Source organism: Schistocerca americana, chromosome 2 (genome assembly GCF_021461395.2).
Source record: "Schistocerca americana isolate TAMUIC-IGC-003095 chromosome 2, iqSchAmer2.1, whole genome shotgun sequence".
In the NCBI taxonomy this organism is placed as follows: Eukaryota; Metazoa; Arthropoda; class Insecta; order Orthoptera; family Acrididae; genus Schistocerca; species Schistocerca americana.
In genome coordinates, this window is record NC_060120.1 from 993,753,069 (window position 1) to 993,825,157 (window position 72,089).

At 43.8% G+C, this 72,089-nt stretch overlaps 1 non-coding gene across 1 annotated transcript; it reads left to right on the forward strand.

Annotated features, from left to right (window-relative positions):
- The first annotated feature begins 38,063 nt into the window (after positions 1–38,063).
- Trnas-gga lies at positions 38,064–38,147 on the forward strand. Its single transcript is given in 2 exon segments — positions 38,064–38,103; positions 38,113–38,147. It is a non-coding gene; the product is annotated as a tRNA-Ser (tRNA).
- Positions 38,148–72,089: the final 33,942 nt, after the last annotated feature.

The window sequence follows — 72,089 nt, forward strand, 5'->3', positions numbered from 1 at the left end:
ACGCTATTAAACGCAGTGGAGAGAGAGTATAGGAAGAAAGGGTACATTGATTTCGTCTATGAAGTGGATGATTTTTTTGATGATATGACAGAACAATACATTGGAGTCGATATGAAAAAGATAGGACATCCAGTCAGAATTTAAAAGAGCTCTCGAAGTTATGGGGTCAAATAAGGGAAAAGGAGTAGATAACGTTCCATTGGAATTTGTAAAATGATAGCGGAAAGTGGCAACCAAACGACTTTACAAGCTGGTGTGTAGAATATATGAGACTGGTGACGTACAGTTAGACTTTCCAAAAAAGTCTCTACACGATCCCGAAGAGAGGAAGAGCCGACAAGTTCGAGAATTATCGCACAATGAGCTTAACAGCTCATGCACCCAAGTTGCCGGCAAGCATAACATACAGGAAGACGGAGAATAAAACTGAATGGCTGGTAGATGACGGTTTTAGAAATGGTAAAGGTACCAGAGATGCAGTAGCTACCTTGCTCTGGAAGAACAATCACGACACGTTCATCGAATCTGTCGACTTAGAGAAAGCCTTCAACCATGTCAAATGGTACAAGATGTTCAAAATTCTGGCAAAATTAACAGTAAACCGTAGGGAAAGTCGGATGATATGCCATATGTGCAAGAAGCAAAAGGAAAAATGAGATTGCAATACCAAGATCGAAGCACTTGGATTAAAAAGGATGTAAGACGGATGTAGTCTTTCGTCCCTACTATTCAATCTGTATGACGAAGAAGCAATGACGGAAATAAAAGAAAGTTTCAAGTATAAGATTAAAATTAAAAGTGTAAAGATATTAATGATAAGATTCACTGATGACATTGCTATCTACGGTGAAAGCGAAGAAATACAAAATGTACTGAATGTCATGATCTAATGAACACAGAATATAGAATGAGGATAAGTCGAAGAAAGCCAAATGTAATGAGGAGCATCAAAAATTAGAATAGCGAGAAAGTTAACATCGGCGTTAGTGATATAGAAGCAGACGAAAATAAGGAATTCAAAACGTTGGAGGCAAATTAATCCATGACGGACGAATCGAGGAGGACATAAGAAACTGACCAGCACTAGCAAAAGGGAGAAATTACTCAGATTCTTCTTTTACAGCACAGCACCGTATGCTAAAAGATCGTGAATATGGGGGAAACGGAACAGAAGAGAATTGAAGCGTTTGAGATGTGGAGGTACTAAAAAAGTCGAAATTAGTTGTTCTGATCAGATAAGAAATGAGGAGACTCTCCGCAGAATCGGCGAAGAAAATAACTTACGTAAAACAGTGAGATGAAGAGGGACAGAATGATAGGATATGAGTTAAGACAGCAGCGAATAACTTCCATGGTTCTAGAGGGAGCTGAAGAGGGTAAAAACAGCAGGGAAAGCAGAGACAGTAAAACATCCAGAAAATAATTGAGGGTGCAGTGCGCAAGTGCTACTCTGAGATGAAAAGGTTGGCGCGGAAGAGAAATTCGTGGAGGGCCGCATCAGACCAGTGAGAAAACTGATGACTAATAAAAAAAAATGGTTATCCGCACAGTGGCTTGCTCTGTGTAATCCTCCGATCTTAAGAGTTGGTTAAAAGTCTGAATAAAATGTGGTCGCTGTAACTACCATAACTGATTATAAAACCTTCTGTAATGCCATGGTCTTTAGACTCGTTATTAACTGGTGCCGTTGTAAGAGTTGCGTTAATTCTCCTTAGTGGAAGAGTCGAGAAAATTACGTAGATAGCCATTATCTCGGGCATATCATTTGTGTACCGGTGTAGCGGGAGTGACCACTCGTGCGTGGAGTACCAGAAAATTGGCGGCATGAAACCTGTCATAAGACTGATCAACTCCTCCTCCCTTAACCCTAAGAAAAGTAAGAGGTAAAAGAAAAGCCTCTGTCCATGTCGGTTTTAATATCCATGTCTTTTCACAGAACACCTAACCGCCTATACTTAGGTATATCACGGCACCTCCTTTCTAAATCGGTAGTAAAGCTGCACAGTGTTGGCATTTGCTGACTGTTTAAGGACTGTTTGTTGCGTGAAGAATGTTGGGAATATTGTGCCCTGTTTCTCCCGAAGCATGCCTTTGTGAGAAAGAAACGTGGCGACGAAACAGAGCAAGGCTGTAGCTATACGTATAGAAATAAAACGTTGCTTCATGAAGCGTTTTACAGCCGCAGAGTCCCAGCGGTCTCGGTGGCACACGAATTTGTGCAATAACAGCTGAATTGTGTCTCATAAGGAACAGCGTAAAAGCGTTTTATTTCAGCAGCGGGGATGGCGCCGGCAGGCACTTGCCCCGTCTGCAGCCTCCGTCTGTGGTCCGTCTGTAAGACCCAGCGCACCTCAGCGAATGGCGCAAACAGACTTCCCGAGACACGCAACGATCTGGTGCAGACAAAACCTGCAACTTCTTTCCTGTTCTCGTTCTTTATTGTGTAGTAAGTGGAAAACTGGCCTCAGGAATTTAAGTCGCTAGCGAAGTATAGTTATTGACGAATACAATATAATTCTTCAGTACACTTTATTATTACCGTAAGAAACAAAACACTCGCTTGCCAACCCAAGATAACTGTCAACATCAGTCGAACCTATACTTACGAGAAGTTCTATCACCTCGATGAAATAAAGTCACGTAATTACTTTATTTCATTGTTTCCCAGTACATTAAAGTAGCCTTTGGAGAAAAGAAAGGTAGCTGTATGAGTACCAAGAGTTCAGATGGAAGACCAGCCCTAAGCAAGGAAGTGAAAGCTGAGAGATGGAAGGAGTATATGAAGGGTCTACGAGGTGTGACAATAAAGTTATGAGACTGATGTCAAAACAAATGTCGCTTACCGTTTTAGTCAAGTTTAGTGTTGTCTCCTTCAAAGTAGTTCCCTTCTGATTGTACACACTTTTTCCAGCCTTTCCGCCATGGATGGTAACATTTCTGGAACTCATCTTCTGTAATATCCTCCAAGACCCTCGTCACAGCATTTTGGACATCGTGTGTTGTTTGAAAATGGTGTCCCTTTACCGCCGTTTTGACTCTTGGAAATAGAAATAAGTCGCATGGAGCGATATCTGGTGAATAAGGTGGCTGTGATAGTACTGAAATTAGTTTTGAGGTTAAGAACTGCTGCACTGACAGAGCAGTATGGGATGGCGCAGTATCGTGATGCAGAATCCAATTATCAGCAATGATTGCACAGATACAAAGAACTCTTTTACAAAGTCCTTCTAAAATTTGTTTGTAGTAATATTGATTAACTGTTTGTCCAGGAGGCACGCACTCTTTGTGAACAATTTCCTTGGAATCAAAGAACCACAAAAGCATGAATTTCACTTTTGTCTTTCACATGCGAGCTTTTTTTGATCTGGGTGATCCCTTTGAGCACTATTACGAACTTTGGCGTTTTCTCTCTGGATCATACTGAAAAAACCTACTTTCATCACCTGTGATAACAGGGCTCAACAATTCTGGATTGATTTCCGTTTCCTCTAACAGATCGGCTGCCACATTTTTCCGTGTTTCTCGCTGTTGTGGTGTGACATTTTGGGGACCATTTTTGCACATGTACAGGGTTATTACAAATGATTGAAGCGATTTCACAGCTCTACAATAACTTTATTATTTGAGATATTTTCACAATGCTTTGCACACACATGCAAAAACTCAAAAAGTTTTTTTAGGCATTCAAAAATGTTCGATATGTGCGCCTTTAGTGATTCGGCAGACATCAAGCCGATTATCAAGTTTCTCCCACACTCGGCGCAGCATGTCCCCATCAATGAGTTCGAAAGCATCGTTGATGCGAGCTCGCAGTTCTATCACGTTTCTTGGTAGAGGAGGTTTAAACACTGAATCTTTCACATAACCCCACAGAAAGAAATTGCATGGGGTTAGGTCGGGAGAGCGTGGAGGCCATGACATGAATTGCTGATCATGATCTCCACCACGACCGATCCATCGGTTTTCCAATCTCCTGTTTAAGAAATGCTACTGCTTTAGCCTTTTCCATAAGATTTTCCAAACCTTCGGCTGTGGTACGTTTAGCTCCCTGCTTGCTTTATTCGTCGACTTCCGCGGCTACGCGTGAAACTTGCCCGCACGCGTTCAACCGTTTCTTCGCTCACTGCAGGCCGACCCGTTGATTTCCCTTTACAGAGGCATCCAGAAGCTTTAAACTGCGCATACCATCGCCGAATGGAGTTAGCAGTTGGTGGATCTTTGTTGAACTTCGTCCTGAAGTGTCGTTGCACTGTTATGACTGACTGATGTGAGTGCATTTCAAGCACGACATACGCTTTCTCGGCTCCTGTCGCCATTTTGTCTCACTGCGCTCTCGAGCGCTCTGGCGGCAGAAACCTGAAGTGCGGCTTCAGCCGAACAAAACTTTATGAGTTTTTCTACGTATCTGTAGTGTGTCGTGACCATATGTCAATGAATGGAGGTACAGTGAATTTATGAAATAGCTTCAATCATTTGTAATAGTCCTGTATTTCTCATACCAAGATCTTTAGTTATTATTAGACGAGCCATTTCTCGATTGATGTTTATTTCTTCTATAATCATTTTCACAGATAATCTTCGATCAGATCGTACGAGTCCTTGCACCCTGGTCAAGTTGACATCCGTCCATGAGGATGATGGTTATCCACTGCGGTCTTCATCTTCAACATTTGTTCTGCCGTCACTAAACATTTTATGCCAACAAAAAACATGAGCTCTTGACATAACCTCCCCTCCAAAAGCCTTCTCAAGCTAACCGTAAGATGTCGTCGCGTTTTCACCCAATTTAACGCTAAAAGAAATGGCATACCACTGCGCAATATTATGCGGATCCATTTCCGTGACGAGAGACACAAACACGTGTTAACTTATTACAGCACAACTCACGACTGAACAGTTGCAACGATGAGGCGCTTGGACTATAAGAAACTTATAGACCGAGGTCAAAGACATTGTGCCTACGCAACCCTGCAGAGTTTCCACTTCTTGCAAAGAAAATCAGTTTGATTACTTTATTGTCACACCTTGAATACAATGAAGATGAACTTAAAGGCAGTATTATAGATCTGGAAGAGGACTTGGATGAAGATAAGATGGGAGAAGAATTTAACAGGACAGTGAAAGCGCTTAGTCGAAAGAAGGCCCCGGGCGTAGGCGACATTCGCCAGAACTATTGACCGCTTGGGAGAGCCACGATAAAATTCTTTCAGCTGGGGAGCAAGATGTATGGAATAAGCCAGATATCGTCAGACCTCAATAAGAAAGTAATAATACGAATTCCAAAGAAGAGAGTGCTGACAGTGTGAATAATGTCGAACTATCAGTTTAATAGGTCATGGCTGTAGAGTACCAACACAAATTCTTTACAGAAGAATGTAAAAACTGGTAGAAGCCAGCCTCGGGGAAGATCAGTTTGGATGCCGCAGAAATGCAGCAACACGCGAGGTAATACTGACCCTACGCGTAATCTCTAGAAGATAGGAAGAACTTGTAGATTAGAGGAAGCTTTTGACAATGATTACTGGAGTACTCTCTTTGAAAATCATAAAACGGCAGGGGTACAATATAGGTAGAGAAGGGCTATTTACAACTTGTACAGAAACCAGCCGTTATAAGAGCAGAGGGGCGTGGAAGGGATTGTAGCCTGTCCACGATGTTATTTAGTATTTACACTGAACAAGCATTAAAAGAAACCAAAGAAACATTTGGAGCAGGAGTTGAAGTTCATGGACAACAAATAAAAACTTTGAGGATTGCCAGTGGCACTATAATTCTGGCAAAAACTGCAACAGATTTGGCCGAGCGGTTGAACGGAAGGGACGGTGCTTTGGAAGGAGAATATAAGATGAACATCAATAATAGCAAAACAAGGATAATGGAATGTAGCCGAATTAAATCAGGTGTTGCTGCAGGAATTACGCAGGAAACGAGTCACTTAAAGTAGTAGATGAGTCTTGTTATTTTGGCAGCCAAACAACTGATGGTGGACGAAATAAAGAAGATAAAAACTATAGACTTCCAATGGCAAGGAAAACGTTTCCCAAAAAGAGGGATTTGCTAATGTCGAATATAGAATTAAGTATTAAAAAGTATTTTCTCAAAGTATTTTTATTTAGTGTAGCCATGTATGGAAGTGTAACACTTGGACGATGAACACTTCTAGACAAGAAAATAACAGTAGTTTTTGAACTGTGGTGCTACAGAAGAATGCTGAAGATTAGATGAGTAGATAACGTAACTAACGAGAAGACACTGAATAGAATATATGTATAGCAATACCTCCATACTGTGACAAACACAAGTAATGCCAGTTACGTTTAAACAGCTAAACAGCGAAATCTTTTGGAACGTTGCAGTGATGATGGGGTATATTATCTATAAAGGCACATTCTGTTGACGACACATTCTGTCACTATTAGGTACATAGAGGTGTGAACACAAAAATCATTCTGTCGGGTATTTAATCCATCAGGCTAAGGACCAAGAAATACTGCATTATCCGACCAACAATTTTGTTACATCGAATGCAGGAAAGCAGGTATGGAATTCGCCTTAATGTTGAGTGTCTTCTTTGGTGTTTAAGTAAGTCAGGTTAAAAATGTATGTACATCTGTAACACAATGAAGCGATTTACGAAGACAGATTTTTCATTGTCTTTAAGTAGAGCTGTGCAAACTACACAAATACATCAACCGCCACTTTCAGTGTTTCAGACCACGCAAACGGTGAGGTGGTTTACGTCGTCGCTGAGAAAATATTTGTGCGAAATCTCCAGGCGTGAGCTGTTTGTTGTGCGCTTTAGCGCTGTCGCAGATCCAGCTTTAGCGATAAAAGATAACGCGGAGCAAATATTGCCAGCTGCGCTTCTTGCGTCACAACAGCGAAGAGGACGCGCTACCGACATCCTGTTCTCGCGAGGCTCGCTTTCCAGCAAACAGCTGGAGGAAAGACTGCCAATACCAATAAACTGGTTTCCATACACTAGTCCGCTAACATGCTAGTCCGAAAGTGACATAATAGACGCTCGCTAGAGACTGAAAAAATGTGATTGACCCATATATGTATTTCGTATTATTTTGTGTTAGTCGAAACATAATGAAAAGGAGTTCAGTATGCACCAAATAAAGGTTATTGCACTTACAGCGGTGACTAATACATAACGGTGTTCAAGGTCGGTTGGCAGAGAAGGCGAACTGACTAACGCATTTCGCGACTCTTCGTAGGTTAAGTGATCCAATAGATTTGCTAAGGAGACGTGTAAATTTTTGTCCTCGTTAACTGTTGCTGATCACTTTTAAAATTAATATAACTCTCGCCAACTCGCACAGTCTACTTTTGATGGTGTAACTTCATTCATTTCTAACTCTCGTTTTTCGCAACTTCAATGCCCAGTCGCAGCCAGTGTCTTTGATTCCTTTGTGTCTTAACAAATATATTAACCGGAGGTGCCACTGATTTGCAGAAAATCTTGTGAGGTGTTACTCGCAAAATACTTGCGACACGAAAGAATATGAATGCTTCCAGAATGAGATTTTCACCCTGCAGCGGAGTGTGCGCTGATATGCCCGCGAAAGGCAAAGATCCCGAGTTCGAGTCTCGGTCCGGCACATAGTTTTAATCTGCCAGCAAGTTCCATACCAGCGCACACTCCGCTGCAGGGTGAAAATCCTATTCTGGAAACATCCCCCAGGCTGTGGCTTAGCCATGTCTCCGCAGCATCCTTTCTTTGAAGAGTGCTAGTTCTGCAAGGTTCGCAGGAGAGCTTCTGTAAAATTTGGAAGGTAGGAGACGAGGTACTGGCAGAAGTAAAGCTGTGAGGACGGGGCGTGAGTCGTGCTTGGGTAGCTCAGTTGGTAGAGCACTAGCCCGCGAAAGGCAAAGGTCCCGAGTTCGAGTTTCGGTCCGGCACACAGTTTTAATCTGCCAGGAAGTTTCATGTCAATATGAATGCTCATAATCCCTGTTTCACTCGCGGCAATTTAAGCTGTCCTCTTAGGTTCCTGTCTTATCACACAGTTAGAAATCGCCACATATTGGATATAAACAGCCAAATATTTATTTCCGTCATCGTTCTGTAATCAGACGGAAAGGTTAAATAACGTCGAATACTGCTGAACAAACTTCTACTACACACATAAGAAACAGAATAAAATAATGCACGACATTATCGATTACGACGCCGCTCAGTCACTTCATTTTTGTCTCACGTCTTGATTATCTCACTGTCTGATGAAGACTTACATAGTTGATGCGTTATTAGCTGACCTTTAGTTATTATACGGGTGACGTCCCTGTGATACAGTTTCAGTGCGCCGTTGTCTTGAAACAGCATACTATAAGTTGCAATACAAAACAGCTAAACACGCCAAAATGAAATGGCACCCTGCGCATCGCCCGTCGATATTGCCTAATCGACTGTCAGAATGACGTCGAGTTGGCAGGACAGTTATTATCGAGAAACTGTTGAGATTTTGTCAGCTTAACTTCGAAGAAATATACAAATGCTCTCAATGTAGATCACAGCGGAATATTACTCCTAGAAATACCTTCACTTTCGCTAAAAGAGTGATTAAATCTCACCCAACTTACATTCGATGGAAAACAATCTCGACTTCTGGATAAAGGCTTAAAATATAGTATTCAGACTAAGCTTGTTGGTAGAAAGATCGCCACTTCAGTAGCACATGTAAACATGACCATCGACGCTTCGAATTGTTCTGAAGGAGAAAATGTCAAATTGGCGTCTAGGGCGAGTGATATAACAACTAAGGCAGTAAAAAGGTAAGCCCATAATGATGAGATGTCAGTTCTGAGATCTATAAACAAAAAACTCGAGGTTGAGGAAGCCCTTGCTATTTGCGCTGATAAAGGGAACTCAGCTGTTAGTGTATATTGACAAGTATATGTGGATAAGATTCTTTCATTCTCCGAAGAGAATAACATCCACCCGTTAGGCCACGATCGATTGGTGACTTACGCGAGGGAACTTAAAGATTGTCTTGAAGGACCCTAACAGGTTTTCAAGAATGCATGTTATGAATCCTAAAATTCCTGCATTGACGGCCCCAATTAAGACTCATAAGGAAGGTTTCCCTATCCGCCCGTTAATTAGTGCAAAAGGGAAGATAGGTGAGCCTGTGCAAAGATTTTTCTTGCAGCTTTTGAAAAAAGAATTTGTTTTCGAGCAGACTTTGACGTTAAGGAGTCGGAAAGAACTGGTTACGTTGTTACAGGACCAAGTCTCCCCGACAGGCTGTCGTCTCTTACCCCTTGACATAAAGAATTCGTACACAAATGTGCCGATAGAAGGAACCATTATGATTATCCAGGAGAATCTCTTTCATAATAAGTGAATGATAGCAGATGAGATTATCGAGGTTATCTCTCTTCTTCAAATTCTTATGGCATATAATTGTCTCTCGTTTAATGACAACGTGTATAGTCAGAGAGATGGCCTGGCTATGGGCAGGGTTTTGGTTGGTTTTTAGCTAATGTCTTCGTTAACTACATTGAGCTCCAGGTATTTAAACGCAATTCCTACTTTTGTCAAAAAATTTAATTTTATCGGCGTTATGTTGACGACATTGTGGTTATGTTTAATGGCGATGAGTCAGAAATTTTGTTGACGACATTCTGGTTATGTTTAATGGCGATGAATCAGAAATTTTGAGTTTGGTTGATGAATTTAATGCCCTTCACCCAAAGATGATTTTCACACATGAGGATATGAATACTGACAGACTCCTCAATTACCTAGATCTGCGGTTACAGATACGTGATAACAAAGTATCCACGGGTATTTTTAGGAAACCCACGACCACAGATGCTATTTTTCATGCTTCTTCCTGCCATCCTCACCAGCATAAGATTAGTTTTTTTATAGAGCTATGATCATGAGTCCATGCGAATTGCCATTATCTGAAGACGTAGTTAATAGAGAACTCGACAATCTAAAGTATATCGCCCGTAATAATATTGGCTACAGTGTTGCGCTCGTTGATAAGTTATACCAAGACAAAACAACGATGCCCCGTTAAAGTACACCCAATGCAGCTTCTGACGCGGAGCACAATTACATTTCTTTGCCATTTATGGGAAATTTTAGTTATGAACTGGCAAATCTTTTTCGGGGAGTGGGCTCTCCTATAGTATTTTCCGCGGCTACCAATCTCCAGTTTATGTAGGTACATAATGAATCACCCAAAATGAACAACCTTTTGACATCGTGGGTATATCTGCTGGAGTGTCGAGTTTGTAATGTAGGATATGTTGGACAAACATTCAGAAGCTTCAAAATTAGATTCCAAGAATATCTACTCAATAGATGGGAACAGGTAAAACAGAGCTCTGCCTTTGCTCAACAACTTAAAGCCAGTGGCCATAGTCCTCAGCAAGTACAAAATCTTAAGATTATGCATTTTGCGCAAGAGGGTAAGAAGTTAAACATTTTGGAAGAAACTGAAATATTTAGCCATATGGAGGACGAAGATTTGTCCCTCCTTAACGGCCAAATATTTGGCACCAGTCATGCCTTTTTAGAAGTTATGAAATCGGTGTTATTTATGTAATCCTGGGGCTCTCGTAATTCTGCCTAAAGATGGGTCCTGTTCCTCTCTAACCTTACGTCGTCTTGTTAGCCAAGCAATTAGGGGTTTTTGACTCAAATATGATACTTGCGAGTTTGTCGCTTTAAATGTCGACGCATTTTACACATTTCAATGTCGCTATAAAATGGAAATGGGGAAAAAGTTTACCCTCATTACGTCCGTTTCCCACGTTAGTGTGTATTTTTAAGCGTAATGATTTTAAAATGTTTTGACATCACAGCAGCTGAGAAGAGTGCTCCACCTACCATCTTCGAAGGATGCCATGGGTTTAATGATGGTCATGTGATATGACCGAAACCGGTCACCTATGTTATTGTAACATACGTGGTGTGATTAAGACTGAATTTTAAAAAGAAAGAATTAAAAAAAATTTAAACACTATTCCAAAAATGTTTATTAAAATTGTAAAAATTTTACTTGTATTTTGTATAAAAAAAGAGTTTTCTTGTTAGGTAGTAGTTCTATCTCCGAGTGACGCAGAATTGAGCGTTATATGGTGGGGCCTCTTCATCTGAAATTACGTTCCTGTGTTTTCAATGTTCTCATTCTAGTGGTATATGATACCTGAAATCTGGTTTTGTACTATATCTGTGTGTTGTATTATACACCCTGTTTTCTCATTTTAAATTTACCGCCTTCATTTGTATTTTACTTCGTGAGAATTTTAGGATAAGTTATTGCACAGGTGTTGCTCCTAGTAATTCCATCTTATTAATGTTTTATGTGTATTACATTTATAAATTTATGTGGTTATGTATAACCCCTTTACGATCTCTCATTCTTACCAGCAGCTGTGTGGCAGCGCCACCTATTGAGGTGATTATGTATTAGGCGTCAGTACTAGCACACGACGCGGTGGTGCATTACACTTACTACCTGAGCCCCATCTTATTCTGTTACTCGCTCCTGTGAACGGGAACGCGCTATGCAGGTCTTGAAGTCACTCGCGTCCATCTAGAAAAGGTAAGACCTTATCATAAGGCTTCGGCAATTTGATTGCATTTTTGAGTGTCCGATCACTGATGAATTTTCCTATCTGTTTTTACTGTTTTATATTTCTAGTTTTTAACTGAGTTTAAAAAAATGTTCAGATGTGTTTGAAATCTTATGGGACTTAACTCCTAAGGTCATCAGTCCCTAAGCTTACACACTACTAACCTAAATTATTCTCAGGACAAACACACACACCCATAGTGAGATTTTCACTCTGCAGCGGAGTGTCCGCTGATATGAAACTTCCTGACAGATTAAAACTGTGTGCCCGACCGAGACTCGAACTCGGGACCTTTGCCTTTCGCGGGCAAGTGCTCTACCAACTGAGCTACCGAAGCACGACTCACGCCCGGTACTCACAGCTTTACTTCTGCCAATACCTCGTCTCCTACCTTCCAAACTTTACAGAAGCTCTCCTGCGAACCTTGCAGAACTAGCACTCCTGAAAGAAAGGATATTGCGGAGACATGGCTTAGCCACAGCCTTGGGGATGTTTCCAGAGTGAGATTTTCACTCTGCAGCGGAGTGTGCGCTGATATGAAACTTCCTGGCAGATTAAAACTGTGTGCCCGACCGAGACTCGAACTCGGGACCTTTGCCTTTCGCGGGCAAGTGCTCTACCAACTGAGCTACCGAAGCACGACTCACGCCCGGTACTCACAGCTTTACTTCTGCCAGTACCTCGTCTCCTACCTTCCAAACTTTACAGAAGCTCTCCTGCGAACCTTGCAGAACTAGCACTCCTCAAAGAAAGGATATTGCGGAGACATGGCTTAGCCACAGCCTTGGGGATGTTTCCAGAGTGAGATTTTCACTCTGCAGCGGAGTGCCCGCGAAAGGCAAAGGTCCCGAGTTCGAGTCTCGGTCGGGCACACAGTTTTAATCTGCCAGGAAGTTTCATATCAGCGCTCACTCCGCTGCAGAGTGAAAATCTTACTCTGGAAACATCCCCAAGGCTGTGGCTAAGCCATGTCTCCGCAATATCCTTTCTTTCAGGAGTGCTAGTTCTGCAAGGTTCGCAGGAGAGCTTCTGTAAAGTTTGGAAGGTATGAGACGAGGTACTGGCAGAAGTAAAGCTGTGAGTACCGGGCGTGAGTCGTGCTTCGGTAGCTCAGTTGGTAGAGCACTTGCCCGCGAAAGGCAAAGGTCCCGAGTTCGAGTCTCGGTCGGGCACACAGTTTTAATCTGCCAGGAAGTTTCACACACACCCATGACCGAGGGAGGACTCGAACCTCCGCCGGGACCAGCCGCACAGTCCATGACTGCGGGGCCTTAACTGAGTATAACGAAGGCGACGTTGGCCTGATGTATTCGACGATGTCCTTTTGCTACACTGTCTAAAGGATCGGTCTAAGAAATACCAAATTAAAGTATTTGCTCTTTCAGCATTTGATCTGTTTATACATGCTTTTACATCATCGCGATTCTTAAATAGATGTATTTGTTCTCTGTTTTCTATGTAGATCAACCTGAAGATGCGTAAATAAAAGGCGAAACGCGTAGTTGAAAAGTAAAACTAAAATTGCGACCAAGTCTGTTTTTAACCAATACCTTTCTTCCATGCTTGGTGATCTCAAGTTAAAATGTGTCTGCAACTATGTGTGTGATGTCATCTGTAGTGCCACTTTTGACGATCATTTGGAACATCTACATCTCCGCCTCTGGTTACATTGCCTTCCTAGCATTACAATACATTTTTAATCGACGAAAAATGGAGTCACATATTGGTGACTTATATTAATATCATTCTTTCCTGTTTGCCTTTCAAATACTTACATGTCGTATACCTGATAAGCAAGCAAAAGGGAAATACTGTTGTGAATTCGAAATGTCTCCTAAAAGGACAGGTCATCACAGGGCTACATTTTCTGATGCAGTTAATTCTAAGTGTGCTGTCCACAGCGGGATTGATCCAGTATTGATATTACAGAAAAACGTCAGTTTAAAAGGCTTACTATCTGCGTAAGCGTAAATCATATACCTGACCATTTAATGTTCACTGTGCAGAAGTTAGCAGAAAAGACAAAATTTACGTTACTCCTGAATCTGAAGTATTCTTCTGTGTGTAGCTTCGCCAAAAACCATTGAACAATGCTAGAGCAATCGACTTGACAGGTTTACGAGATAAATGTCTCTTGCAAAGTTCAGCGACCGTTCCTCATTGTCGGAAGAAACAGAAATTTAAGGCTTTGTTTGTGAGTTGCAGAGTTGGCAAGGGGGAAGGTTGTGTGATAGGGGAGAAGGAATGAGCAGTGAAGTCCGAACTTCCACAAAGGGCGCCACTTCCTGTGAATTATGTTGCGTTGTAGAAGAATTTGTCTTCACGCTAATGGAGCTTTACTTTACGTCTACTTGGAGGAATGCATCTGTTAGGCTACATTATTTAGTTCCCCTTCCATAAAATAAAAAAAAAAGTCAGTAAGTGAAACGAACTAATATTACAGAAATTGAAATCTCGTTTCATGTCGTTACAAAAGAAAGCAGATATAAATTCGTTTTACTGAACAAATGTTTGCTGTAGAACAGTCAATACGTACAGACTTCAGAAAGTATGTTACAAATGTCTTCCCACGCCAAGACCAGTACGCATGAAGAATGATGCACTGTCTTTCCTGCAGATACAGTTCTGCAGCGATATGGACAACAGATGCGTCACACCGAACAAGTAAAATGGCGCAGCACCTGCAAAAGTACTTTTATATTGATGTATGCATGTCACTCGATTATTGTGAACAAAACTTATTCCACCTAAACATTATGGTAGTATGTTGACGAAATGCGATCTCGCGTCCAGCTGCAGTGAAACTGCGCCAACAATCTGACAAAGGCCGGACAGGCATGGGCGATGTTGATCGGGATGGAAGGCTCTCGATATCGACATCAGAAAACAATGTACAGGGAGCCCTGGAGGATCATATGGGGGGCAAGAGGTTTTCCAACGACAAGAAAGTTTATACAGCATTTATCCAGTGGCCCCGTGACCATGGAGCGGATTTCTGTCGTCGCGGAATTGGACGATTGTTGGAACGTTCCGACCGGTGTTTACAGAGACCTGATGCCCATGTCGGAAAATAGCGTCGTGTGTCTGTGTCACTATGAAGTGTGGAGCATCATTCAATAACAATTACTTGTCCTGTCATGTCCCTCTTACCGATCATCAAGTAGTTTCATGTCCACGTATCAGTTCAAGTAACTGTTGTGCTGTAGTATTCTTTTGATTACGTTTCTTTATTTCATATTAATAGCAAACTCGCACGAAAATAGTTTTGCGTGGCAACACTGTGAACTTTTTTCTGTCACTCAAGTGGAACGAGAGATACATGAGCACTTCAAAAAAGTACATCCTCAGCTCAATGTACATTATGACTGGCAGAAAAATTAGTTCATTCTTACACTTTTGAGTACTCAAGCGCTGGCATTTCCTGGACGCCATGTGAAAACATCTAAGTGCTTACTCGATATCGTCGCAAATACTTCGATTGGATAAGCAAAGAATTCAAATTTCCCAAAACAAATATGGAACTTGTTTCACGTTGACGACTGTATATGACGCTACACGAGGAGTCGTCATACGCCCTGGTTCGTGCATAACATGTCGAACGGTATTCTTACGTCATCTACTTTATCACTAGATTACATATACCTTAGATATGAAATAAAAAATTACGTACTCGTAGTAACAGTTCTTCACTTTATGTGTAACACACATCTTAGTTTCATCGATGGACATGAAAGAAAATAATCTCTGTTCGTGCTGCGCCTTTTTCTGGATCTCTCTTCATTCTGAAGCAAACAGCCGCTGACGGTCCTTACCTGTAAAGAAGGCAAAATCTCTAATCTCATCGAAAGTGCAGAAGTCATACAACTTTACTTTCATCGTTCATCCACCAGTCCGTTCTACATGTGCTTAGCTACTGTTGAATTTTGATTCTGTACTTCTATATGCACGTTACGAGTAATACACTCCTGGAAATGGAAAAAAGAACACATTGACACCGGTGTGTCAGACCCACCATACTTGCTCCGGACACTGCGAGAGGGCTGTACAAGCAATGATCACACGCACGGCACAGCGGACACACCAGGAACCGCGGTGTTGGCCGTCGAATGGCGCTAGCTGCTCAGCATTTGTGCACCGCCGCCGTCAGTGTCAGCCAGTTTGCCGTGGCATACGGAGCTCCGTCGCAGTCTTTAACACTGGAAGCACGCCGCGACAGCGTGGACGTGAACCGTATGTGCAGTTGATGGACTTTGAGCGAGGGCGTATAGTGGGCATGCGGGAGGCCGGGTGGACGTACCGCCGAATTACTCAACACGTGGGGCGTGAGGTCTCCACAGTACATCGATGTTGTCGCCAGTGGTCGGCGGAAGGTGCACGTGACCGTCGACCTGGGACCGGACCGCAGCGACGCACGGATGCACGCCAAGACCGTAGGATCCTACGCAGTGCCGTAGGGGACCGCACCGCCACTTCCCAGCAAATTAGGGACACTGTTGCTCCTGGGGTATCGGCGAGGACCATTCACAATCGTCTCCATGAAGCTGGGCTACGGTCCCACGCACCGTTAGGCCGTCTTCCGCTCACGCCCCAACATCGTGCAGCCCGCCTCCAGTGGTGTCGCGCAGGCGTGAATGGAGGGACGAATGGAGACGTGTCGTCTTCAGCGATGAGAGTCGCTTCTGCCTTGGTGCCAATGATGGTCGTATGCGTGTTTGGCGCCGTGCAGGTGAGCGCCACAATCAGGACTGCATACGACCGAGGCACACAGGGCCAACACCCGGCATCATGGTGTGGGGAGCGATCTCATACACTGGCCGTACACCAGTGGTGATCGTCGAGGGGACACTGAATAGTGCACGGTACATCCAAACCGTCATCGAACCCATCGTTCTACCATTCTTAGACCGGCAAGGGAACTTGCTGTTCCAACAGGACAATGCACGTCCGCATGTATCCCGTGCCACCCAACGTGCTCTAGAAGGTGTAAGTCAACTACCCTGGCCAGCAAGATCTCCGGATCTGTCCCCCATTGAGCATGTTTGGGACTGGATGAAGCGTCGTCTCACGCGGTCTGCACGTCCAGCACGAACGCTGGTCCAACTGAGGCGCCAGGTGGAAATGGCATGGCAAGCCGTTCCACAGGACTACATCCAGCATCTCTACGATCGTCTCCATGGGAGAATAGCAGCCTGCATTGCTGCGAAAGGTGGATATACTTTAGTGCCGACATTGTGCATACTCTGTTGCCTGTGTCTATGTGCCTGTGGTTCTGTCAGTGTGATCATGTGATGTATCTGACCCCAGGAATGTGTCAATAAAGTTTCCCCTTCCTGGGACAATGAATTCACGGTGTTCTTATTTCAATTTCCAGGAGTGTATTTCGTTCGCTATCTTGTGAGACATCATTCGTCAGGGTTGCTACACTTTTTTTATCTTGCTTCTATGTTACGTTTGTAGATGGGAACAATGGGTCCGTAATAGTTTCCACTCGAGCAAAGGCAAACGGCATGATAATATGGCAATACCTAATCAATTTGAGATGTTTTTCAAGCATTTGCGTACCGCTTGTTACAGATACTGGAGCATCCGTATGGATTCTGTATACTACAGCACTACGAGGTGCAGGGGAAGAATAGTAATTACAGTACACGCATAAAGTACCCATGGTAATTTAAGTGGATGCATGTAACTTAAATGAGTGACCATCGCTTCTGTTTACGACATTTCAGTTTCATAATGTTCGCTGTCCCCAAGATACCTACAGATTGTCGGAAACCATAGGTAACTCTACTCCGTGCAATATCGATAAACATTTGTGTCATATTATGGAACATATGGTTTTGAAGCTCTAGTAGCAGCCGTTTTTGGAGAAAAAAGTAATGGAAATTCAGCTCCGGCTATTATGCAAATAACTGTTGTTTATAGATCCCCGAATGTGTTTCAGGGAGTTCGTTCCAGTGCCATCATCACTTCCGTAAAATGTAGACATGTTTGAAGTAACTGTTATTCTAACGAAATTAGGGCAGCAATAGTTTCTGTTTATTGTGGTTATTACCTCATTATTCTACATGAATGTGCTGTATAGAACCCTCATTTCATTACAATATGCTGGAACCTTAACTACAATAAATTATGTTACTGTCATTATTCTACATGAATGTGCTGTATAGAACCCTCATTTCATTACAATATGCTGGAACCTTAACTACAATAAATTATGTTACTGTCAGTTTGGCGAGTTAACAAAGAACTTTATGTATAAACGTAATTTAGCTACTTGAAAATATTTCTCGACTATATTTTGCGGTTATTTACAGCTAGTTCCGAAATATCATTCCACTAGAAAATCATAATTTTTTCATTTCACTAAACACATTGTTTTTGATAATGCTGTGTGCCCAGTTCATATTGACGTTCCCCTGTTTTCAAATCAGTATACCGGATTATTAGAACACAGTATATTTTCTGTTCCTCTGCATGTGTGTGTGCGCGTGCGCAGGCGCACGCGCGCGCACCCGCGCGCGCGCGCGTGTGTGTGTGTGTGTGTGTGTGTGTGTGTGTGTGTGTGTGTGTGTGTGTGTGGGTGGGTGGGTGTGGGTGTGTGTGGGTGGGGGGGTGGGTGGGTGGGTGGTGTTTCTTTTTTGTGTGTGTGTGTGAGTGAGTTGAAAATGGTTCAAATGGCTCTGAGCACTATGGGACTCAACTGCTGAGGTCATTAGTCCCCTAGAACTTAGAACTAGTTAAACCTAACTAACCTAAGGACATCACAAACATCCATGCCCGAGGCAGGATTCGAACCTGCGACCGTAGCGGTCTTGCGGTTCCAGACTGCAGCGCCTTTAACCGCACGGCCACTTCGGCCGGCTGTGAGTGAGTGAGTGTGTGTGTGTGTGTGTGTGAGTGAGTGAGTGTGTGTGTGTGTGTGTGTGTGTGTAGGTGGGTGGGTGATGTTTCTTTTGTGTGTGTGTGTTTTTTTGTGAGTGTGGGTGTGTTTTTGTGACTGGGTGTGCAGATGGGTGTAATGAAATTGATTACAATTTCTTTTCCTTCTGGTGATGCCTGCAGTATACGGAATTTTTCTTCTGTTTTAAGTTTACATTGTAAACTGTGGCTGAATTTCAGTATTTTTAAGTCCATTTATATTTTATTTAGGGGGATGGTTGCGGGCTATTAAGCGGTAGCCAATTTTTGCTGTGGTAGATAGAACTTTCTAAGCTCTGACTTATTCTGAGTACCTTGTTTTTAAGTTCCTGGCTGATTGGCCTCTATATACAGACTCACAACGCTTGCACTTAAATTTGTATATGTCTGGTCTTTCAATTCGTGTGTGGGTGTCTCCCGTGTTCTGAGTTTTCTCTGTGGTGTGTTGCTTGTTCTGCATCCTGCTTGAAGACTCTTTTCCTTCACAATATTGCCTATACTCTGAACTGTTTTCTCGTTGTACGTAAGCATTGTTCGTTGTTTGTGTATTTGCTTCTGTGTTATTGTAATGGTCTTGCTTGCATGCGGAACATTTATTCCCTGGCCGCTTACTTACGACGGGCGTTCAACAAGTAATGCAACATAGTTTTTTAAGCAAGTTGGCTTTTATTCGGGATTCCACACTCTGTTGGCTACAAAACCCTGTTTTTGACATAATGCCAGTTCAGTGCGACGGCCTTACGCCTCCTCAGTGGGAGGGCCTATATGCCCACATGGTAGCAATCTGCTGGTTGACGTCGGAGCCAATATTTTCCTGAATCAGTAACCTACATCCACGTATGGCATCCTGTCGAGTGCATCTTTCATTGGGCGAAATGGTAGTCGGAAGGTGCTAGATCTGGATAGTAGGTGAGGAATCCAGCAGGCACACACCTTTCAGTACTCCAACTGATGAACGAGTGTCAGCACCAGCAACAGAGATGTACAGTTGTGCAGCGAAATGTTTGAGTGTGATTCGCCGATCAACTCGAATAAGTGGCCGTACGTTTCAACATTGCAAGATTCACAACTGTGTGTGGTCAGCCGGCAGGCAGCACATCGGACAGGTTAGCGCGACCTTGTTGCCATGATGAGAGGCGCATCGCCCGACGACTCACTTTCCATTTCTTCACTGCCAGGTCTCCATGGACATAGTGTAAGGACCTGCGAAGATGCCTACTGCTTACCTATCCGAACTTCATTAAAACCACAGGGGCTGAAGCACAAATATTTCACGATGTTCCACGACAAATTCCACAAATTTAAACCGAAATTGGGTGAGAAAAAAGTAAGTAGTGCGCTACTTATTGAACACCACTTGTAGTTTATGGTTTGTTTATTTCTAACACATGAGTTTCATTATCATCCTTGACTACTTTTTATTTTATTTGTTTTTTGTTGTCCTGTTTAATCTGAGGAAACGAAACTGAACATTGCTTGTATGTACAAGGGAGAGTCGTTTGACTGTTTATGAATGATGGTGCTTGTAGCAGTTGGATTCCTATATATAATTTATTTACTCTTTGTATGGTAAGAGTCAGAATATTTATTGTGGTGTCTCTTTCTGTATGCAATATAAAATCGAAATCATGCTTCTGGTTTTTAATTTAATTCTGTAGCTGATTTATGTGACCATTAATTGGTGGTCCCATTGGAAATTATTGATAATGGGGGTAAAACTATTTATTGAAAAGAAATTAATTTTGTGCTGTTATAACCTTGAGAAATGGCTGCCATTTCTTCAGTTTGTGAGTCCTATGCGTTGCCGAATAGTTGTGTGATGGTATTGTTCTATCTATTGAAATGTAAGTATGTATCGATGTACCATCAAATAACATAAATCTTGCTAGGAGTAAAACGTCTGCTTCTTCAGCTGGTCTATTAATTCCTTTCACTTTTCTAGATTTCCATCTTTTAAAAAGTGCATAGTTCCCATAGTGTGTGCGTGGGACCGTGTGTGTGTGTGTGTGTGTGTGTGTGTGTGTGTGTGTGTTGTGTGTGTGTCTGTGTGTTGGGTTATGTGATTGGGCAGAGTATATCTAAAGTTAATGACTACTGTTATAGGAATATTTTGCACTTGCATTTAGGTACCGAATTTCGAGCAGATGCCTTTCAATTGTTCTCTGCCACTACTTTTATCTGGCCTTTGGTAAATGAGTTGTTAATATCTTTCACTGTTGAATTTTTCTGTTCTGTCTCGCAGTTGGACTATTGATAATCCTGGTGACATTGTTGGAAATCTAGTGTTTTGTCAATGTTTTCCTTTTCTTTCATGGTTACCATTTCGTTCCCTATGTCTACTTTCGTTGTGATGACAATGTGTTGCTATAAATTTTATGCAATTTCTTGAGGGTTTCTGCTATTGGACATTATGGTCGTGTGTTTTGATTATTTGTGTTATTTCTAAATCTAACAATTTTCTTGTCAGGTGTATATTAAAATTTGTTGGCTGAGTCTTTCTCAATGGTTTATACAGTGCTCAGAATCAGTTGTGAGGTCTTTCATTGTTTCATGTGACATGTCTATTGTTGTAAACATGCGTGTATTAATACTGTGTTTTCTCCCTTTATCAAGGAGACTCTTTTGTGTTTGGTGAAATTTATGCCTGTCAGGTTGACGGTTCTGCCATGTATATTATATTTTTGACTCTGATTATGGTTGTTAGCTGATATTCTTGTCCTCTTTATGGTTCCGCTGAGATTTATGTTTTCTTACTTTTTCTCTTGCGTTATCGCATTTGTATTCCCCATCTGTTCGTTATTTCCGTAATATAAGCTGATAATTTAATTTTATCCAAATATATTTTCATATTCTTTTGAATTAAGTTATCAGCTAGACACCTTTTATTATACTGTTTGTTGAGGACAGTCTTTTGAAGTTTCATTGAGATGTACCTGTAGTTATTGTAGAGCTTACTGGGGAATCCCTACCTAGGCGATGAAATATCCATCATTTGTTTTTTAAGTTCTAGCAGTAGCCTTCTTCAGAGATAAAACTATTAAGTCTAGTCTGCCGGCTATAACGAAAAACTGTTGTTTATAAATGCCGAAGTATGTTTCAGTATCTTTGTGCCATCATTGTAATAACCAACAAATAACAAAGCATTGTGCACTATGTACTCAAATTATCATCCTTCATTTGTACATCTTAATGACGAACCAGCCAAATCATTGGATGTTTCTTGACAAAAGAACTGACACTTTTTTCTTTCCTTTCTCAATAATTTTACTTTGAAATTATTGGAGCACAATAACGAGGCTGTAACAGTACGGGAGTATGATCCCTTCCCTCTGCATTCTTACGGCTGACATTTTATGTGGACTTGAAATGACTCACATAATAAGATACTGTATCGCACAAAAGCTTCATTTCTCTCAAAGACCCTTTGCAAAAATGTTTTTACTGTTATGTCAGCCAATTACAAATTTATACGTGAATTGTCCATTCTAAGATACTCGACTTCCAAAGTACTGCATAAGCGGAAAGTATATTTGTACACAGCCAGTTTCCAGTACAGTAATATAATTGGATTCCTAGTAGAAGCAGGTGGAAATCGCAACTTTTTCATAGATTAGCAAACATTTCCAAGAACAAGAAATTTCACTAGTTTGTAGAGGCTGTATTCATTACGAAATTCAGGTAAATGCAGATTATTTCAACATGGAGTAAGGCATCTATTTTTACGAACGAAGTATTCAGGAGATTCCAGCTGTGAGCTGCTATTTTCTTTACCGACATTCAGAAATACTCCTCTCACTGTTGCTTGAAGTTCAAGTCGTATTGCCGGAATATTTATGCAAAATGCTGGAATGGAAGGGTCCTCCGGTCCAAGTAAACCGACCATTGGCTGGAAATGGTTATTTTCGGCTACTTGGAAGACGCTTGCATCCATTCATGGACTTCATTTTCTTAAACAGCAATGGAATGTTTGTGGATGACAATGCGCTATGTAACAGGAGCACAGTTCTTCACGACTGAAACACATTCTGAACAATCCCAGCGAATGATTTGGCCACCTAAAACGCCCGGCATGAATTCCATCGAACATTTATGTGACGTAATATTGAGGTCAGTTTGTGCACAGAATCCTCCGCCGGCAACACTTTCGCATGGATGACTGTGTGTGTGTGTGTGTGGGGGGGGGGGGGGGGGGGGTGATGGTTCAGTATTTCTGCATGGGACTTCGAACAACTTGCTGATTCCATTACACGTAGAGTTGCGGCATTACTCCAAGCAAAAAAGACTCCCGACAGAGTATTAAGAGGTATCCCATGACTTTTGTCATTTCATCGTATAACGGCGTAGGAAACTTGTTAGCATTCAAAACATTCCTGGAGAAATACAGCTGCATATGATTTTCTTGATAGTCCTATAGCATTTTTCCCACAAAATGGGTAAAGATCACGGAGGAGCGTAACGATCACGCACCCTTCTGCCGAAAGTAGAACACTAATACTCAATAATATTCGCATAAGGTGACTGTGGTGGCCAGGAGACACGTGACTATTCACCCTCGTGCTCACAAAACCACTCCTTAACGATGCGAGCTGTGTGAAGAGGTGCGGTGTCATCGTAATAGCACGATGTTGTTGCACGGTTAACCACCGGAATCTCACCATATTTCATTCTTCAGAGGTATACTCAGGCAGAAATGGCAGACATTGTGAAACAAGACTCATCCAACCAAACGACTTGTCTCACAGTCCAACTTTTATAGCTTGAACACCACGTTTTCCCGCAACGGGAATTTGCATCACTGTTGAGAGGTTTTGAAATTCAATTTCGCCGTGCAATTTCCTGCTGATGGAGCTCTCTTCGAGTTGTTTCGGTGTTGACAATGATCGCAAATCTGACATTCAGTTCTGAAAGGACTTTCGCAGCTGTTCCCTTATTTTTCGTCACAACTCTGTCCAATGACGGTCTGTTACCGTCACTCAAGGCTCACATTCGTCCGCGTTGTTACTCAGATAACGTTTTTCCGCTTTGCCTGTATACGGTTTAAATCATTAATGCTGTGCATCTTGAAACACCAAAACATCCGTTATCTTGGTTACGGAAGCATCCACTTTCCTAATTCACTTAGTTCCGACTTAATACACTCACAACTACGCTGAACACTGTTCCGGCCACTAATGAAACTTGCGACTTATCGAGGACTTTGCTCATGTGCTGTTTGTCGTCAAATAAGACAGCGGAACCTCTAGGCTTGGCTAGCATCTGTATTTGCATTCATGCATGCTTTTGTTCACTGTGTTTCCATATTTTTGTCCAATCTTTGTGTATGCGGCCAGTCGAATTCCGAGGCTTGTCTGGGCACTTGCAGTGGAAAAGGTCATCTGATAACGTGACGGCCACTATACAGAGTGCATCTGATGGTGGGACTGAGACCTTGCGATCTCGAGATCTTTTTTCTGCCAAGGTTGCCTCTCTTAGACGGCACTCTACCATTGCCTACGCCTCTTTCAGTGTGTATTTCCAGGGGGCCCACAGAGTATTCTCCTGGGTGTTGTATACTGTATAATGATATCGTTATTCCTACAAACTTTGTGAAGTAGCGCTAAGACTTATCCGGGCACAACTAGCATTTCGTCGTTGTGATGTTCGTTGCGTCCCGCCTTCTTGGCGTTGCAGTTTTAACAGCTAGATGTGTAAATGCCGTCTGTTCCAGCCAGACGTTTCCAATAAACGTGCATCCATTTGTATTATAGAGACAACCAGTTGCAATAAAATTTAACTTCACCTGGTTTCAACGCGGACTGCGGGTGTCTTCATCAGCAAATAAATAAATAAACCGTAGTGACAGTTGGTATCAAATTTAGGAGCAAAATGCTCTCTTTATATGAAATAACTTCTTAAAATCATATTTAAAACCGTATAAAAGTAATGCTGGAAGAGACGGCGTATACACACCTAGCTGTTAAAACAGCAACGCCAAGAGGGCGGGATGCAACGAACATCACAACGACGAAATGCTAGTTGTGCCCGGATAAGTCTTAACGCTACTTCACAAAGTTTGTAGGAATCCATTCTGCTCTCTCACAGTGTGTAATGACTGCTGAGGTCGCTGATATGAAGTACCTGGCAGTAGGTGGCAGCACAATGCACCTAATATGGAAAATTGATGTTTTTGGGGGTGTCCGGATACTTTTTATCACATAGTGTATCAGTAAAAATTATAGATGTAACACAAAACCAGGTCAAGTTATATCTTACTGCAATCTGTCTGCTATGTTATACAAATCATATTCTTGTTCTGTTGATGGCTCGCAGCCATGTTAAAACTGTAAGACAAGCATACAACTATAAAATTTTCATGTATGTGTTTCCCTCTCGTAGTTCATGAGTTATTTTTTATGGTCCCCTTGTCGTTACAACAACAATTGTTTCATCGTTTTAAGATAATGTGAGCTCAGACGATCTTCCTCCTGTGACATGAACCATACACACAAGCTACTCATGGTTTGTTTTTAAGCCCTTTCATATTAAAAAGAAAGTTTCACATCCGATTCCCGATTACACACACGTCGAAAGTATTTATTTCCGGGTCACACAGGTAACAATTTGTTCAGACAAAGCACTTTTTTATCCTGTATTAAAGTCGATATAAATTCGTACATACTTGCTTTTCTGTATTTCAGATTTCGTAATGGCAATGTCTGTCTGCTGTATTTCTCAGGAGGATTCAATTTCGTCATCGCGTCTTATCAGATCACTACAGACAATTTCCTGATCAGTTAATCGCATCCGCCAACTAGCTACACTGCGTTATCATGGTGGCCACCTCTGTTTGCTCTGGCCGGGCTCCAATTCCTTTTCAGCTCCTATGGTAGAGTCGGATATAATGGTGGCAGGAAGTGCTTTACGCGGAATGTAGATCGAGTTGCTGGCTAACCATAACCGCAACCAGCGCTCTTCTTTTGTGGCACTATGCAGGTGTTTGTAGTCTTTCACTATAATGGGCTGTTTATGTATACAGATTGTATTGTTTTCATTTTCGCTGTGTGATATACTGATTCTTTCCGTGACTATGTAACTTTGCTTCACATGACACCAAGGAACATGGCAACAAATGAAAAGAAAAAATTACTAGGAATATGATCCTGCACATTTACAGTTGGCTATGGACTTAACTGTGCACTGGTCACTGCATAATATCAGTAGCAGCAGGATTGGAGACCAATATCCTTAACATCAGTTTGCTGCGGAATTCTTGACCACATCTTAAGTTCTATTGTAATACGTTTCGTGTCAGGAAGCCTATATCCACAAATCAGAAGGGATTTAGAAAGCATGGATCGTGCAGAATTTAGCTTGCCATTTACCGTATGGAGCCCAGTTAACCATGGGTAAAGGGAAAAAAGGCAGATTCCATATTCCTAGATTTCTAAAGTGTTTGACACGGTGCCATATTACAGATTGTTAACGAAAATCTGAGTATACGGAATGGGTTCTCAGATATGCATGTTGCTCAAAGATTTTTTAAGTAACAAAACACAACTTGTAGTCCTAGATGACTGTTCAGTGGGTACAAAGGTATCATCGTTGTGCCCCAGGCAAATACAAGACTAATCTTGATTCCTATTGACATAAACGACCAAACAGACAGAGTAAGCAGCAATCTATGACTGTTTGCTGATGACTTGTGGGACAGTAAATAATAATCAGAAGGGTAAAAATGTCTTGGACAGAATTTCTGCTTGGTGTGAGGAATGGTAGATAGCTCTAAATGTAATTACTGAAAATTAGGAGGAATACAATCTTATGAGAGATCTTCAGGTAGTACGTTTTTTATTAACATGGAAAGTGAAGGAATTTTTACTGAATGCTGCACTGCACTTCAGAATGACACACGTACACTGATGAGCTAAAATATTATGATCGTCTGCATAACAGCTTATTTGTCAGTCTTTTAGAACGAAATACATAACCCATTCTGCGTATTAGGGTCCGGCAGTTTGTTGGTAGGTTTTTGCAGGTATGCAGCTTTAGATTGATAGAGGACAAGTTACTCTCTGACCTATGTTTCGTATATGGAAAATTATTAAAGATTGTGTTACAACCCTATGCACCTTGAGCGATACCCTAGAAAGTTAACAACCTGAGCACTTTTATGGAGCCTGGTAGGGCGCTAAAGGCATGAGCTCGCAGAAATGGCATGTTGGAAGTTGAAAGGAATTGCTGGCGAGCCCATCCCTCAGTAAATCTTGCCAGAGAGGCCCACAGCCGTACAGAGCAGACAGAGCAGCCCCTAGTCAAGAGAGGTCTCCAGGAGAACAATGCCGAACTACCAACTGCGGCGTCAGCGTAAAGCTGGGCTGGAGGCAATGGACTGAAGGGACGCATCTACACAGTGGACTCATAAACTTGGCATTGCGTGCAGAGCCACACCCATAAAAATTCACAAGTATTTGTGTTCACCGATACTGCAAATAGGCCTGTGACCCGCTTCCATTGGCCACCTCAGTTGTATAAGTAATACCAGCGTCTGAGGTATGTTTAGAGATAGAATCTTTATTACACCTCATAACTAGGACTATCATGCTCCAAGGCACAAGCGATTTAAATAAAGATTTTTGTTGTGTTGGCAGAAGAGCCAACACCGTGTTACGAATGGAGGCCGAAATGCACGCGTTTTAACTCACGCAGGCTGGCGTGAGGAGGGAAGAACTATACTGACGTGAGATCTGGAACATGACAAGGAATTAGAATTCAGAAAGCGGACGTAATTAGTTTCATACTTAACTTTAATTCATTAATGATGAATGTCGATCTTGACTGTGCGTGATTCACAATATTATCTGTTCAGAATAGTAACTGAATATGGCGCCTTGCTAGGTCGTAGTAAATGACGTAGTTGAAGGCTATTCTAAATTGTCGTCTCGGCAAATAAGAGCGGATGTAGACAGTGAACCATCGCTAGCAAAGTCGGCTGTACAACTGGGGTCGAGTGCTAGGAAGTCTAGACTAGACCTGCCGTGCGGCGGCGCTCGGTCTGTAATCACTGATAGTGGCGACACTCGGGTCCGACGTATACTAACGGACCGCGGCCGATTTAAAGGCTACCACCTAGCAAGTGTGGTGTCTGGCGGTGACACCACAATTTTGAAGATTATATCTGTTATCTTGTTGCCGCTGGAAGCAACACGACTTCGCAGAAAACCATCTTCCCTCTCCGAGAAAAGTTAAAAAAGTCAGTAACTGGTGGTCTCCTTTTTTTTCAGAGATGCAGGTTTCTTAACACTTGCTCTGGTTGACATGAGTTTGTGCTGTCGTGTAGGAGGGGAGATTTAGCGCCTCTACAGCCCTGTGATTGGCTCCAGATGAGGTGAAACCGGTGTGGTTCATGCAATTTGTGGGTAAACGGAATTTTTTATCTGGTGTGAAACACTTGGGTGCTGGACTTCGGTTTAGAAGCATCTTCTGGTCGAAGCTCTGGCATGTGTCGTTCGTGCTTGGGACCTGTGCTGAGACTAACTTCACTTGCAAGTAGTTAGACTGGAGAGCCTGTGGCGAAGTTCTTACTGTACTGACAGTGTGACTTCAAACGCCTCGGACTACTCACTTGACGAGGACACACTTATTCGTTTTTAGTGTTCCAGTTTCGATGTTTGGTATCCTTGTGCTCTCTGTTGTATAAGTGAGCCAAATTGGTCCTTGGTCCGACCAGCGAACGGGTGTGTCACACAATGAAATCTACTGCGATTTCAGGGCTCTGGTAGAGCGTGAATTGCGATCTGCCTCACTGACTGCTAGACCGTGAGATTTTTGCATATCTTTCATGGTCACGGTCGATTCACAGTTACCGCCTCCAAGTCGCACCACTGACACGCATTTCTCGCCAGCTGCAATTTACATCACCATATGAAGCAAACAGGGAAACGTACTGCTGCACCGGCCTTGTCACAGCGCACAGATCTCAATCGCCACTTGCTCTCAGTTGCACCTGTATTGAGAAACTTCTGTAGATTGTCAGGAAAAGTCTGCTGAGTGTCAGATCAACTCAGATTGCGTTATCCACATTTTTAGGGCCAGAGTACTCTACTCATTTCTGACACCCAGGATCCTTGTCTAATGATCTCTTAACCCAAATGTTAGTTGTTTACAGTAGTCAATCAATAACTGTAATTTATGGCTGTTTCTTCTCTTGAAAAATAAATGTTTTTAGTAAACTAAATTTTGCATATCTTCTCAATCACTTTATATCGGCAGCATAACCTGATAACTTTCATTGTGGCGTCCCATGGCAGGATAACTTTCATTGTGGCGTCCCGTTCCAGGATAACGTGCAAGATATCTATGCACTGGTAAAGTAATTCGCGTAAATAACGGGCCTCTGGTACGGGTACACGGTGATGGCGCTCGACAGCGGCAATTATATTGCTGAAAGATGACATCACTGTCGGGGAAGACATCAAGCAAGAAGGCATGCAGGCGGCTCGCAGCTGTTAGGTTGTCTTTGACTACTACCAAAGGTCCCATGCAAGCGCAGGGGAATGTGTCCCATAGCATAGTACTGGTCCCACCAACCTGCGTCCGTGGCGTGCTGCACGTTTCGAGCAGGTGTTTGTGAAGATGACTATCGACCTAGTGTAACAAAAATGTGATTCACCCAAAAAGCCGACACGTTTCCACTGAAGGACGGTCGAATTCCGATGGTCCTCTACCAAGTGCAATGGTAATTGACGATGTCGTTGGGTCAACATATGAGCATATAGGGATGGTGTTCTGCTCTTTGGACACGGAGCCTATCGAGAATCTCTGTTTAAACGCCCTGAATGTTGGAAAATCTGGAATTGTTGCGAATCAGTTTCTCGATTTCCTGGACGCTGATGTCTGTGGTCTTGTCGATAGCATTCCTTCGTAATCAGCATCATGAACGTGTGTGCAGCTCCGGTTAAGTTTTTGCACTACTTCGCTACGGTTGTATGGACGTTGCGTTTGGTCCATATATCACCAGAATTTCACAGTTTTATCTGGGCAAAATAGACGTTTATCCCACAAGAGTAATACTGTCCCGTGTACTTCAACTTTTAAATCGCACGCTGTGATGCACCTGTTAAGCGTACTGCAGCAGAACTTCTTCTGCAGTGAAACCAGAATATGTATGCCACTCTTGACGCGCAGTGGACTTGGTGTGGGATGATATGATTGTGTAAATCACTTTTTGAAGGAACTTCCTTTAACTTTCAATTGCTGTATATATGGTGTGCTGCTTGGCGTGGTCACTATAATAATCGTCTGAGAGTACTGTTGTGAAACGTCCCCTTAGAAAAATTATTTCATTACTGTGCTGATAAACCCCTTACATTATTTGATTTTCAAGCAGCTGAGCAAAACTGAACGTACTCAGACGTTTCGCTCTTTACCTATTCTGATCAACACTAAACTGACACACAATATTTTTTAGCGCAACGCAATCTGACTTTCAATAATCCCTACAAAAGAATGGCCCTGACTAACATTAACCTATACCTTTCACAAATCACTTACCTCACAAAAATCTTGATTGCTCGAACTACTGCAATACAGCGAGTGCCACTACAGCCAGCTAAATAAAAGATTCTAACTACTGAAGGCACTAACTACTGATTGGCATAGTTAGCAAATGAAAGATTTTGATAGAGACCAAACAATGTATTTACCTTAATAGTGTTCAAAAGTCATATTGTATATAGCAGTTCATGACATCCATTCTTACAAGTTTACTGTCTCTGATGGACACACGTCCAGATCGACCGCTCTCAAAATTCCGTCATCTCTCTCCCCACATCCACCACTGCTGGGGGCTCACCTCCAACTGCGCAACGCTACGCGCTGTTAACAGCCAACTACCCAATGGCGAGTATCACAACAATGCCAACCAGCCACAGACTGCACACAGCATAGCCAGTGATTTTCATACAGAGTGCTACGTGGTGTTACCAACATAAAAACCAAAACAGCCTATTTACACTTTTGGAAAGCAGCGTGAAATGGAATGAGCAAACATGGTCAGTTGTAGTGAAGTCGATTTGTCGACTTCGGTTTGTGGGAACAATGATAGGGAACTGGAGATCATCTGTAAGGCAGCTCAGATAGAGACCACTTTTGTAACGCGTTATTCAGTACTGCTCCAATGTTGGACCCCCCCCCCCCCCCCCACCCCCCCCCGTCGTTATCAGGAGAAAGAAAACTGGCATTCTAAGTATCGGAGGGTGGAATGTCAGATCCTTTAGTCATGCAGTTATGTTAGAAAATTTAAAAAGGTTAATGGATAGGTTAAAGTTAGATATGGTGGGAATGAGTGGAGTTCCGTGGCAGGAGGAACAAGACTCCTGGCTATGTGAATACAGGGCTATAAAAACAAAATCAAATAGGGTTAATGCAGAAGAAGGTTTAATAATGAATAAAAACTAGGAGCGCGGGTAAGCTACTACGAACAGCATACTAAACACATTATTGTAGCCACGATAGACATGAAGGCCACAGTAGTACAAGATTATGTGCCAACTAGCTCCGCAGATGATGAAGAGATTGAAGAAATCTATGATGAGATAAAAGAAATTATTCAGATAGTAAAAGGAGACGATAATTTAGTGGTAATGGGGGACTGGAATTCAATAGTAGTAAAAGGAAGGGAAGGATAAGTAGTAGTTGAATACTGAATAGGGGTAAGGAAAGAAAGAGGAACCCGCCTCGTATAATTTTGCGCAGAGCATAACTTAATCATAGCTAACACTTGGTTTAAGAATAATGAAAGAAGTTTTTATGCATGGAAGGAGCTTGGAGGTAGATAATTTAATGGTAAGACAGAGATTTAGGAACCAGCTTTTAAATTGTAAGACATTTCCAGGGGTAGATGTGAACAATGACTAGAATTTATTGGTTATGAACCGTAGATTAAAAAAACTGCAAAAAGGTGGGAATGTAAGGAGATGGGACCTGGATAAACTGAAAGAACAATAGGCTGTAGAGAGTTTCAGATAGAGCATTAGGGGACGGTTGAAAAGAACGGAACAAAGAAATACACTAGAAGAAGAATGGATAGCTATGAGGGACGAAATAGTTAAGGCAGCAAAGGATCAAGTACGTAAAACGACGAGGGCTGGTAGACACCCCTTGGGAAAAAATGAGATATTGAATTTAATTGATGAAAGGAGAAAATACACAGATATTTGAACTGCATCACCTCGTTTCAGAGAGTTCCGCAACCTCTACAGAAAATTGGAATAGAGATCAACATAAACATCATTTCCGCCCTTTTAATTGCTCACGAAAACCACACACTGCATGTTGTAATACCATACAGTGAGAGCTTTAGAGCTGGTGATCCAGATTGCTGTACACACCGGTATCTCTAATACCCAATAGCACGTCCTCTTGCATTGATGCATGCCTGTATTTGTCGTGGCGAGCTATCCACAATTTTATCAAGGCACGATAGATCCAGATTGTCCAACTCCACGACGGCGATTCCGCGGAGATCCCCAAGTGGTTAGTGGGGCACGTCGTCTATAAACAGCGCTTTTAAATCTATCCCAGGCACGTTCGATTGTGTTCATGTCTAGCCACTCTAGTCGAGCGAAGTCGTTATCGTGAAGAAAGTCATTCACAAGATGTGCACGATGGGGGCGCGAATTGTCGTCCATGACGACAAATGCCTCACCAACGTGCCGACGATATGGTTGCACTATCTGTCGCAGGATGGCATTCATGTATCGCACAACCATCACGGGGCCTTCCATGACCACCAGTGCCGTACGTCGGCCCCACATAATGCCACCTCGAAACAGCAGGGAAATTTCACCTTGCTGCACACGCTGGACAATGTGTCTAAGGCGTTCAGCCTGACCGGGTTGCCTCCAGACAGGTCTCCGACAATTGTTTGGTTGAAGGCATATGCGACAGTCATCGATGAGGAGAACGTGATGCCACCCCTGAGCGGTCCATTCAGAACGTTGTTGGGCCCATCTTTAACCTGCAGCATGGTGTCTTGGTCGTAAAGATGGTTCAAATGGCTTTGAGCACCATGGGACTTAACTTCTAAGGTCATCAGTCCCCTAGAACTTAGAACTACTTAAACCTAACGAACTTAAGGGCATCACACACACACATCCATGCCCGAGGCAGGATTCGAACCTGCGACCGTAGCGGTTGCGCGGTTCCAGACTGTACCGCCACCCCGGCCGGCGGTCGTAAAGATGGACCTCGCCATTTACGTCAGGAGTGAAGTTGCGCATCATGTAGACTATGGCGCACAGTTTGAGTCGTAACACGACGTTCTGTGGCTGCACGAAAACCATTATTGAATATGGTGGCGATGCTGTCAGGGTTACTCCGAGCCATAATCTGTCGGTAGAGGTGATCCACCGCAGTAGTAGTCCTTGGGCGGCCTGAGTGAGGCATGTCATCGACAGTTCCAGTCTCTCCGTATCCCCTCCATGTCCGAACAACATCGCTTTGCTTCACTCCGAAACGCCTGGACACTTCCCTTGCTGAGAGCCCTTCCTGGCACAAAGTAACAACGCGGACGCGATCAAACCGTGGCATTGACCGTCTAGGCATGGTTGAACTACAGATAACACGAGCCGTGTACCTCCTTCCTGGTGGAATGACTGGAACTGATCGGCTGTCGGATCCCCTCCATCTAATAGGCGCTGCTCATGCGTAGTTCTTTACATGTTTGGGAGGGTTTAGCGACATCTCTGACAATTCAAAGAGGTTGTCTCTGTGATACAATATCCACAGTCAACGTCTCTCTTGAGGAGTTCTTGGAGCCGGGGTGATAAAATACTTTTTTAGATGTGTGTATAAAAATGCATTAAACGAAGCGGGTGAAAAGGAATACAAAAATGAGATCGACACGAATTGCAAAATGGCTAAGAAGGGATGGCTAGAGGACACATATAGGGATTTAGAGGCATATGTCACGAGGGGTGTGGTAGATACTACCTACAGCAAAGTTAGAGAGCTTTGGGGAATATAGAACCACGTATATGAATACCAAGAGCTCAGATGGAAAACTAGTCCTAAGCAGAAAGGTGGAATGCTTATATAGAGGGTCCATAGCAGGCCAATGTACTTGATGGTAATATTATGGAAATGGAAGAGGACGTAGATGATGATGAAATTGGAGATACGATACTGCATGAGGAATATGACAGAGCACTGAAGGACCTAAGTTGAAACAAGGCCGCGGGATTAGACAACATTCCATTAGAACTACTGATAGCCTCGAGAGAACCAGCAATGATAAAAACTCTACCATCTGGTGAGCAAGGTGTATAAGACAGGTGAAATACCCCAGACTTCAAGAAGAATATAATAAATCCAATCTCAAAGAAAGCAGGTGTTGACAGCTGTGAACATTACCGAACTGCCAGTTTGACTCACGGCTGCAAAATTCTAAACGAATTCTTTACAGACGAATGGAAAAAACTGATAAAGGCCGGCCTCGGAGAAAATCAGTTTGGATTTTGCAGAAATGTTGGAACCAGTGAAGCAATACTGACCCTACGGCATATCTTAGAAGATAGATTAAGGAAAGCCAGATCTACATTTCTAGCTTTTGTAGACTTAGAGAAAGCTTTTGATAATTTTGACTGGAATACTCTGTCAAATTCTGAAGGTGGTAGAGGTCAAATACAGGGAGCGAAAGGCTATTTACAATTTGTACAGAAACCAGAAGGCAGTTGTAAGAGTTGAGGGGCACGAGAGGGAAACAGTGGTGGAGGGAGCGATGCAGGGTTGCAGCCTATCTCCGATGTTATTCAATCTGTATACTGAGCAAGCAGTAAAGGAAACAAAAGAAAAATTTGGAGTAGGTATTAAAATCGATGGAGAAGAAATAAAAACCTTCGAGGTTAGCCAGTGACATTGTAATTCTGTCAGAGACAGCGAAGGACCAGGAAAAGTAGTTGAATGGAATAGACAGTGTTTTGAAAGGAGGATAAAAGATGAACATCAAGAATAGCAAAACGAAGATAATGGAATGTAGTCGAATTAAATCAGGTGATGGTGAGGGAATTAGATTAGGAAATGATACACTTATAGTAGTAGATGAGTTTTGCTATTTGGGGAGCAAAGTAACTGATGGTGGTCGAAACTGAGAAGATATAAAATGTAGGCTGACAGTGGCAAGGGAAGGGTTTCTGAAAAAGACCAATTTGTTAATTTCGAGTATAGATTTAAATATCAGGAAGTTTTTCCTGAAAGTAATTGTGTGGAGTATAACCATGTGTGGAAGTGAAACATGGACGATAAATAGTTTAGACAAGAAGAAAATAGAAGCTTTCGAAATGAGGCGCTACAGAAGGGGCTGATGATTATATGGGTAGATCTAATGAGAAGGTACTGAACAGAATTGGAGAGAAGAGGAATTTGTGGCACTACTTGACTGTAAGAAGAGATCTGTTGGTAGAACACGTTCTGAGGCATCAAGGAATCATCAATTTAGTATTGGAGGGAAGTGCAGAGAGTAAAAATCGTAGAGGGAGACCAAGGCATGAATACACTAAATAGATTTAGAAGGATGTAAGTTGCAGTTGTTACACGGAGATGAAGAAACTTGCACAATATGGAGTAGCATTGAGAGCTGTATCAAACCAGTCTCTTGACTGAAGACGACAACAACAACATTGGCTGTACTATCCTGTAAGAACGTGTTTTACGCTAGGAGATACACATTTTATTTTTTAATGTTAATCATCATACAACCATTCTAAACATAAATTGTTGTTCCATTAGGAACAAAATAACACAGATGGAGATTTAGAGGAGGTAAGGAATTGTAACTAAAATGAAATAGAACCAACATAAGGATTAGAAATAATGAATTCGATTACATAGGAGCTGGCCGTTGTGACCGAGTGGTTCTAGGCGCTTCATTCCTGAACCGCGCGGCTGCTGCGGTTGCAGATTCGAATCCTGCCTCGGGTATGTATGTGCTATGTCCGTAGGTTAGTTAGGTTTAACCTAAGTTCAAAAATGGCTCTGAGCACTATGGGACTTAACTTCTGAGGTCATCAGTCCCCTAGAACTTAGAACTACTTAAACCTAAGTAACCTAAGGACAGCACACACTTCCATGCCCGAGGCACGATTCGTACCTGCGACCGTAGCGGTAGCGCGGTTCCAGATTGTAGCGCCTAGAACAGCAGAGCCATTTGAACCATTTGAATTACACAGAAAAAAATATAAAATTGCGAAAAGGAGGAAATTAAATTATACGTAATATATAAAAAAAGTAACTAAAATCGAATAGTAAAGTATTTTAAATAAGGAAGAGCAAATTAAGTACGATGATTAAAATGCCGCAGTAAAGCTTTAGAACTAGAAACTTACATCTAAACCAATTAATGTAATAAAAATAGGAAAGTTATTCCGAGAAAGATATAAACCTATGAATAAGCATCTGATGAGATTTGAACTGACAATCTTTCGCATGTGAGAATGTGTCTAAATCAGAAAACTTCGTTTTAATTCACCACATTGCTGGTTTTATGGCTTATAGCTGTATCTTCATGTGCAGTGCATACATTTAAAAACTGTGAAACACTGTGTTGGAAATTTGTTCTATTATATACCGTTTATTTGAAGACTTGTACTCATTAGAAATTATTACATTAATCATGGGTAAAGAAAACATTCTTAGTTAAGGTCTTGCTATTCATAGATCGTTATCAATCGTTTTAAAACTCTATGCGTGGCAATACCTTGACTAACAAAGTTCGGTTCGCACATGATGGGTTAATGTAATAATTTTCATTGAGTACAAGTCTTCGGCGAACCTTCATGCAATAGCACAAATTAGCAACATATTTTGTAGTTATATTTATATTTTTAAATGTGTGGGTAGCCCCTGAAGATGTAACTGTAAACCGTGAATCTGGTTGAGTAATCAGTTCAGACCAAGTCTTACCAACTGTCAGCGGTGTTTTCATTCGTTATGTCTTTCAGAAGCTGGTTCAAAATGGTTCAAATGGCTCTGAGCACCATGGGACTCAATTTCTGAGGTCATCAGTCCCCTAGAACTTAGAACTACTTGAACCTAACTAACCTAGGGACATCACATACATCTATGCCCGAGGCAGGATTCGAACCTGCAACCGCAGCGGTCTCGCGGTTCCAGACTGTAGCGCCTAGAACCGCTCGGCCACCCCGGCCGGCTCAGAAGCTGGGGATGCGCTACATATAAAGTGACTTGCTGGGGATTATTGTTGATGAATCTAACATTCAAGCGCTGCCAGAACCCGTAACAGTCGGAGAAAATTTATTAACATAGTGTGATGACTGCGTATTCTCGGATGTTCTTGCACATGCGCCGACATGCGTTACAGGCTACATTACATTTAAATGCCAAAATAGAGACTGAACATCACTTACATTTCGTGGGGATCTTTACTATTCAAAGCCAGGAAGGGGAAACCAAGTGTTTTACTTACAGGCAGAATTCACTGCTTTTCGCAGAAGCAGAGTATGTAAACAAACAAAAAAAACGAAGTACAACATTTGTGCTCCGTTCTGAGACAAAATTTCCTGTGGTTAATGACGCAGATATTTCTCTTTATGTAAGAACAATAACAGTTATGGGGATTAGGAGTTTGATTCATGAAACATGGAAGCCATGAAGTAACGTGCCACAAGGAGGAAACAGTTAAGGATTACATCTTCGTCTGGTACACAGCAATAGAAATCTGGAACGGGCTACATTTACATCTGCTTCTCGAATAATCGAGTGATTTATTTTTCATATTAGCTGTCGTTCCCTTAGTCCTAAGGTGTAATACTATATATATCATGCTACTTGATTTCATTTGCGATATTTTTATTGAACCTAATCGAGAGTAAAACGAACGAGTAACACTTCATAGAGCCTGTGGTGCTTCGCATTTGCAGTGTAACCACACTGCTGCACTGCACTCAATACGTCCTCGCTGTGACGTCAGAGGGGTCCAGCCAATAACAAACATTTTCGTGTGACGTGTCTCATGCGAGGCGTTTTGGATACACTAAGCTAGATGCACTTCCGTGAGAGTTCAATTTGCGGCAGTTAAACTACGGCACATTTTCTCTCCGATTTGGTCGGTCGGACTGTCGATATCTGCTGGTTCCTGTGCTGCCTACTTTCACGTTATTACACTTTCTGGGGAGATCGATACATACTTTTGGTTTAAAGGAACTTATTGTAATTTCAATCGTTTGCACTCACTTGGGATGAGCTTAGTATCACTATTCCCGATGTCGTGATTATGTACAGCAAATCATTTATTTTTTCATTTACATTGTGATCGAAGCAGACTGTGAGTGATTTTCAGTCCATGGCGCACGTGGGCCGGGTATCAATGCAATCCATGGTCATCCATGCCTGTAATACGAATAAACACCCCCTCTCAATCTGCAGCAAGTCAGGTAGATTCATGTAAACCTTTCTTGAGAACAGTTCTCTTAATATAACATATTTTGTATTTCACTTAAATATTTCATATAACGTTCATTAACAACTGTCAATGTCCGAAGGGGCCGGCCGGAGTGGCCGAGCGGTTAAAGGCGCTACAGTCTGGAACCGCACGACCGCTACGGTCGCAGGTTCGAATCCTGCCTCCGGCATGGATGTGTCTGATGTCCTTAGGTTAGTTAGGTTTAAGTAGTTCTAAGTTCTAGGGGACTTATGACCACAGCAGTTGAGTCCTATAGTGCTCAGAGCCATTTGAACCACTTTTTGAATGTCCGAAGGTCTGTCCCACGAAAACGGCACTTTTCTCATGATCCTTTACTTATGTTTCGTAACAATCTTTCGTCCTGTTGATACTGATCTATTTCCGTTTTGTCTCTGATTTACCCCCTGTTTAGTTTTCGTTTTTACTCTGCTTTTTGTTTTGTTTCTACACAATTCTCATCCTCCACATTCTGTAAATTAGTGCAGAATTTTTTATCACGTCCATCACCTTCAGTGCAACGAGGGAATTTTCCAGCGATATCTCACTGTTGGCTACCCAAATGTTACTTCTTTTATCCCTTTTATTTCCTACCCTTATTGTTATTCGATTTTAAAATAAGTCCAATGTCAATGTTTTCTACGATAAATTTTCTTTGATAAGCGCTGATAAATTACATTATCACCAGCTCAATCTGCATCATTTAATAAGTAGGAATTTAACGGTCGCAGTTATTAGTGATGCCTATCTCAGCTACAATCTGATGTTTTATGGTCACAGTAATGCAGTTGGAGTGTTATCTCATGCACCAACAGTGTGCGATCGCACACTAATCGTCAGCTTTGAGGGAACGCCTTGTTTCACCAGATCTGGGGTGGCAGGAATTAGCACAACTTACCTTGTCTGTCTGCGAGATACTTGGTAAGGAAGCTTAAGTGACCCGTCTTAGCCGGTATTGGGCACAGTTAGCACCAATATTTACCCCATATTTACCCACACACGTGTAAATGGTTCTTCTTTGCCAGGATTTTGACGTTTCTAGGCATTTTGAACTGTAAAATCTTTTGGGAAACTGTCCAGCCGGAGACATTTTTTTTTTTTTTTTTTTTTTTTTTTTGCAGAGTAAATTTATTTTCATTTATAAATTACTTAAGTCTAAGACAACCTGATAATTTAAATTTTTGGTCTATATTATAATACTAAAATTCGATTTTAATATAAGTGGCTTGAGCTTTTATTAACCTTGTGTCTGGTGTATTTTGTTGTTGGTTGCTACGTAGCATGTATAGAGGCGTGAGAGTTTTCGTATTGTAGCGTGTATAGAGGCGTGAGAGTTTTCGTATTCGAGACATCGAAGTAATACGTAGGTTCGGTGGCGAATCAGTAAGTTTAACACGAATGTTGACTAGGAGCCAAAGTAGAAATAAGGCAGATTGAGGTTCATTATCTAAATAATTACGTAATGATGAAGTCCACCGTAACCTTAAATGGTGTCAGAGGCAATGAGTAACTGCGTCCCTAGATCACACATTTTGTTTTATTAAACCGCGGTGCGATCATCACTGTGCGGGATTCTGTGTTTCTAATTTTAGGCTACTTTGTTGGTGAGATTTGTGCATGCGCAGTACGATACTATATGCTGAAGGAAGTTAACCACTTTGTCGTTCCTGACACTTATTATTGGGATGTGAAGGATGCTCAGTGCACGAGATATGAGTGTTCTTAAGATGAAACACTTCAGGCGGTCAACTAACAAGCCAATAAGCTAGTTGGTCATAATACGAATGGGAACGGCATTGCGGATGAGTCAGAATGGGAGCCACTTAACGAAGTACACTCCTGGAAATGGAAAAAAGAACACATTGACACCGGTGTGTCAGACCCACCATACTTGCTCCGGACACTGCGAGAGGGCTGTACAAGCAATGATCACACGCACGGCACAGCGGACACACCAGGAACCGTGGTGTTGGCCGTCGAATGGCGCTAGCTGCGCAGCATTTGTGCACCGCCGCCGTCAGTGTCAGCCAGTTTGCCGTGGCATACGGAGCTCCATCGCAGTCTTTAACACTGGTAGCATGCCGCGACAGCGTGGACGTGAACCGCATGTGCAGTTGACGGACTTTGAGCGAGGGCGTATAGTGGGTATGCGGGAGGCCGGGTGGACGTACCGCCGAATTGCTCAACACGTGGGGCGTGAGGTCTCCACAGTACATCGATGTTGTCGCCAGTGGTCGGCGGAAGGTGCACTTGCCCGTCGACCTGGGACCGGACCGCAGCGACGCACGGATGCACGCCAAGACCGTAGGATCCTACGCAGTGCCATAGGGGACCGCACCGCCACTTCCCAGCAAATTAGGGACACTGTTGCTCCTGGGGTATCGGCGAGGACCATTCGCAACCGTCTCCATGAAGCTGGGCTACGGTCACGCACACCGTTAGGCCGTCTTCCGCTCACGCCCCAACATCGTGCAGCCCGCCTCCAGTGGTGTCGCGACAGGCGTGAATGGAGGGACGAATGGAGACGTGTCGTCTTCAGCGATGAGAGTCGCTTCTGCCTTGGTGCCAATGATGGTCGTATGCGTGTTTGGCGCCGTGCAGGTGAGCGCCACAATAAGGACTGCATACGACCGAGGCACACAGGGCCAACACCCGGCATCATGGTGTGGGGAGCGATCTCCTACACTGGCCGTACACCACTGGTGATCGTCGAGGGGACACTGAATAGTGCACGGTACATCCAAACCGTCATCGAACCCATCGTTCTACCATTCCTAGACCGGCAAGGGAACTTGCTGTTCCAACAGGACAATGCACGTCCGCATGTATCCCGTGCCACCCAACGTGCTCTAGAAGGTGTAAGTCAACTACCCTGGCCAGCAAGATCTCCGGATCTGTCCCCCATTGAGCATGTTTGGGACTGGATGAAGCGTCGTCTCACGCGGTCTGCACGTCCAGCACGAACGCTGGTCCAACTGAGGCGCCAGGTGGACATGGCATGGCAAGCCGTTCCACAGGACTACATCCAGCATCTCTACGATCGTCTCCATGGGAGAATAGCAGCCTGCATTGCTGCGAAAGGTGGATATGCTCTGTTGCCTGTGTCTATGTGCCTGTGGTTCTGTCAGTGTGATCATGTGATGTATCTGACCCCAGGAATGTGCCAATAAAGTTTCCCCTTCCTGGGACAATGAATTCACGGTGTTCTTATTTCAATTTCCAGGAGTGTATTTGGAGAGGTATACGAGAATACTAATAACACAGTGGATGTGAATGCTCAAGTGAGCCAGCCAGTCACAATGGCCAGACAAGTAGTAAGACAAGGAAAGGATACTGATGGAATTAGTGATCTAATGCTGCTACTCACTAGCCAAAATATGGAAAGGGATTGATAGCTAGATAAGAAAGGTAAGGAACTGAATCAGAAGCTATAGGAACAATTCATGGAAGAGGATAAAAAAGATGGTGAAAAGGAGAAGAGTCTAGAGGTCTTGGTGGAAAGGGACAAAACATTTTACGGAAAACTAAGAAAAATTAAGAGGGAGGCAAAAGCGACGTTACAGAAGTATGATGCAAGGATAAATGAAAACACTTATCAATTTAAACGACTTCTGACTGTAGTAAACAAAGTAAAAGCGATGAACAGCGTCAGGATGACATGTAGATGCAGTAATGAAAAGAATGGGTAAAGTAGAGAGAGGTAGTTGTGGGAAAGTTCTGGATAATGCGGGAAGGCGACTAGCGGAATTTGAGTAGAAATTCAGAAGTGATAATAGGGGAGAAATGCAATGCAAGGCAATATCTGCAGTACTGGTGCCAGAGGCACCAGAAATACAGGAACTGGTAAGATGTAAGGAGACTCAGGAATGAGTCAATAGACAGAAAAATTAAAGGGAGGACGAAACGGATGAGGAGTTGAGCCGCAATAAAGCAATAGTAGTGGGGGTCTTAGGAGCCGAAAGTAGCTTTGTGGAAATGGAATATAGCACGCCATCAGTATTGGATGTTGTTCTAGTCGAGCGGGGCAGGCTCGTTCAGTCTGGAACAGTACAGACCCAAGGGATGAGTAGTCTTGCGTCAGTTCCCGGCCAACACTCGGTGGCATCGGAGAAGAAGACTGCAAACTTTTCTTGAACGTCCATAAGTTTCACGCCTTTACGGAAGATGACACTGCTCTAGATGCCAAGGCCTGGGTTGTACAGTCTGATGTTTTCCACCCACAGGGTCAGCATAACATCGGCAGGATTTTGCCTGTGGTTACCCTGAAACAGAAGCATTAAACAGGCTCCGTCCTATTGCTCGAAGACGTTCGTCGGTTGCGGAATTTTGCGAGACGTTTCTAGCGATGTACTGTTCAGTGGAGGCGCAAGCACGCATAAAAGATTATGTTGGGTCAAAGCTTCATCAGTTCTAGGATGCGCAGTGCAGTGAAATTCTTCGAGCGGATGTTTCAGAAAAATCTGTTCTTAGATGGGTACTTTTGCGTGCTGTTATCTCGACGCGGAACAATAAAAGAGGTTCTATCCTAGTATTCGGTGATGTTCGTCGTTCGTGGAATTTAGAGAGAAGTTTATAGCGATATACAGATCAGCAGAGGTGCAAGATGGCAATAGAGGTGAGATTATTTTGAGTCGAGACTTCGTTAACTCTGGGATGTGCAGACTGGTAAGATTATTCGAGCATATTTTTCAGAAAAATCAATTATTGGACGTGTCGCTCACTGCTGCAAAGCTGATAAGACTCTGCTTTGAACCACCAACAGACGCTTTTGGGTAGGCGTTCTGACGATGAGAAAATTTTCAGGTGCCTGCTACAAGGCCTGGAACACGAGTATATCAACAGTAGTAGTAACGTAAGCAGTTGGGAAAGGGAGATCGAGTGCCCAGTAGGCATGCCTCAGAGAACATATCTTGAGAGAAATGAGTGGCTCCACTATCGTAGTCGAGATAATCACAGTAATGACCACACACGTACAAGGGAGGAAAGCAGAGGCAGGACAAACGACAAGGATGATAGCAATGAGGAGGAGTAAGAGAGGGTCTTCGTACCTATCTATATGTTCCACGGACTTGCGAACATTAGACGTTTATTTTTTAAAAACAATGAGTGGGATTAGCAGCAGTGGACACGTAAGGAAGAGGAGAGTTGAAGAAGCACAAGTAGTAGGAATGCAAATGCTCTATTTCAGGCATTAAGAGTCAATTGAGAAACCTAAAAGATATTGAATTATTAACCTGGTGAGCGATTGCAGAGACAGGTGAACTGCATGGAATTTTGTGTTTATGATTAGGTATAGTTCTTAAGTTCAAAGAATGAAGTGTTAATTGACATTAGAGTCTAGCTCTGACGTAATATACAAAGAAACGAAGCTGTCACCCTAAAGTGTGAAATGCCTGATTGGAAAACTAATTTCAACAAATATTGAGGCTGTAGTGTGTAAAGTTAAACAATATGTAATTAGTTTAAAGACGGTCATGATTTTTGTATGTGCTTTCTTTCATGCATTGTTTCTGGGAACCATTTCCCTTCTGCTGCCTTGCTGGCACTAAAGTGCGCGTCATTTATGTTGGCGGCCGAGTTTAGGTTCGTTCTGCGCATCTGACGTCACAAAACACAGTCAGCCAATGAACAGAAAACGACGTTGCCAGATCTCGACTGCAGTGCAGAGCATGGACGAGTGTCTTCAGTTTTAGGAACGTTCAGCCATAAATAAAGTAATAGAACAAAAGCAATGTCTTGATAGCAGACTTTCTTTTATACTGCTTTTTCGCAATAAAGAACAGCGGTAATTGTTTATTTCCTATTGTACTTCGACGAAGCGTGAGTAATTCATGATTATACCAACAGTGTTGGTCAGTATTTTGCGTGACGTGTTATACTCCTCATTGCATCACGTAAGTGGACGAGCCGCGATAGCGTAACATTTAAGGTGTTTGGCTTCTGCATGAAAGGTTATGAGTTCAAACCTTATGTGGTGCTCAATATTTTCATTATTTAAAAACAATATCGAAGTGCCTTACTTCACGAATTATATTTGTTTGAATGCAATTTTTGGAAATTTCTAGTGCTTTGTCTCTTCATTAACCCTTTCGCTGCTGCAGACACGTGCTCCCCGCATTCCGCGCTGTGGGCAATTTCGTCATCACTGCACTGCTCGCCTGTGCAGACACATGGTGTTACCACTGCTTTGACACGCTTATCATTCGATTTCACAAAAACTATTTGGCCCAAAACTTGGATTTTTACACGGCTTCTTGACTGATACCTTCCCCCCATAAATGACTTAATTTTGTTTCGATGTTCAACGCAGTTATTATGCAGCATTAAATGTAGTAAAGAATTGCACGAAATTTTGAAGAGTTTGCAGAGGTAGAAGTCCATAGCGTATACTTTCCGTATGGTCGATTTTAGTTGCCACAATGTTGAGAATGAAATGTGGACAAGATACCTAAATTTCATATAAAATTTACTGTATAACAATATCTCATTTATGTACTACAAAGGTGTCGTATGTAATATTGAGAAATATTCCGTCTTTCGCGGCTGTAATAAAAGTTTTATTTACACCGGACGCGTTTGGCTTTATTTTAAAGCACTTCAATCAATGAAAGGTATGGCACATACACAACGGTACTCATGTTCTCTTTCTTGTTTTTGTTCCACAGTCGCAGTTTTACCAATGGTAAAATGTATTCCTCCTCTGCAACTGTAATAAGCGTCTTATTTAGACCAGACGCGTTTTTCTCTTTTGAAGCATCTTCAGTGGACAGTATTTTGTCTCCTCAATTGCCAAGTTACCTATCGTAGTTTTGTGCTGCGGTAACACAATATTCATCGTTTGTGTCGGCTGATCAGTGTTTTAGCAAATAAATGCTGTTTGTGTGTGCCACGCGCAAAAATTATATTTGACATAGCTCAGAGCACATAACTGATACACAGTATATTCAAGTCCTAATGTTTTTGTAAGTCCACAGTTTTGTTTAATGTATTTTGTCTACTTCCTTTTGATTGATTGAAGTGCTTTAAAATAAAGCCAAACGTGCTCAGTGTAAATAAAACTTTTGTTAGAGTCACGAAAGACGGAATATTTCTCAATATTACATACGACACCTTTGTAGTACATAAATGAGATATTGTTATACAGTAAATTTTATATGAAATTTAGGTATCTTGTCCACATTTCATTCTCAACATTGTGGCAACTAAAATCGACCATACGGAAAGTATACTCTATGGACTTTTACCTGTGCAAACTCTTCAAAATTTCGTGCAATGGTTTACTATATTTAATGCTGCATAATAACTGCGTTGAACATCGAAACAAAATTAAGTCATTTATGGGGGGAAGGTATCAGTCAAGAAGATGTGTAAAAATCTAAGTTTTTGGCCAAATAATTTTTGTGGAATCGAATGATAAGAGTGTCAAAGCAGTCGGAATACGATGTGTCTGCACAGGCGAGCAGTGCAGTGACAAAATCGCGCACAGCGCGGAATGCAGGGAACACGTCTTTGTAGCAGCGAAAGGGTTAATGCGGCCGTGGTGGCTTTACTTCATGAACTGCGCGCTCCCCCCTAAACGTAAGCTTGCGAACTATGCTATACTATGGTGCTGCTTCTATTGGCGCGTGCGTCGTGTGCAACTGGCAACGCAGCAATCTCCCGCGTCTGGGCGGGCATGCGCGAGCCGCCAAGATAAAAGAATTGAACTATAGTTTCACAAGCTACGACAATGTCACGAATAAAATAGTGACTCGTATATGCAATAAGTTTCCTTTACTTTACGTGTATGGTCGCAAACTTTTTTAATAGGTTACCGGTTTTGGTATATAATGACCATCATCAGGTCTGCAGCAAAAAATTAGGAAAACATAAATTTACTGTCAAAAAGACGGGCTTGGGATGGGTAATAGCCTAGCTGGCACTTTAGCAGACGTTTTTATCAATGATTTAGAATGTAAATTTTTTGCCAAGTATCCACAACCAAAAGATAAAACGATTTATTAGAAACGATATGTCGATGACATTTTATTACTGATTGAGGGTGACACCAGTAAGGTCAACACATTTGCCCAAGCAATAGGTAGCAAGCACCCAAAAATAACTTTTACCACTGAAATAGAAGAAGATCGCTCCATTAACTACCTTGACCTTACTATTAGGAAAGTTAATAACAAACATAAGTTTTCGATTTTTAGAAAACCAACTTGTACAGATAGTGTCCTCATTGCCAGTTCATGCCATCCTCCCCGATACATAAAAGCTTCCTTCACTTCCATGGTTCATCTGCTCCTTCGTCTACCTTTGGGCGAAAACGAAATACGTAAAGAACTTTGCATTTTAAAGCAAATTGCGGTAGCTAACGGCTCTTCTGTAAATGACATCACGCGCCCCTACAGTAGGCTAAAGAAACGTTTAACAAACAGCAGGCCCACACACACACACACACACACACACACACACACACACACACACACACACACACACAAAATAGATCTGGCAAAGATAGAATGAAAGCCATTCCGGTGAAATTTAACGACAAAATGTCCCTGCAAATAGAAAAATGTTTTAAAAAGTCTGATGTCAGATGTGGCTTTCAGGTTCACAACATCCTAAACCTGCGAATAAAACATAAACTGACAGGGAAGTATGACAAATTTGATAGCTCCGGAGTATACAGGATTGACAGCAGTAGCTGTGACAAATATTATATCGGTCAAACAGGCCACTCTTTTAAATTAAGGTTTAAAGAACACTCACAGCCACGGAACAAAACTGCTTTGGGACAGCATTTATCTGAAGCTGGTCATTCCACAGGGACGCTGATCATTTAGTTATTGAAAACTAGTGTATGCCGACATTAGCGACATCTGGTGAACCTACAACATAAACATCTTGTGGCTACTGCACCGCAGCTTGTTTTGAACAGTAGTGCTACTGACAACATGACTCGTCCATATGATGTTATTTATACACTCCTGGAAATTGAAATAAGAACACCGTGAATTCATTGTCCCAGGAAGGGGAAACTTTATTGACACATTCCTGGGGTCAGATACATCACATGATCACACCGACAGAACCACAGGCACATAGACACAGGCAACAGAGCATGCACAATGTCGGCACTAGTACAGTGTATATCCACCTTTCGCAGCAATGCAGGCTGCTATTCTCCCATGGAGACGATCGTAGAGATGCTGGATGTAGTCCTGTGGAACGGCTTGCCATGCCATGTCCACCTGGCGCCTCAGTTGGACCAGCGTTCGTGCTGGACGTGCAGACCGCGTGAGACGACGCTTCATCCAGTCCCAAACATGCTCAATGGGGGACAGATCCGGAGATCTTGCTGGCCAGGGTAGTTGACTTACACCTTCTAGAGCACGTTGGGTGGCACGGGATACATGCGGACGTGCATTGTCCTGTTGGAACAGCAAGTTCCCTTGCCGGTCTAGGAATGGTAGAACGATGGGTTCGATGACGGTTTGGATGTACCGTGCACTATTCAGTGTCCCCTCGACGATCACCAGTGGTGTACGGCCAGTGTAGGAGATCGCTCCCCACACCATGATGCCGGGTGTTGGCCCTGTGTGCCTCGGTCGTATGCAGTCCTGATTGTGGCGCTCACCTGCACGGCGCCAAACACGCATACGACCATCATTGGCACCAAGGCAGAAGCGACTCTCATCGCTGAAGACGACACGTCTCCATTCGTCCCTCCATTCACGCCTGTCGCGACACCACTGGAGGCGGGCTGCACGATGTTGGGGCGTGAGCGGAAGACGGCCTAACGGTGTGCGGGACCGTAGCCCAGCTTCATGGAGACGGTTGCGAGTTGCCCTCGCCGATACCCCAGGAGCAACAGTGTCCCTAATTTGCTGGGAAGTGGCGGTGCGGTCCCCTACGGCACTGCGTAGGATCCTACGGTCTTGGCGTGCATCCGTGCGTCGCTGCGGTCCGGTCCCAGGTCGACGGGCACGTGCACCTTCCGCCGACCACTGGCGACAACATCGATGTACTGTGGAGACCTCACGCCCCACGTGTTGAGCAATTCGGCGGTATGTCCACCCGGCCTCCCGCATGCCCACTATACGCCCTCGCTCAAAGTCCGTCAACTGCACATGCGGTTCACGTCCACGCTGTCGCGGCATGCTACCAGTGTTAAAGACTGCGATGGAGCTCCGTATGCCACGGCAAACTGGCTGGCACTGACGGCGGCGGTGCAAAAATGCTGCGCAGCTAGCGCCATTCGACGGCCAACACCACGGTTCCTGGTGTGTCCGCTGTGCCGTGCGTGTGATCATTGGTTGTACAGCCCTCTCGCAGTGGCCGGAGCAAGTATGGTGGGTCTGACACACCGGTGTCAATGTGTTCTTTTTTCCATATCCAGGAGTGTATGTATCTGACGATGCTTGTGCTGATTCTGCATTTAACATTTGACGATGCAACTATGGCTGTAGTACATTAGGACTTTGTTTTTATGAAACAGGTATGCCTCTTCATACTTAAAGCGTACACATGCATATATTGTCAGTAGTACTTTGATTATGGTATATGTATTTTTTTAAGCTGTAGACAATCTGTGAGTGTATTTATGTTTTCCTCATTTTTTGCTGCAGATCTGATGATGGTCATTATAGACCAAAACCGTAATCTGTTAACAAAAAGTTTGTGACCACAGACGTAAAGTAAAGGAAACTATAGTGTATTTTTGCTGATTGTGTTAGTTCTCCTTGGTTGGTGGAGAGAGTTGTGGTATTGTGTTTGGGAACTTTGGTGTCCACATAAAAATGTGTTGACCACTGTCCATGTCCAGTTATGCACAATCTTCATTTATGTCTGTGATGTCCGTGCCTGAGAGTGATGTAACCATCCAAACCTATTTAGGAGAAGGTTAGGAACCAATTTCAGGATACTAGAATTTTGAAGATGTTCCCTGATGTTACTGCGCAGACAGTACTCTAAGATAGAAGCTGATTCATAAAGTGGAGAATGTATACCATGGCGCCATTTCGAAAGTATAGCCATACTTACCCTGTAGTTTTTGTGTCGAGCAAAGTATTAGTCTGTTTTAACCACACCATGAAAAGGAGAAAATAGAAAAGAAGACACTTATCCGTCATGGGAAGCAAAATTTATCGAACCAGTAATCCGAATCAGGAGAACAAATTAAGATAAAACAGGTGCTCCGCATTTTTGAATAAGCAGGAGAAGGAAAGACAGTTGAACCGGGTAAAGTTATAATCATTTTTAAACGAATTTTTTGAGAGTGGTAAGCTTTACGGATTAATGTCAACTACGACTCCAACCGCAGCGTGAAAGCGCATGTTGTGAGTAACCTTGTTTTCTATGTGTCACAGGAACATCGAGAAGTGAAGCAACTCTTTCGTAATGTTCATTACGTGCCACAGCATCGTGATTTGATGCGGCAGAAGAACAGGTAAGAGAGAAGTACTTGAACAGGTTAACGTTAATGACGTTCGGGAGAATAAAAGACTCGAAAGTAGAGTGATCTGAGGGAGTATAATGTATCAGCGCAAAGTACATGTCATGGTAGCCTGACAATGGTTGAAATGGTTCAAATGGCTCTGAGCACTATGGGACTTACCATCTGTGGTCATCAGTCCCCTAGAACTTAGAGCTACTTAAACCTAACTAACATAAGGACATGACATACATCCATGCCCGAGGCAGGATTCGAACCTGCGACCGTAGCGGTCACGGGGTTCCAGATTGAAGCGCCTAACAATGCAAACACATTAGTGTAGGTAGTAGGTGTACGGTTTCATTTTTTTTTTTTTTTTTTTTTTCATTCTGTAGTTAGTGTTTTGTGCTGATTGATGAGAAATGATGACTTAAGAAGTAGCTTGGGAAACTAATCAGTAGCAAACTAACATAATATGACGGCGTGCTTTCAGTTTTAGATTTAGAGGATCATATTTCATTTGTAATGAGGTTTGATACTCACCATTTGTAAAAGCATACAATTTCTAAACTTACACAGAGTTATTACGATGAATCCTTTTATTTTAATTCTTTATCGTTTGTAAGTGACGATTTATTGTGAAGTTAAGGTTTTCCCTCAATGAGTCCGTGTACACAATCTTAAACACATTTGGCATCTTAATATACACCAGGTAATAATTAAATTAGTTCCTTGTGGTAGATATTATGTGTGAAGTTTGAGATGAGAAGTTGTTCTTAACATATTTGTACCGTTTGCATTAGAATGGTGTGACTGTCTTTTTAAGTGTGGAGATGAACGGTACGGAGGAACTCGCAAAAACACGAAACTTCTAAGGTGGAGACCAGGTGGTGTTGTTCCCGGCAGGTCCTACGTGACAGATCGGTTCTCTGAGAGCTTAAGACACGGGGAACCCACCTTCCCAGGTCGTTGATAGTGGAGAGGTGTGCGGCGGCAAGGCTCAAGAGGCGATTCGAACTTGCAGGTGTTCGCTGGCGGCAACATTCCGGAGCAGCACAGGCGGGAGAAGGCCAGTGACACACTGCGTGTAAGTACGCTTTGCACTCGCGGGATTTTCAGGCTACTAACGCTCTCATAAAAGTAACTGGGCAGCAAGGATGCCAGGCACTCCTGTCGAGTTTGAGCAGCAAAAACACCCTTATTCTTCTCCGTGTGAGACACGGACCATTACGCCACTGGTCACGAAGAGCGATAACTCACTAGTGATGGCACATTTTCCTCGAAAGAGAAACTAATATTCTTTCGGGGCTAATACACTCATCCTCTGCATGTTAACCATGATGCCTGCTCGTGAGACAGACACCGACGTCTCGAGTGATATCGCTCAAGTACACTTGTCCACACTTACTGAATGTAAATGTACTGAAAAAAGGCCCGATCTTCTGTGTACAACTGTCAATACTGATACTTCTAAACACCCGATATCTTGCCACAACAACACGCCTGCCATGACTAAGACTGTAGACACAGTGTTGTTGATGGCAGCAACACAATCAAACATATCCATGAACAATGCACACATCCTTCAGGCTACTCACGTCAGTAAGAAGAACATTTTCTAGATGATTATTGCGTTTAGTGAGTTCACTGTGAATCAGTACGTGTGGAAACCTGCTTTTGAGCAGAAAACTGCAGGTTTCTTTATTTCTGTAAGCAATCTTTTTCTACCAATTTCCGGCAGACGTTTGAATATTGTACTGAAATAATGCAAAATTGAGACTATTGATGTGGTACCTGCAAACTTTCCAATAATGGTCTTTCATTAATTTTTTATGCTGCATTTTCTAATTGTGTGTATTTTTCTCCACGAGCTATGTTATTCCTTCTACCACGTCCAGCACGGATATTTTAATCTAGTACGATGACGGACCTTTATCTTATTTATATGGATCACTTGATAGTAACCTATCTTTATATATTATTGATTCTGATATCAATGTGCGATAATATTTGTTGTCTTGGGGAAACGCATAGGTTGTCAACAGGAAAGTTAAATATTAATCTTATATGTCACGATGGGAGCAGAACACTGATTCTTTTACATCAATTTTCTTTCAAAACGAATAATTCTAAATTTCTTGTGCTTTTGGTATTGCATTTATGGAATGTTATCTCATGAAATCTTCAGTTTAATTTTTGTAAACACCTTAATATCTCCTCTAAGATTTGTAAAAGTTGATTTAAAAACAATCCCTTTGTGTCTATTTATATTAGTGTACAGCCTGCCTTGTTGTAGTGTTAAATGGCTTGGTTCAAATGGCTCTGAGCACTATGGGACTTAACATCTGTGGTCATCAGTCCCCTAGAACTTAGAACTACTTAAACCTAACTAACCTAAGGACATCACACACATCATGCCCGAGGCAGGATTCGAACCTGCCACCGTAGCGGTCACGCGGTTCCAGACTGAAGCGCCTAGAACCGCACGCCCACACCGGCCGGCTAGTGTTAAATATTTTCATTAGACGACGTTCAGTTTTCACAGAGGTGTCCAAATTTGATCCACTATATTTCAATCGTTTTCAAGCACTGTCAGTATATAGACTGTCTTGCTGTGACATTGATTACTTCCATTCAGATTTAAGTTTCATTTTTCACATGTGTCCAAATGTGATTCAGTGTATTTCAATTGTTTTTAAGCGCTACCAGGGTAAAGATTGTCATACTGAAAGGTGAATTTTTTTTTTATTTTAAGTTTAATTTTTGGAGACATGTTTAAGTTGTATTCAGTATGTCAACTGTTTCCAGGTACTTAGAATTAACGTTAGACCAAATTCTCCCTTCGTCTACTTGTTCGATCTTAGAATTTTCTTTAATTTAGGAAATTGACCTCTTTTGGCACCAATTTTGTTTCCGAGAAGGGTGGGATGAGAGACAGGAGGCCCTTCTCGCCAGCCATCTTTCTTCCTTATACTCGCGACATTAGTTTAATTTCCTATTTCATTCGATATATCAACTTGAATGACCACAGGAGTAACATACAGGGAATTAAGATTAACGACTCCTTACTTTTCTGCCTTATTACACGATCAAACTCAATACAGTCATTACCTTTATATCATGTACACCATACATCTGCTTTGTGGAGATAAATACGCTATGGGCTCCTGCACATGAGCTTCTTGGGGTGTCCTTCAATGCCCACTGCTATGCCGACGATGGGAGGCACCCTTCATGGTGGTCAACAATAGTACTCGTAGGAAGGTCAGTTTGCTCGGAGGTCAGCAGTTGATGGTACTGCCCGTGAGTGAAACAGCTTTACCGCTGGACGTCCTTTATGCAGGAAATGTTTCTGCTGGCCTGGGAAGTGGGATTCTGGAAGACGCAGTAACATATTTTAAAATATTCTTGAGAACCATAGCCCAATTTTTTCTTTTACATCTTATGCAACTGTTTTGGCGAGATCGATTCTGCAGCGTGAGAAGAAAGCTTCATGGCTCTCTTACCACTTGAGCTAGTCTACGGGTCGGCCGGACCAAATTTTACAAACCGGCTGGGAGCAGAGGTTACTGTCATAATTCTGTCATCAGAGGGGCCTTCGCGCCATGCCCAGCGATTGGCCGTAGAGTCTGGAAGGGAGCACCTCTACGGAGTCTAGGAGGTAAGTTAAGAGAAATTGGAGAGGGCGTCCTTGGTTCAGTATCCGTTCAGTTAACACATTATTATTCTACGCTAGGTCTGGTTCTGGCGCCGCACTTGAACTGGATTCGGAATTGTGCTACTTGGCTAAATTTCGCTGATGAATCACCAAGGCGTGGTGTACATCTGCCCTGCTACCACGAGCACCACGCAAGTGTTTGGTAAGACAGCGGCGTGATGGTGGGAACACCGGGGAACTTTCTGACAGTTCGGCGAGTAATTTCACGTTTTCGGATCATCTGAGACGTGCGAGAGGCACGGATTATTATTAACACGTCGTGCCACACGCTTCTCTCATTGTGTAGTATTTTACGGACTGTAAGATGCTACGGTCTGTAAGATGCACTGTAATTTTTGAGCAATCTTTTTAAAAATAAATAACATTTTTACAGTCTTTAGTAGCAGATTGCAAAGACAGGCTGAAAAAGAATGCTTTGTTCGTAAAACCGAACTGACCTTTAAAATCCTTTGTCTTCTTCTTGCTTTTTGTCGTCATCGTTGTCCTCTTCACATATAAGACAGTCTTCACTGATATCGAAAGCACTATTTACGCCACATTTCTTGAAAGATTTAACACTAAGGTCTTCTGTCACTCTGGACCACGACTGTTTTATCCACTGACACACTTGTTTGATCGTAGGCCGTTTTAAAGCTCCCTTCAGTCTGAATTCATGTTGGGTTTCATCTGTCAACTTGTTCCATTCTTCTTTCATATACACTTTTAATGGTTTATTTATCGAGACATCAAGAGGTTGCAATTGTGAAGTCATACTGAAATAACAGCTAGCTCTGTATTTCCCTGTCTCAATTTCTCTTCCACATAATTTTTCAAGTGACTACTAAACAGTTCTAGCACAAGAAGAGAACTCTTCTTCAATAAGGCGCTTTTGCTTCTCTCCCAAACTCTGTTAATCCATAATATCATACCATCCTCGTCCATCCAACCCTTGTCATGTACGTGGGCAACACCTGATGGTATTTTAGAAGGTTTTGGCATTGTTTTGCGCTTGAAAATGATCACTGTATTAAGTTTAGTATCGTCTGCGCAACATGAATGGACAACAGTATAATGCACTTGTCATGTTCACTTCGTTTTAGCGTTTCAGTTTTCGCAACGTTCATGACAACAGTTCTGGTACTCGGCATATCAAATGTCAGAGGAGTTTCGTCGATATTCGCTATTAGGCTTAGTTCCACAATGGGTTCCTTTCGATGTTGAATAAAGCGATGGAGAGATGATATTATCTCTTCATACTCTTGTGGCACTTTCTGAGATGTCTTGAGTTTGGTTCGCATGCTAAGTCCATGACGTTTCGTAAACTTTTAGCACCAAACAATTCCACCCTTTGAAGTCTGTTAAGTTCCACTACATCGCTAGCTTACGAGCGTGGATTTGTGTATTAATTCCAGTGCCATTTTGACGGTGTCCCTGAATCCATTTCAGTATTTTATCTTCTAGTTTTGGCAATTTTGGATTCACTCCTCCATTTTCAGGTCTAGTCTTCCTCATTTTGTTTTTCAGTTCTTCTTTACCATTCGCGAATGGTTTTTCCAGTTCGTGGATGGCCGAAATGTCTCTCAGCTGGTCTATGTCCTGCATACGGTATTAGTTTTATTTATAGCCCGCATCATATGAGAACCTTTTATTTTTATTCATTACGAAACTACCTACTAACGAAAATATATACTGTCACAAATAACACATCACTTTCAAGCTCACTGGCACTGTAGACTGAATGACACATCGTTGGATAGACAGTGTTCTGGGCTTACGATGGCGGGTGGGAGGGAGGCCGTGTTACCAAGTTTGTGAATTCCAGCAAGTCATGTTCGCCGCATCGGTGCACTGATGCTGCCACTTGAATTCAATGTTGCCAGATATGTTTCCGGTGTCATCGTACATATTGCCATTTTTAAGACTGGAGGAATATTAAATCAAACACTGGACGTTTTGAAATCAATTTCGAGAATAACATGCACCCGGATTTTGGAGACAATTTGTCGAAGATAAAAGTGCGTCTTAAGGTCCATAAAATACGGTAGTCATTCCCCTTGTTGCGTAATATACTTGCAACTCGCGATCCTCTCTCTAATCATGTTTCCTAACAATATTCAGGTCTGTCGATTCTATTTCGGTTTTGTCTCTGATTTTTCTCTTGGCTTATTTTCGTTATTACTCTGTTTTTCAATTTGTTTCTACACAGTTCTCACTGCCCACTTTTTCTAAATTAATGTAAAGATTTATGTAACGCCAGTCACCTCCAGTGGAATGACGGAATTTTCCACCGATATCTCGATGGTGGCGACGGAAATGTTATTTTATTTGTCTCTTTTAGTCTTTATTCTTTTCTTTATTCGGTTTCAAAATCGATGGTATTTTCTACGAGAATTTCTCTTGGATAGCCGTTAATAAATTACATTTCTACGAGATCAGATTTTATCATTTAATAACTATAAATTTCAGCCCCACAGTTACTAGTAAAATGTTTTCTTTGTCACAAGTTGATGTTTTATGGCCACAGAAATGTCTTCAAGGTTTCATTTAACACGCAAACTCTGTGCAAGCGCACAGTAATAATCAACTTTCCAGGGATATCTTTCTCCACTAGATCGGGAGTGGCAGTGATTAGCACAAGTTACGTTGCCCGTCCTCAAATACCTCCTAGAGACGGTGACGAGTGGCAGGTCTCAGCCTCCATTGGGCACAGTTCAGATCAATATTCACACACACACACACACACACATTTCGGCTTCTCACAAATGATGTACAATCAAAAAAATGGCTCTGAGCACTATGGGACTCAACTTCTGAGGTCATCAGTCCCCTAGAACGTACAACTACTTAAACCTAACTAACCTAAGGACAACACACACATCCATGCCCGAGGCAGGATTCGAACCTGCGACCGTAGCGGTCTCGCGGTTACAGAATGTAGCGCCTAGAACCGCACGGCGACTCCGGCCGTCGATGTACAATCACCTGTAAGACATACACACATCAAAAAAGTTTTTCATCACCTCAGCCCCGAGAGTTCCGGAACCCGTACAGAAAATTGGGATAGATATCAACATAATCATCATTTCCGTCCTTTTTGTTGCTCATGAAAACCACACAATGCATGTTTTACTACCATACAGCTTGACCTTCAGAGGTAATGTTCCAGACTGCTGTACATATCGGTACTTGTAATACCCAGTAGCACATCCTCTTGCAGTGATGCATGGCTGTATCCGTCGTGGCATACTATCCACAAGTTCATTAAGGCACTGTTGGTCCAGATTGTCCGAATACTCAATGGTGATTCGGCGTAGATCCCTCAGAGTGGTGGGTCACGTCGTCCATAAACAGCCCTTGTCAGACTATCACAGACATGTTCGACAGAGTTCATATCTGGGAAACATGCTGGCCACTCTAGTCGAGCGATGTCGTTACCCTGAAGGAAGTCATTCACAAGATGTGAACGATGGGGGCGCGAATTGTCGTCCATGAAGACGAATGCCTCGCCATTGTGCTGCCGATATGTTTGCACTATCGGTCGGAGGATGGCATTCATGTATCGTACACCCGTTACGGCGCCTTCCGTGACCAGCAGCGGCGTACGTTGACTCCACATAATGCCACTCCGAAACCAAAGGGAAATTCCACCTTGCTGCACTTGGTGGACATCGTGTCTGAGGCGTTCATCCTGACCGGGTTGCCTCCAAACACGTCTTCCACGATTGTGTGGTTGAAGGCATATGCGACATCGGTGAAGAGAACGTGATGCCAATCCTGAGCTGTCCATTCGCCATTTTGTTGGGCCCATCTGTGCCGCACTGCATGGTGTCGTGGTTGCAAAGACAGACCTCGCCATGGACAGTTTGAGTCGTAACACGACGTTCTGTAGCTGCACGAAAAGCATAATTGAACATGGCGGCGTTGCTGTCAGGTTTCCTCCGAGCCATAATCCGTAGGTAGCGGTGATCCACTGCAGTAGTAACAATTGGGCGGCCTGATCGAGGCATGTGATCGATAGTTTCTATCTCTCTTTATCTCCACCACGGCCGAGCAACATCGCTTTGGTTCATTTTGAGACGCCTGTACACTTCCTTTGTTGAGAGCCCGTCCTGGTACAAAGTAACAATGCGAACGCGATTGAACCACGGTACTAACCGTCTAGGCACGGAGGAAGTACAGACAAATTGAGCGGTATACCTCCTTCTTGGTGGAATGACTGGAACTGATCGGCTGTCGAACCCCCTCCATCTAATAGGCGCTGCTCATGTATGGTTGTTTACATCTTTGAGCGGGTTTAGTAACGTCAAATAGGGGTAATGCAGGAGTAGGTTTCATAATGAATAAAAGAATAGGAGTGCTGGTAAGCTACTACAAACAGCATAGTGAACGCATTATTGTGGCCAAGATAGACACGAAGCCCACGCCTACTACAGTAGTACAAGTTTATATGCCAACTAGCCCTGCAGATGATGAAGAAATCGGTGAAATGTATGATGAGATAAAAGAAATTATTCAGGTAGTGAAGGGGGACGAAAATTTAATAGTCATGGGTGACTGGAATTCTAGAGTAGGAAAAGGGAGAGAAGGAAACATAGTAGGTGAATATGGATTGGGGGTAAGAAATGAAAGAGGAACCCGTCTGGTAGAATCCCGGAGATACTAAGAGGTATCAGATAGATTATATAATGGTAAGTCAGAGATTTAGGAACCAGGTTTTAAATTGTAAGACATTTCCAGGGGCAGATGTGGACTCTGACCACAATCTATTGGTTATGAACTGTAGATTAAAACTGAAGAAACTGCAAAAATGTGGGAATTTAAGGAGATGGGACCTGGATAAACTGACTAACCAGAGGTTGTACAGAGTTTCAGGGAGAGCATAAGGGAAGAATTTACAGCAATGGGGGGAAAGAAGTACAGTAGAAGAAGAATGGGTAGCTCTGAGGGATGAAGTAGTGAAGGCAGCAGTGGATCAAGTAGGTAAAAAAGTCGAGGGCTAGTAGAAACCCTTGGGTAACAGAAGAAATATTGAATTTAAATGATGAAAGGAGAACATATAAAAAGGCAGTAAATAAAGCAGGCAAAAAGGAATACAAACGTCTCAAGAATGAGGTCGACAGCAAGTGCAAAATGGCTAAGCGGGGATGCCTAGAGGATAAATGTAAGGATGTAGAGGCTTATTTCACTAGGGGTAAGATAGATACTGCCTAAAGGAAAATTAAAGAGACCTTCGAAGAGAAGAGAATCACTTGTATGAATATCAAGAGCTCAGATGACAACCCAGTTCTAAGCAAAGAAGTGAAGGCAGAGAGGTGGAAGGAGTATATAGAGGGTTTATACAAGGGCGATGTACTTGAGGACAATATTATGGAAATGGAAGAGGATGGAGATGAAGATGAAATGGGAGATACGATACTGCGTGAAGAGTTTGACAAAGCCCTGAAAGACCTGAGTCGAAACAAGGCCCCGGGAGTAGACAACATTCCATTAGTACTGACGGCCTTGGGAGAGCCAGTCCTGATAAATCTCTACCATCTGGTGAGCAAGATGTATGAGACAGGTGAAATACCCTCAGACTTCAAGAAGAATATAGTAATTCCAATCCCAAAGAAAGCAGGTGTTGACAGATGTGAAAATTACCGAATAATTAGTTTAATAAGCCACAGCTGCAAAATACTAACACGAATTCTTTACAGACGAATGGAAAAACTAGTAGAAGGCGACCTCAGGGAAGATCAGTTTGGATTCCGTAGAAACACTGGAACACGTGAGGCAATACTGACCTTACGACTTATCTTAGAAGAATGATTAAGGAAAGGCAAACCTACGTTTCTAGCATTTGTAGATTTAGAGAAAGCTTTTGACAATGTTGACTGGAATATTCTCTTTAAAATTCTAAAGGTGTCAGGGGTAAAATACAGGGAGCCAAAGGCTATTTACAATTTGTACAGAAACCAGATGGCAGTTATAAGAGTCGAGGGACACGAAAGGTAAGCAGTGGTTGGGAAGGGAGTGAGACAGGGGTGTAGCCTCTCCCCGATGTTATTCAATCTGTATATTGAGCAAGCAGTAAAGGAAACAAAAGAAAAATTCGGAGTAGGTATTAAAGTCCATGAAGAAGAAATAAAAACTTTGAGGTTCGCCGATGACATTGTAATTCTGTCAGAGACAGCAGAGGACTAGGAAGAGCAGTTGAACGGAATGGACAGTATCTTGAAAGGAGGGTATAAGAAGAACATCAACAAAAGCAAAACGAGGATAATGGAATGTAGTCGAATTAAGTCGTGTGATGCTGAGGGAATTAGATTAGGAAATGAGACACTTACAGTAGTAAATGAGTTTTGCTTTTTGGGGTGCAAAATAACTGATGATGGTCGCTGTAGAGAGGATATAAAATGTAGACTGCCAATGGCAAGGACAGCGTTTCTGAAGAAGAGAAATTTGTTAACATCGAGTTTGGATTTAAGTGTCAGGAAGTCGTTTCTGAAATTATTTGTATGGAGTGTAGCCATGTATGGAAGTGAAACACGGACGATAAATAGTTTGGACAAGAAGAGAAAAGAAGCTTTCGAAATGTGGTGCTACAGAAGAATGCTGAAGATTAGATGGGTAGATCACGTAACTAATGAGGAGGTATTGAATAGGATTGGGGAGAAGAGAAGTTTGTGGCACAACTTGACTAGAAGAAGGGATCGGTTGGTAGGACATGTTTTGAGGCATCAAGGGATCACAAATTTAGCATTGGAGGGTAGCATGGAGGGTGAAAATCGTAGAGGGAGACCAAGAGATGAAAACACTAAGCAGATTCAGAAGGATGTAGGTTGCAGTAAGTACTGGGAGATGAAGAAACTGGCACAAGATAGGGTAGCATGGAGAGCTGCATCAAACCAGTCTCAGGACTGAAGGCCACAACAACAACAACAACAGTAACATCTCTGAACAGTCAAAGGGACTGTGTCTGTGGTATAATATCAATAGCCAACGTATATCTCCAGGAGTTCTGGGAGCCGGGGTGATGCAAATCTATTTTTGATGGATTTAAATCTTGACGATGATTAGGGCCAACCTTATTAACGTTTAAAAACCTCCGAAGCGACACGGATGACGCTGAGACAAGTAATTTACTGTGATACACATGCAGCCCCAAATGTTACGAATTACCCCATGATTTGACGACAAATGTTGAACATGTGACGTCACTAGATGACGTATTTTGCCGCACGTGCAGCTGTTGTGTTTATCGGTTTCTCGCTCCTGTTCATCACATCCCACGCCAATTACTCGTATTGAAGTCGGCGTGGCTCTGCGCCTACCTTGTTGCTTTACCGCGTCTAACACTGGGTTCGGGTCTTGCAGTACTTGTCTCAGCGTCACCTATTTCGCTTCAGGGGTTTTCAAACGTTCATTAGGATCAACATGTATACAGGGTGGTCCATTGATAGTGACCGGTCCAAATATCTCACGAAGTAAGCATCAAACGAAAAAACTACAAAGAACGAAACTCGTCTAGCTTGAAGGGGAAACCAGATGGCACTACGGTTGGCCCGCTAGATGGCGCTGCCATACGTCAAACGGATATCAACTGCGTTTTTTTAAAATAGGAACCCCCATTTTTATTACGTATTCGTGTAGTACGTAAAGAAATATGAATGTTTTAGTTGGACCAGTTTTTCGCTTTGTGATAGATGGCGCAGTAATAGTCACAAACATATTAGTATGTGCGGACGGTATTTACTTCGTGATACATTACCCGTGTTAAAGTGGACCGTTTACCAAATGCGGAAAAGGTCGACATCGTGTTGATGTACGGCTATTGTGATCAAAAAGCCCAACGGGCGTGTGCTATGTACGCTGCTCGGTATCCTGGACGACATCATCAAAGTGTGCGGACCGTTCGCCGGATAGTTACGTTATTTAAGGAAACAGGAAGTGTTCAGCCACATGTGAAACGTCAACCACGACCTGCAACTAATGATGATACCCAAGTAGGTGTTTTAGCTGCTGTCGCGGCTAATCCGCACATCAGTAGCAGAGAAATTGGGCGAGAATCGGGAATTTGAAAATCGTCGGTGTTGAGACTGCACCAGTATCATATTTCTATGCACCAGGAATTGCAAGGGGACGACTCTGAACGTCGTGTACAGTTCTGCCACTGTGCAAAAGAGAAATTACGGGACGATGACAGATTTTTTGCACGCGTTGTATTTAGTTCAAATGGTTCACATGGCTCTAACCACTGCGCGACTTAATTGATGAGGTCATCAGTCGCCTAGAACACAGAACTAATTAAACCTAACTAACCTAAGGACATCACACACATCCATGCCCGAGGCAGGATTCGAACCTGCGACCGGAGCGGTCGCTCGGCTCCAAACTGTAGCGCCTAGAACCGCACGGCCACTCCGGCCGGCGTTGTGTTTAGTGACGAAGCGTCATTCACCAACAGCGGTAAGGTAAACCGTCGTAATATGCACTATTGGGCAACAGAATATCCACGACGGGGGCGACAAGTGGAACATCAGCGACCTTGGCGGGTTAACATATGGTGCGGCATTATGGGAGGAAGGATAATTGGCCCCCATTTTATCGATGGCAATCTAAATGGTGCAATATACGCTGATTTCGTACGTAATGTTCTACCGATGTTACTGCAAGATGTTTCACTGCGTGACAGAATGGCGATGTACTTCCAACATGATGGATGTCCAGCGCATAGCTCGCGTTCGGTTGAAGTGGTATTGAATAGCATATTTCATGACAGGTGGATTTGTCGTCGAAGCACCATACCAGGGCCCGCACGTTCACCGGATCTGACGTCCCCCGATTTCTTTCTGTGGGGAAAGTTGAAGGATTTTTGCTTTCGTGATCCACCGACAACGCCTTACAACATGCGTCAGCGCTTTATCAATGCATGTGCGAACATTACGGAAGGCGAACTGCTCGCTGTTGAGAGGAATGTTGTTACACGTATTGTCAAATGCATTGATGTTGACGGACATAATTTTGAGCATTTATTGCATTAATGTGGAATTTACAGGTAATCACGCTGTAACAGCATGCGTTTTCAGAAAGAACCTTCACAAAGGTTCATATATCACATTGGAACAACCGAAATAAAATGTTCAAACGTACCTACGTTCTGTATTTTAATTTTAAAAAACTACCTGTTACCAACTGTCGTCTAAAATTGTGGGCCATATGTTTGTGACTATTACAGCGCCATCAATCACTAAGCGAAAAAAAGTGGTCCAACTTAAACATTCATATTTCTTTACGTACTACACGAATATTTAATAAAATTGGGGGTTCCTATTTTAAAAAACGCAGTTGATGTCCGTTTGACCTATGGCAGCGCCATCTAGCGGGCCAACCATAGCGTCATCTGGTTTCCCCCTTCAAGCTAGACAAGTTTCGTCTTAGTAGTTTCTTCGTTTGACGCCTATTTCATGAGATATTTGGCCCGGTCACGATCAATGGACCACCCTGTATGTAATAAAGAGCGTGAAAACGTCACAAAAAGAATAATCTGGGGTTACAGTTCTCACTCAAGTTTACGAGGTCGATTAGTGCCGAGTACAAAAATTTTATTAACACGTGCATAGCGAGAGCATAGGTGACATTCATATGTTAACTGAAGACGCAGCACCAGAACAAATGTATGTAGTTGACTCCTTTAATGAGACTTTTATATTTACTGAGTGAGTCTCTGGCTAATAATTCTCCACATATGAACATGAAGATCATTGCCCGTCACACACGTCAACTGTAAATAGGGAAGTGAGCATATAATAGAAGGCAGAAGACTAACAGATGCCCATCATTCGAGGGTTGGATTCCCTCTCTTCTTCATCGAAGAGTTTCACTGCCTGGGCTACTCTCAGGGCGCGCCTTCGACGTGGACGATCCCTGCCGTGTCGTCTGCTTGCCGTCACCGTCACCGCCGCTGCCGCTTGGTCGCCGCCTTCCGGTCCTTGCAGCCGCCGCAGCCGTCGCCGCCTGCCGGGGCTCGCCGCCCCCGCCTGGTCGCCGCCTGCCGGTGCTCGCCGCCGCCGCCGCCGCCGCCGCCGCCGCCGCCTGCCGGGGCTCGCCGCCGCCGCCGCCGCCGCCGTCCGGTGCCCGCCGCCGCCGTCCGGTGCCCGCCGCCACCGTCCGGTGCCGCCGTCCTGACCCTGGTCTACGGCCGTCTTCGTCTTCATCCGTCTTCGTCTTTGTCTGTCCCCAGTTTCTGTCCTCTCCTCTTCGTTCTGTTCGTTCTTGTTTCTCTCTCCCGTCATGTCCACCCCCACCACCACTGTCACTACTACCACCACCGCCATTGTCTATACCTCCCCTTCTGCCGCCTCCACCACTATAACTTGGTGTGCCCAGTCCCACCCCCCTCCTTCCATTCCACCTCTCCTCACTCTCCCTTCACCCTCTATCTTTGTCGCCCCCTCTCCCGCTTCTTCCTCCCGCTCCTCTCGTTCTGATCCCTTCCCCCCACTCCCCCAGCCTGTCACTGCAGCTCCAGCTCGGGTGATGGCCCGTCGGGCCACTGCCCACGCCCAGCTCTCCCCGTCACCTTCGCCATCACCGCCGCCACTCCCACCGTCATCGTCATCGTCATCGTCGCCGTCGCCTTCACCGTCACCGTCACCATCTCCGGCGCCGACTCCGGCCCCGGGACCTGCCCCTCCCCGCCACATTCCCGTTGTTCCCATCCCCCACACCTCCTCCACCGCCGTCAAGCGCCCCGGTGGCACCCCTGCTTCCTCTGCTTCCAAAAAGGCTGCGCCTCGTCCTCCTTCCCCCACCCATGATGCCATGGAAGTCTCCCCGCCTGTCCCTGCCCCCTCATCCTCCTCCTCTCCCCCTTCCTCCTACCGCTACCTCCTCTCCCGTCCTGATCCGTCTCTCCTTGAAGCCCGGAACCTCACCCTCTTACTTCGCCAGCATTGTCCTGGTGCCCCCATCTCCCTCCTCACTCCTCGCCGAGATTCTGTTCTCATCTCCTCCCCCAGCCCAACCCTCCATACTGACATCCTCTCCCGTCTCCCCATCACCCGTTTTAGTCCCAACGCCTCCCTTACCCCTGCTCCTTCTCCATCTCCTACCCGCCAACCCCAACCCCCGCGTCGCCCGCCGACCCTCACCGCCGTGATCACGCGGCTCAGTCCGTCGATCACGGAGGAGGAGGTGTTGGCGGAGCTCCAGGCCCATCCCACGCTGGAGGTGCGGGTGGTCCGCCGCATTTTCAACTCGGCCGGCCCCACCCGCCTTATGCGGGTTTTCTCTGAGGACGCCCCCTCCATTGACCGTCTCCTGAAGGAGGGTGCCCTCCTCTTCCACCAGCGGTACAAGGTCGACCCTTCCCGTTCCCCTCCTCAATCCCTGCGCTGCCAGAGGTGTCTGGGCTATAATGCGCACCCCACAGCTGAGTGCCGCGAGGCCCCCACCTGCCCGCATTGTCGGCAGGCGCACTTCCTCCGGCAGTGCCCTAACCTCCAATCCCCTCCCTCCTGTAATACCTGCAATCTCCCTCATCCCACCTACCCCCAAAAGTGTAAAGCCCGACCCCCTCCAACCACTCCTGAACTCACCGTACCTGTCCGTCCTCTGGACGCCCCCACCCCTCCTGGCAATTCCCTTCGTCCCCCACCCACCGCTGAGGACATTATCAGGTTCCTCACCATCGTCCTCCAGAATGTTCATCCCTTTCAGCGCCCTCACACCCTCCAGCAGATCTCCCTTGCTGCCCGTTCCATCTTCCAACTCAAGATGTACGCCACCTACTCCAACAACCAGGCCCATTTCACCTTCTCCCATCTTGACACCCTCGTTTAAATCCCAGTCATGGCGCGACAGCAACGTATCCTTTTCAACAACATCCGCTCCCTTCCCGCCAACAAAAACCTGTTCCTGCACACCCTTGCCACCCACCGCGTGGATGCCTTCCTCCTCAATGAAACCTTCCTGCAACCCCACCACACAGTCCACACTTCGCCCTACCTCCTCCACCGCTCCGATAATCCCCACCCGATTGCGCATGGCGGAGTTGCCATTGGTCACCACCGCCAGATCCCCGTTCGGCTCCAACCTCTCCTTCCCGACCCCACCGAACACCTGATCCTTAGTCTCTTCTTCCCCGGCCTTACCGTTACCTGCGCCACCATCTATGTCCACCCCAACGCTCCTATTCCCTTCGACTTCCTCTCCCACGTCGATTGTACCTTTTCCTCCTACGTGATCGCCGCCGACCTCAACATCCATAGTCGTTCCGCTGCCCAGTTACGGCGATGGCATCGGTTCCTCTCCACCCTTCAAGGTGACCTCGTCCCCATCCCCCGGCATACCCGTCCTGAATCCAACTCCACTCCTGATGTTATCCTCTCCTCCCCCAACCTCCTTGGCCGCATAACGGTGGATGTCCTGGAGCCTATTGGTAGCGACCATCTCCATGTCCTCCTCACCGTTTCAGACGGTCGTCGCCCTCGCCCCGACCCTCGTACTGACCCTCCCCCTAAGTATGTCCACGACTATTCCCGAGCCGACTGGAATGCCTACCGGGATACCCTTTCCACCCAGGTCGATAGCCACCCTCTCACCTACCACCACTCTGACGATGTCACCCATGCCGCCTCCTTTCTCCAGCGGACCTTGTCTGAGGCCGTGGAGGCCCACGTTCCTACTGTCGCCATCCACCCCCACCGTCCTACCTTACCCCCACAGGCCGTTCTCCTCCTCCGTGAATCCCGTCGTCTCTACCGTGCCTTCCTCCGCACGCGTGACCCGGACACACTACGACGCCACCGGCAACTCCAGCGACACGTTCGTAATTTGCTCGCGGCTAAGAAACGCCGGGACTGGCGACAGACATGCACCCATTTAAATGCAACCCTACCAATCAACTCGTCCAAGTTCTGGTCGGCCTTCCGTCGCCTTACCGGAACTAAACCCTCCCCCTATTATCCTCTTCTCCATGATGATCACCCTTTCCCTGACTCCCTTAGTAAGGCCAATCACTTTGCCTCCTACCTCTCCGATGTATTTTCCGTCCCCGATGATCCCCAGTTCGATTACTCCCTCTTCCCGGATATCCGCGATCGAACTGACACCTCTTCCCCTCCCCTCGCTCCTGGCTTCCAGTACTTGGACAACATTACACACACGGAACTCAATGCCCCTATCACTACACAGGATCTCATTGCTACCCTCCGCACAAAACGCAACACCGCTCCTGGTCACGATCGTGCCACCTGCCGTCACCTTCGTGAAGCTCCTGTCTCTTTCCTCTCCACCCTGGCCAGGCTCTACAATGTAGTCCTGTCCACCGGTTACTACCCCGACCTGTGGAAAACCTCCCGTATCCTCATGTTCCTTAAACCTGGCAAACCGCCGTCCGCCGTCTCCTCCTACCGTCCCATCAGCCTTACCTCCGTCTTCAGCAAGGTCCTAGAATCTATCATCACCCGCCGCATCCACCAGCATCTCCGCCAGCACCGCCTCCTTCCCGTCACCCAGTGTGGCTTTCGGCCATCCTTCTCTTCCGACGATCTTCTCCTTCACCTCACTCATCTCCTTTCCGAACAGCTTAATTCCCGTCGCTCCGCCATCTTCCTCTCACTTGACCTCGAACGCGCTTGTGACCGCGTCTGGCATTCCGGTCTCCTCTTCAAGCTCCAAACCTTTGCCCTTCCCATTAACTACGTCCGTCTGATCGGTTCCTTTCTCTCCCGCCGTCCTTCCTCTGTCACCATCCATAACACCGATTCCTACACCTTTTTCCCCTCCGCCGGTGTGCCCCAAGGCTCCGTCCTCTCCCCCCTTCTGTACCTTTTGTACACGGCGGACATGCCGCCGCCGTCGCCCCCCGTCCACCTCCTCCAGTTTGCCGATGACACCGCCTTCCTCGCCCTTGCCCCCACCCTGCAACGCTCCCAACGCCTTCTCCAATCCCATCTTGACCGGTTCACCGCTTGGTGCAACCAGTGGTTGCTCAAGGTCAATCCCTCCAAAACCCAGGCGATCATTGTAGGCAAAACCACCCCTTCCTTCCGCCTCCTTGATTTCTATCTCACCGTCTATGGCCGTCCTATCGCCCTCACTCCCACCCTTAAGTACCTTGGCGTCACCCTCGACCGTCGCCTCTCCTGGACTCCCCATCTCCAGACAATCCAAGCCAAGGCACGTTCCCGACTCCATCTCCTCAAGCTCCTTTCCGGCCGCACGTGGGGTCTGGACCCCTCCACAATGCTCCACACCTATAAATCCCTCATCCGCCCTATCCTTTATTACGCCCATCCAGCCTGGATCTCCGCCCCCCCTACCTTCTATAAATCCCTCCAAATCCTTGAACGCCATGCTCTCCGCCTTGCCTATCGCATCCGTCTCCCCTCCCCCATGCGGATCCTGTATGATCTCATCCCCTTCCCCCACCTCCTCCTTTTCCTTGAAAGGATACGTATCCTGTACACCTCACGTAAACTTGATCCTCCTCACCCGCTCATTTCCCCGATCCTCTCCCACCCCCGCCCGCTGCCGCGCCTGTATTCCCACGTCCCACCCGGTCTCCATCTCTCCACCCTCCATATCCTCTCCCAAGGTGGCTTCCGCCAGCTCCCTCTCCCTGATGATGTCCTCATCCCCTCCATCTACCCCTCCTATCAACTTTGATCCTGCACCGCCCCCCACTTCCCGTGTCCTTTCCTTTCGGCACCCTCCCTCCCTTCTCTTCTCTTCCCTTCTTTTTCCATCTCCCTGTCCCCTCCCTTCCCCCTCTTCCCCCGGGCTTCCTCTCCCCCTTCCTCCCTCCCCCCTATCTCCCCTGCCCGTGGCATCTCTGCTCTCCCCTCTCGCTCTCCCACTCCCCTTCCTCCTCCTCCTCTCTTGGCAGATCCCTGGACTCGCACACGTATAGTGAACATTCGCGCACCGGAGATCGTCGCCTTTTGTGTCTCGTGTGTGTGACGTCGTATAGTGTTTTTGGTGTCCGCCGTCCCACTCCTATGTTCACTTGTGCCGTCGGACTCATCAGTGTTTTGTGCGCCGTGCCGACGTGTTTTCAGTGTTGTTATCGTCACATGTGAACGACTCCGTGTTTTTTATGTCTCTGTGACCTCTCTCTTTTGCCCGTCACTTTTTTCATTGTCATTCACCATGTTTTATACTCTTGTAAAACGGTATGGCTGAAGAGCGGCGTAGTGTGCCGCTGCCAGCCTACCTGAGTTGTACAGGTTTTAAAATAACAATGAAGTAAAAAAAAAAAAAATAACAGATGCCATGTGACAGGGATTACAAGGAAGAAATATCCACCAGGGGAAGCTGCTGATATTAAAAAGGTGCTGTAATGTAAGTAAGAAAAATGAAAATTTATCGATAACATACATAAAACCGTGTATAATTAAAACTGGCTATGTAAGTGCCACATAGCGGCGTGTGACCACATTAGAAATGGCATAAATGTGTCTGTTCTTTATGACATTATCTGACGAAGTATAACTAATCATCATTACATTTTTATAGAAAATTACTCAATCATGGAAGTACCGAAATGAACACTATATCTATAATAATTTTTTCTCATAGTAGGAGAAATCTCCAAACCTTTCGGAAAGGTGTCTTGGCTTTTACGTCGATGTTCAAAGGAACAGCATGCCAGAAACTTTTAGTAAGATGCCTTTCATGTGATACAGTGTTGTCGACATTACATAGCTAGCTGACTAACACAGTCTTTATTTCTTAATACGTAAGTATAACTTTCTCAGGATTGCAATATTTTTTTTTTTTACAGTAGGTTCACTATGTTGCAGTTTCCCTAAAGTTACTGGAAACTACTTTGTTGTATTTCATATTGTGTGGAGCAGACAACACCTCATAATTAATATTTGCTTTATTTTTGCCCCACTTACTTTTGCTGAGGTATGGTTTGTCCCTCAAAAGTTATTGTACGACGGAAGAAGTGCTCATGTTCCATGTGGCTGTAGCTTGTTTCACACGTGTGTTTGTGTGTGTGTGTGTGTGTGTGTGTGTGTGTGTGTTTGTGTGTGTGTGTGTGTGTGTGTGTGTTTGTGTACGTAAGTCGCTAGTTACATGCCTTTTGTTTCTGTCACCCGAGCTGTTCTTGTAACACACGTAAGCTACTATTAGACGAAACGTAGAGATTGTCACCTATTGTGACTGTCACACTTAGTCACTGTAACACGTGACACACTATGTATATAGTCTAAAATACCAGTCACTGAAACCGTACTGGACCTTATCGTTTTATTTGCTTTCCAGTGCACTTTCGTAGCTAAACTTTGTACCAGAGAAGACTGAGCTATGATTCGATCTACCCGTAGCCTATATTTTTTTTTTACGATTCGCAAGCCCATATTGTTGATATGTTGGTACTTTTCAGACTTGCAAATGCGTCTATAACGCATGTTTTTATTGTAACCCAGCTCACGACTATCATTCCGTAATATCTTTATCCCTTATTCTAATGTTCCAAAACTCTTTGGCATGCGTGAGTGACTGAATGTAGATGTGTTTCATTTTGCTGTACGGTGGTTTAGTCTGCTGCAGAGAATCAGCGGTAGTCTTACAGAATGGCCAACCCTTGTAGTTTTCAGGTTGGCAAAAAGGTTTGTTCCCCTTGTGTGAAAGTTACCGGTGTTAGGTTGGTGGCGGAAGTCTCATCTCTTTTTGATTTATCTAACTCTTTGAGAGAGGTAGGGTACAAGCATCGTTTTCAGATATAAGGTGGCGATAATTTTGCACTCATCTACATACTTTGCCGTGATTTACAACCGGAATTAGGTTTCATTTGATAGATTGTACACCGTATATATTGTAGCCTCCCCACAAAAAATTAAAATAAATTAAATATTATTTAGTTAATGATTCTAATTTTAGTGTAACCTCAGAACAAAATTGGTTCCCATTTATAACTTCCCTACAGAAATTCATTCACATTTAACCTCCACACAAAATTTGTTTCCCATTTAATGTACCCACAAAATTCTTTTCTCATTTAATGTAAGCACGAAACAGAAAAATTCCTAAACCTGGTAATAAGAAAAACATATAAATTCAGTAACCTGGTAAATTTTGGACGACAGCAGTGCTGCGTCATGGCCCTGTAAGATCATTCTGAATAAAAAGCAAAAATTCTTACCTCAAAAAAAGTCGCCAACTATCTGCTCTTACAATAGCTTTTTCCGGCACAGCTCTGTGCAATGCTGGCCTATAGATTTGTCATTTATGAAAGGAAGCAACTGATTTTTCTTTTGCAACAATCGGAATGATCATGGATTGGAGAAATTAGAAAATTCTTTAAATTGAAATGAATGCTTGTTAGAAATTACTTTATATGACAAAGATTATTATTAGGACATTTTTAAAAGATTTAGATGGGAGTTCACATAACATTACTAGATATGCTTTTACCTTCTACTATAATGCTCAGGCTCCGCCATCGCTGCACCACGACCGGCGCAGCCAACACGATACACCAGACTGCTCACTAGCAACAACTTACTGCTACTACCACACAGTTCCTACTGCATACAACACTGCTCTTTGGTCTGAGATTCTCTTATACCTTACATATCGCAGCCAGTGCGTGAGCAACCCATCGAAATTACATCTGCTCGAGTGTGCTAGCAACAAATTCCTTAATCATGGACCTCTTACAATATGAATATTAAAAGAAGACTCACATTGTCACGTACACCGTGTAAATAGTTGTTACGCTTATTGCATGAAAGGTGATGGAGTGTCGTTATTATCAAAACGGCGTAATGAATGTATAAGGTACATTGCATAGGCAGAATTGTGGACAGTTGGGAATGTGAGTCTCACGGGAAGCGTGCAAGGGATAAGCCCCTGCAGTCGCGCTATTCGTCTGTGACCTCGGTGGGATGGATAGAGCATCTGCCTTGTAAGCAGGACATCCCGGGTTCGAGTCCCGGTCGGGGCACACATTTTCAGCTGTCCACATCGAGGTATATCAACAACACCTGTCGGCAGCTGAGGGTTTCAGTTAGTCATCATTTAATGAATGGTTGCCTATACTGGTAGATGTTGGAACGCCAGTGGAAATGAAACGGCAAGCGTACTTCAGGCCCTGGGTGGAAAAGCCCGCACGGGTTTGTTGATCCTGCTTAACAGAGGAAGTAGCCCCAGCCGGACAGTCGGGGCACCTTAGCGCTGAAGCACAATAGAGTGACGGCTGGCCGGCCTTGTAGCTAGGCCAGAAGGATAACCGGAAACTGAAAATCTAAGAGTGTGACATGATCCACACAGTCAAATGCCTTGGAAAGATCACAAAAAATACCAACTGGCGATAATTTGTTATTTAGGGCTTGTACTATTCAATGGGTAAATTTCTAGATAGCATTCTCAGTCGAGTAACCCTTCCGGAATCCGAACTGTGACTTGCTGAGTAAACTATTTTCTCTTAAGTGTGTGACTACTCATGAATACATAACTTTTTCGAATATTTTTGAAAATGAAGTCAGGAATGAGATTTGTCTATAATTATTTAAGTCACGCTTGTCCCCTTTCTTATGAAAAAGTTTGAGAATTGCATATTTCAATCTGTCTGGAAAAAATCCATGTGCCAATGAAGCATTACATATATCACTAAGGACTCCACTTATTAAATTAGAGCCCGCATCTCGTGGTCGTGCGGTAGCGTTCTCGCTTCCCACGCCCGGGTTCCCGGGTTCGATTCCCGGCGGGGTCAGGGATTTTCTCTGCCTCGTGATGGCTGGGTGTTGTGTGCTGTCCTTAGGTTAGTTAGGTTTAAGTAGTTCTAAGTTCTAGGGGACTTATGACCACAGCAGTTGAGTCCCATAGTGCTCAGAGCCATTTGAACCATTAAATTAGAACAACACTCCAAAATTCTGTTAGAGACTCTATCAACACCACATGAGCTCTTGTTTTTAAATATATTTATAATTCCCTTAATTTCAGTGGGGGATGTCGATGCTATTTCTAAAGACCTAAAGTCCTGGGGAATGACATTTTTA